Source organism: Dysidea avara, chromosome 12 (assembly GCF_963678975.1).
Source record: "Dysidea avara chromosome 12, odDysAvar1.4, whole genome shotgun sequence".
NCBI classification, from domain to species: Eukaryota; Metazoa; Porifera; class Demospongiae; order Dictyoceratida; family Dysideidae; genus Dysidea; species Dysidea avara.
Window position 1 is genome coordinate 17,910,548 of NC_089283.1, and position 69,741 is coordinate 17,980,288.

The 69,741-nt window shown below is 37.9% G+C and overlaps 4 protein-coding genes and 1 long non-coding RNA gene across 5 annotated transcripts; 3 read left to right on the forward strand and 2 right to left on the reverse strand.

The window, feature by feature from the left end:
* Positions 1-7,016: 7,016 nt before the first annotated feature.
* LOC136240689 (uncharacterized) lies at positions 7,017-17,093 on the forward strand. The gene is made up of 2 exons (XM_066031711.1): positions 7,017-7,088; positions 15,413-17,093. The coding sequence occupies exons 1-2, from the start codon at positions 7,036-7,038 to the stop codon at positions 16,857-16,859; spliced, it is 1,500 nt and encodes a 499-aa protein (XP_065887783.1). The 5' UTR covers positions 7,017-7,035; the 3' UTR covers positions 16,860-17,093.
* A 1,825-nt stretch (positions 17,094-18,918) lies between these two features.
* LOC136240690 (uncharacterized) lies at positions 18,919-23,554 on the forward strand. Its single transcript, XM_066031712.1, has 2 exons — positions 18,919-18,991; positions 21,891-23,554. Exon 2 carries the CDS (start codon positions 21,910-21,912, stop codon positions 23,329-23,331), a length of 1,422 nt encoding a protein of 473 aa, XP_065887784.1. The 5' UTR covers positions 18,919-18,991; positions 21,891-21,909; the 3' UTR covers positions 23,332-23,554.
* Positions 23,555-25,117: 1,563 nt separating this feature from the next.
* On the reverse strand, positions 25,118-26,656 carry LOC136240698 (cation-independent mannose-6-phosphate receptor-like). The gene is made up of 2 exons (XM_066031724.1): positions 26,273-26,656; positions 25,118-26,201 (listed from the first exon to the last, which is right to left on the reverse strand). The coding sequence occupies exons 1-2, from the start codon at positions 26,287-26,289 to the stop codon at positions 25,193-25,195; spliced, it is 1,026 nt and encodes a 341-aa protein (XP_065887796.1). The 5' UTR covers positions 26,290-26,656; the 3' UTR covers positions 25,118-25,192.
* Positions 26,657-32,542: 5,886 nt separating this feature from the next.
* LOC136240647 (alpha-1,2-mannosyltransferase ALG9-like) lies at positions 32,543-46,354 on the reverse strand. The gene is made up of 17 exons (XM_066031670.1): positions 46,183-46,354; positions 45,355-45,480; positions 45,238-45,308; positions 45,057-45,145; positions 44,930-45,003; positions 44,518-44,579; positions 44,391-44,472; positions 44,234-44,339; positions 41,810-41,907; positions 40,602-40,650; positions 40,482-40,549; positions 33,926-33,997; positions 33,730-33,874; positions 33,396-33,537; positions 32,974-33,094; positions 32,780-32,910; positions 32,543-32,731 (listed from the first exon to the last, which is right to left on the reverse strand). The coding sequence occupies exons 1-17, from the start codon at positions 46,297-46,299 to the stop codon at positions 32,620-32,622; spliced, it is 1,665 nt and encodes a 554-aa protein (XP_065887742.1). The 5' UTR covers positions 46,300-46,354; the 3' UTR covers positions 32,543-32,619.
* Positions 46,355-57,641: 11,287 nt separating this feature from the next.
* LOC136241720 (uncharacterized) lies at positions 57,642-58,609 on the forward strand. Its single transcript, XR_010694388.1, has 3 exons — positions 57,642-57,700; positions 57,757-57,832; positions 58,167-58,609. It is a non-coding gene; the product is annotated as an uncharacterized lncRNA (long non-coding RNA).
* The last annotated feature ends 11,132 nt before the right edge of the window (positions 58,610-69,741 follow it).

The following is a 69,741-nucleotide window of genomic DNA, read 5'->3' on the forward strand; positions in this document are numbered from 1 at the left end:
GCTAAAGTATAATATATAACAAAACACTTACAGGAGGCGGATATAGAATTTTTTAAAATCGCCAAAACTCGAATTCAGTTTAGTCTACTGCCTCACTGCCTGACTGATCATGACCACAGTCGCAAGACTAGAGTCTAAACAAAGCAGCGCACAGCTACCATTTTACACCACAATAACTAACTTACCAGTGCATGGGATGTGCCTTTGGGGTTCCGACGAGTGTAGGCCCTCTGCGCCTTGTCTTTTCTTTTATTTCGAATCAGGCTGCTTGTCTTCTTCATTCATATCAAGGCATTAATTTTCCGTATCAACACTTTCTTTCAGCAGCATATTTAGACGCAATAGAATTATTTCAGAGCTGGATTTCAGAAGCACTTCAGTCCTTGCACTACCATAAGAGGCATACTAGCTAGATATCTGCAACTTCACGATTGGGATCCTGTTTGCGATAAGTCTCCAGTGCCCAACTAGTAGTAGACTTGATAATAATAATAAATCTGGTGGTGCCATGCAAAATAGAGGACGATGCAAGACTAGGTTTGTGACTACACCCACACATTAGCTATAACAATTATTTTATTCAGTGACAAAGTAGGGACTTTCCCACTGAGCTGTGCTGTAATATCATCATTCATCTCTTGTTTTGTTACTTTTTATTACATAGATCCCTACTTCATATTTAAAATTAAAAATACTTGTTTGTTTAGCAAATGTGGGCATCTTAAATGTTCTGGCAGTGGAGCTTAATGTATTTTAAACTATAATTTAAATACGTAATACAGCTAGCATTATTTATTTCAATTTTATTAGCTTTACAGCATGCACGTACAAAATTACAATTAAAAATTATTGGTGTGCATGCTGAAGGCATGCCAGCAAGTAGTGCTGACAACCAGTTGCTGTCAGAACTAATTGCTGGCATGCCTTCAGCATGCAGATATAAAATAAGAAGTGATATTAAAAGGATTAAGGAAAAGTTATCACATGTAACTATTTAGAGTGTGTGTTCATTAGAATCATTACAAAGCCTTTGTCATAATGCGACAGGGGATAGTTGACCGCTGACTCATGCACTTAAACAATTCCGATAACTGAAATTAGTCAGCAGGCCTCTCAACCTGGAAGCAGACCTGGCCATGAGAAAGCCAGCCACCCATCCCCCATGTAGCTAGACATAAAAGCCTACCATCTTTGTGATGGGGCTCATGCACATACATTTGTTTCAACAAAAACTTGAATGTGTAAAAGACACAACTAGCTAGCTATGTGGGTGCATTACTGCTGTTTACTGCAGCCTATAATATCTGTATACTATAGTGTGGATAAGAATCTACTATAGCTAATTATTGTTCCAGCGTTGAATCATGTGATATCAATCTTGATAACTTCTAGTTCAGTGATTCATCATCGAAATCATATATCATTTCTTGAGTAATCAGCAGAATGGATTTACTCAGTGCTCAAGCATGTCATCAAATTTAATTCTCCGCCCAATGCACCTCACAGCAAATAAGCAATAAACTTGTCATAACATGACACTGGTAGGAATTCACCTTCACCATCTCACAATTCTTCACCTTTAATATGTGCTGGGTCTTTTCCCAAGGATTTCACCTTCAAATAATGCTCAGTTCATTGAGTTTAAAACTATTTGACAGCGTGACACAGACAAAAATATGGAAAACTGCCTAAAATTTCAGCTCAAAATACAGTGACACCCTGCTGTTCTAATTAAATGATCACGTGATGCCTAGTTCTGGCTACAAGACATTTTGGGGCTTAGGGTGATTAAGGAAATTTTATTGAAATTCATTAAAAATTGTGAGATGAACAAGTGGTCATGATATCAAGGCTGAAATCATGTGTCTCACAACCAAATCGAGGTCTGAATTAGCTAATATTAGTTTAATAGTGGACTATTATAGCTCTTGGTTTGATGGATGTGCAAACACTAATACAAGATGTTTAGGTACTATCATATCCTGTGGCCAGGCCACAAGTCATCTAATCTCTGATATGGTGGGTGCTGAAACCACTTTGACTGGTAAACGGTTCTATTGATTACAACCCTCTGAGTGAAAAAGTTGGCTCTCAATTGCATACTGTAGTTCTACATTGCTGTTTATAGAGTTTCAGATGGTGACCTCTTATGTGGGAGATGGGGTTAAGTGTACATAATTTCGATCAGCATTATACCATAATAACCTTTCAGGAGTTTATATGTCTCGAATCTCGATAAAGTCACCAAGTTGTCTTTGGCAATATAAAGAATAAATTCCAAGTTCTTTTAGTCTAGACTTGTATGGCAGATCAGCCAGAGAATCTTCAAGTTTAGTTGCCCATCTAGTGGCATTATCTGGTGTTGGTGGATTGTGGTAAGAAGTACCTCGATGTTTGTAGGGCTTTGCTGGTGTGAAATAGGGATAATTGACTTTTATGTCTCTGTTCCAGTGTGCAAGGTAATTTAATATCAGACTGCTCTGGAAACCAGTACGATTAGACCCATCTTGCTGCTCACCTCTGCACCATTTCAATTGTGTTTTATGAATTGGGTTCTGTTGATGTGGATCTAACTCAGACTTATAGGTGGCACTCACGAATTAGTCATGCAAGTGTTGTAAAAGTATCTGATTTTACCTTGCTGTTACATATTCCTAGATTGAGTCTTCTTATATGTTCCTGCTGATGCTTGCTGCTCATTCCTGCTGCATGCTTCTTGCTGCTTGTTCCTGCTGCTTCTTGTTCCTGAGTGTTTATTCAGGGCAGGAGGAAATTCCACTTGAAAAATTTTAAACTCCTCTAAACTTGTGAGTAACAATTACACTGTACTTATGTTAAGCTACTCAACCTTTTGGTGTTTTTGTCGACTACATGCAGCGTTGTTGCATGCATATGTGGCAACAGTTTAGTAGTGACTTCAACTTCTTGCCTCTTTATGCATTGTTACTATCAGTACACATTCATTGTCAAACAGTATAGGATACCCTCTTAAAAATCTGAGATTGATTCTGAGTACATTTTTGATAGTTGTGTGTACCAACGTTGGGGATGACTCCTGAGGCCACTTGCATCATACTTCATACAAGTAGCAGCAGGAGTTATCCCCTTGGTATGAATTCATACTTCTGTGGTACAGAAAGAACCATGACCCAGGAACACACATGGAATAGTAGTAACAAATGGCAGTTTGTGATGCATAGCCACAAAAGCCTATAGCTTTTTTAAAAAGCCAAATAAAAAAGCTAGCAAACTATTAGAGAAGCACTGTGCATCCCTGTATTGTGTAGCTGGAGTAGTTTTGAGACAAAGTTGAAATCAGTCCACATTTTGTTACAGTATTGACTGCATGTTCAATTGGAGTATTTGTATGTTCTGTGCTTGGGTAATGAAAGTATAGAGCAGGCAACTATTTTTACATCATCTATATACAATGCTTACCACTTCTCAGCAATGTTCAGTCATTGGGGAAGCATTATTAAAGGGCTAATTTGAGCCACACCCAGTCCTCTTAGTACCTACAAATAGAGACTGCCTGTGCTACTGATCAACCTGTAGCTATATTGTAATATGGAAACTTTGACAGCCTTGCAAAAATCTACATTTGACTTTGTCTGTGAGGAAAACTAAATTTAACCTGAGATTTCTAAGTTTATGGTAGCAAGAACGAACATACCATTAGCTTAGCAACACCCTGAACAACACAAAGCAAGTTAGTGACAGCATGCAAAACAGCCCATCAATAAAATTTATGCTGTAGTTAACACATTAAGTTCATTCATCGGAAGGATGCAAGCCTTCTTAGCTACATACTAGTTTGTAAAATCCAAAGTTTCCTTACACTACTTGTTTTTCATTTTTATAAGTCATTATTAGTGATTTCTATAACACCACATCAAAGGGAAAATTCAAAGTAAAACTAGCACCAGATGTATGAGGCTATAAATTGTATGACAAAATGTGCATCCGCTTATACTAATTACTAGACTATTTCAACTATATATGTTCTGTCCTTTATACAACCCTATTCAAAGAGAAGTTATATAGTCTAGAACTAATCTGTTCACTATGACTGTTGGAGGCATGCACGGCCACAAATTAAAATCTTACATCTTACACTGTCAAAAAAGAGTCACGAAGGAGGACAAAGGTAAGTCCATGATAAGTGTATTGCATGTACTGTGATATACCTAAACCTGTTGGGCTGGAACAACAAAAAAATCAAGTCCATGGCCTCGGCCGTCATCGAGTCACACTTGTCTAAAGACATCAGTTTGTCGATCAGCCACTCAATCAATAGAAATTCCAAATAGAATTCATAGCGAATTACCTCTGGGTCATACTGAAAGCACTTTTGGCCTTAAGGCTTAGTCATACATACCTAACCAATGAAGGTATTGTAAGGCTGGGTTCTAGTTTTGTGGGAGGGTACATAACCTTTATGGTTTTTATTACAGTACTACTGTGCTGTATGATGTAAGCTACCAGTCAAAATGTGATGACAAACATGGAAACAACAGTGGAATTATTTTTAACTGCTCATAAAGTCAAGGGAAGATTTGAATAATATTATGATTATGAACTTACTGAATACCATTACATACATTCAAGCTCTATACTCAATGTGTTTGTCCCAGAAAGTGTTTGTCCTCAGAAACTGAATGGGTAGTGCATGGTGAATGAAATGTCAGATGGAACTGGTGCCATTAACCTTCATTCACTTGATAATGGAACAAATCCACTGCATGAGAGATGAAGCAAGTCCAACAAACACCTTTCTATACAATCCTTGTTCACCCATCACAAAACCTGACTATTAGGGGTTATCATTGTGTGAAGAACAAGAATGTCTTGTGGATTTAGGTATGGTTATTTCTACAAAAATTGTGTATTCAATGGGTGTAATTTGTTTTGTGACAATAACCAAATAAATAGGCCATTCTTTAGAGCAGCTATATAGACACACATAAGCAAATCTAGGAGGCACTGTTGGGGGGGGGGGGGGGGGGGAGGCAATAAGTTTTAGGATGTATATTCCACTAAGAGGAAAAAATGGAACACTAGTACTCAAGTTATATTCATTTGCATAACTTTGTTTGATATAGCTAGATAAATGAAGAGCACACACCCTATAGTCGGATATCTTCTACAAGAAAATTTTTAAAATTTGACCTCCTAGATTTGGGAGCATTTTGATAGCTATTTAGCTAACAAAGTGTATGCACAAAGTATATAATTAGTAATCCTGTTGATGGTAAAGTGCTGGTATAATTTGCAAAAATTGTCAATTGATGACATTAGAATTGTGACTGTTCTATTAGAGTATCTCTATCTTTGTGCAAAAATTCAAACTGATTTGCCTCACTTTCTTCACAGTGATAAACTGTAAAGTGAATTTATAACTGTTGTCTTCTATTTGCCTGTTGGCTTTCTGTACTTCTGAATACAGTGTTAATGCATGATTCCTGTTTCTGGTGTCACTATAGTCCTGTAGGACCATGGAGGAGCAAAGCCCCCATTGGCACCCCCTATGTAGAAACATGCAAAATGAATCCAAAGAAGGCAAAACAATTTCAAGTATAGCTATAATCCCGGCTATAATGCAAAGTAAAAAATCAAAGTTATAGCTATAAGCTACTTTTTTTCAGCTAAGATACGTACACATTAGTTATCTAACCAGTAAGTTATCTGAAAGAAGCATTTAGCAACGTATAATCTGCCATGACATGCTGAAGCAGCTGATTTTAGTGTTGTAGGACTGTAAACACTCACATGCACAATACATAATTATATAGCTATACAAGGGTCTCACTTTCAATAGATAATGGATACCTACTACATGTAAACTGTATGCTGGAACTTGCCAACATCTTCTTTTCGTTAAATCACTTAAGTTCACATAAATAGCTTTAACTACTCAATTTCATATCATTTAGTAACAATCCTACCAGATCATGCAGCTTTGCACAAGTTTTCTTCTACCAGACAACTTAATTTAAATTCTTTTGTTATGCAAGACTCTGAGTGTAATGCATATCAAGTTAACGTACACTTAATAGTGTTAATCAATAACTCCTACTTTGACAGATTACCCAGATTATGGAATTCTCTCCCAGTGATTAATACCTCTCTCCCCAGCAAATCAAAAGACAACTAAAAACTTACTAAGTTTGGAATCACTTTGTCAACAATTTTACACCTATAGTATGTACGCATTGAGCTGGATCCTCAAAAACGTTTAATAACTCAAGGATGGAATTATACATAATCTTGAAGTTTGGCTAATTTGTAGCACTGCTTGATCCACTAAAAATATTTTGTAATCATTTCATTCAAATTCCCAACACAATATTTACAGCCAATCAAAATTTTCACCACATTTCCTATGGGGAAGCCACAAAAGTGTGACATCCACTACAACCCTTTCCCACTTGTATTGCAGCCAAACCACACATGTCTGTTGTTGATGACACTTTACTGTCCCACTAATCATCTGGTTGGTTGAAATGTTAATTTTCTTGAGAAATTAGTTCTTTTTCAGGATTCAGCTCAACTTGTACATACTATATATGGATATGTTTCAGGATTGAAGTTTTTGATGTACGTAGTACAATATATAGTTTTATGCAAAACTATTTCTAACTCACAGCAATAAATCATACTTTCTAAGTGTTCTACATTGATCAAGAGCTGTAAGTGTCTTTGTACACCTGTATGTTGTCTACATGCATGCATACAGTAGTTAATTAAGTAATTAACCAGTATTATAAGTATAGTTTGGGCATGTTGCCATCTCAGTGACCCTCAACACCACCACATTATTTTTGTATAGCTACTAGCCTAGCTATTTTAATTCTGTAATCTTGCATCAGCAGAAGAGAAGGCGGCTACATGCACATATGCATATAGCTAATGGGGACAGAGGCATGCACGGTTTGATTGCGCTATGCAGGTAGACTGCAAAGCAGCTGCAGCCTCGGGTGCTACCTAGGATGATGTAACTTTGTCGATATCGATAAAATATCGTTTAGCTATCATATGATACGTCAACTCGTCCCAGTGAAGTCAGAGACTGGCGATCTTGCAAATTTGTGAGTGGCAGTTTTGTAGAAACAATGCAGTGAATATAGCTAGATCTAATTATGTCGGAATGGTTGTGCATGCCATGCATAATATGACATGCATAGTAAACCATCTCTATATAGATCCGGCTATGCATGATTACAGGAGGTTTTACTTTCGAACGCTGAGGATGCAGAACATGATGTATCACTGAGCCATATAGCTATATGATAATAGCGCTGTTCCATTTGTTTGAAAACATGCAGCGGTTATACGGACTGAATGGAAAAATATGATCGACGGAAAGTGCATGTGGTCGCCTAATCCGTGGTCGTTGATAGTCTGCACTAGATCGAGACTGAGCTATTATTATTATTATTTGTTTACTGTACAGAAACCTCCATATGGAGTATATAGTACAACAGATTAAATTAAGAATAAATTGTAGTGATTGTACTTAGCTGCCTGAACTGGGGTCGTTTTGTAAGTTTTTCATACAAAAGCTAGCTATGGCCGTTGGAAACGTGCATGTTACACCGACTTTTAGTGTGTCAGAAGTTGTCAAGAATTGTTAGCTATTCACTGCAGCTAGCTAGCTAGCCATTTGATTTAAAGTACCGAGAGAGAGAACCACAATTTGGAGAACCATCATTATTAAATGAGGAAACATGTAAATGCATTACAATATTGATGAGACCTCAGTCTCATGCGACCACAACTAGACCCTTTAAAGAGATCTGTGTGGGCACGGCAAGGTCAAACAAACAAACAAACAAAAACATAGTTGAAGCATGCATGCTTTTATTCAGTTTATTATATGGCTGCCCAGGTTTTAAAGTTGACAAAATTAAAGACAGAGCATTAAAGTTCATAACAGACACCCTAGTCTCACATGGCCAAATTGCTTTTTGTCATTGGGTAGCTACAGTCATGTAATATGATTAGACTTGTAACATTAGTAGGCATACTCTTATAATTGTTATTGTAACACACACGCAGTTTGTAAACATATATAGATGAATGTGTCTCACGTGATTGTAATTTTTGATGAGTCAGATGAACACGTGTTGTGTGTTGTATGCTGGTGTCTTTGAGTAAGAGACGAGAGTTATTACACTGGTAGCAGAGGATGGTTGAGCGTCACTTCAGTCTACCCAAGCCTTTTTCCAGCGGAGATGTCAAGGACTGGTTCCAAAGGTTTGAGATATGCGCGACTGCGAATGGGTGGAAGGAAGAAGACCAAGCGATCAAGTTACCGACGTTGTTGGAGGGGGAAGCACTGGCCATTTGGCTCGAACTTACAGCGGACCAGCAGAAAGATTACACGGTTGCTAAAAGAGAAATACAGAACGCAATGATGCCCGTGGGATTCGTATCGCTGGATGAGTTCCATCGAAGAAAGTTGAGGCCTGGCGAAGCGATCCCTGTATTTGTTCATGATCTCAAGAAGTTGCTCGAAATGGCTATCCCTGGTATGAATAAGGAAGCAAAGGACGCCTTATTGTTACATCAGTTTGTTGCTGGTTTTCCGGAGCTGATAACCAAGCAGTTACGAGCGTCAGGAGAAGTTAAGACGCTTGAAGGGGCAGTCACTCGTGCTAGGTTGCTGATGACGGTTGATTCACAGGCAGTCTCCACTGTCAGAGATGTTGCTGAGAAGCAGACAGAGGTGCAGAAATTAAGAGACCAAGTGGCACTGCTGACGGAGCAGATGGCTTCCTTGTCAACGCGTCAAGGTGGCTATCAACAACAAAGGAGGAGACCAAGATGTTTTATTTGTGGCCAACCAGGTCATGTTCAGCGTGATTGTCCAGCTCAGCAAAACCGTTTATGTTTTTCTTGTGGCCAACCAGGTCACCTGGCAAGAAACTGTTGGTATCAGGGAAACGGGCAGGGGGCGTCTGCACAGGGCAGCAGGCGTCCCCGCCCATAAGCCCCACTGCTGATGTAATGACTGTAACTGTTGCCGTAGTTAAATGCCAAGCTACCATAGTTAAGGGAGTACTGGGTGGTGTTGCAGTGGATATTATGCTCGATTCAGGATCTTCAGTATCACTCGTGCGGTGTGACTTATTGTCTAACATGAAGAATGTGATTGAAGCTCCACAGGCTAAGTCAATACACCTTGTGACAGCTTCTGGAGATCAACTACCAATACTCCGACACATAAGGACATCTGTACAGCTGAGTGAGTTTAATATTCTGCATAATTTTGTTGTGGTTGAAAGCTTGGTTACACCAGTAATTTTAGGAATTGACTTTTTGCAACAAAATGGGTTGGTTCTAGACTTTACTTGTACACCAGTTGCTGTTAGTAGAGGTTTTCCCAATACAAACATGCCAGTAGATAATGTTGCATTGGCCAAAGTCATCCCTATTTATGAAGAAGTGCATGTGAACCAAGCTTCCCTATGTATGATTCAGTCTCAAAATGAATCAGGTACTGACCTTGTAGATGAGTGTGCTATACCTGACTATAAGGGCCCTTTAGAGTTTGATACCCCGAAGTGTAATGATGTCCAGTTAGAATGCATTGTAGAGCAGTTTAAAGGAGTCTTTTGTACCACTCCAGGCAGGACTGATGATGCATATCACTTCATATCCACTTCAGGCAACCCAGTAAGGGTGCCACCTAGACGAATCCCAGCACAATACCGGGTTGAAGTAACTCAACAAATTGAGACAATGCTAGAGCAAGGTATCATCACACGTAGCAAGAGCCCTTGGATGGCCCCGGCAGTGTTTGTGCCAAAAAAGTCAGGCCAGATACGGATATGTGTTGATTATAGAGAACTTAATAAACGAACCACCAAGGACTCATATCCATTACCACTACCAGATGAAGTACAAGACAGGCTTGTAGGGTCTACCATCTTTACAACGCTTGACCTACATAGTGGTTACTGGCAAGTACCAGTTAACCCAGTGGATAGAGAAAAAACAGCATTCTGTCCAGGCCCTGGTATGGGACTATATGAGTTTTGTAGGATGCCCTTTGGTTTGACTGGTGCTCCCAGTTCATTCCAGCGGCTAATGGACAAGACCTTAAGTGGGCTACCGTTTGTCACCATCTATTTAGATGACATCTTGATCCATTCAGATAGTGTAGCTACACATGCCCAACATTTAAAGATGGTGTTCCAACGGATTAGAGATGCAGGATTGACACTTAGAGGTGCCAAGTGCCATATTGGCTTGCCTAGTGTGCGTTATTTAGGGCATGTGTTCTCAGCCAAGGGTATGTCTCCTGATCCCAGTAAAATCCAAGACATTACTGACTGGCCATCTCCTACTAATCCAACGGAAGTTCGCCAATTTCTGGGACTGGCGTCATATTATAGGCGCTACATACTCAATTTTTCTAACATTGCAGCACCGCTGTACTCACTTACTCAGAATAATATTCCATTCTCATGGGATGAAGCATGCAACAAAGCTTTCACAGCCTTAAAAACGCAGTTAGTACAAGCCCCTGTTCTTGTTTACCCTCGTTTTGGTCCTAATGCTGATGAGTTTGTCCTGCAGACAGATGCTAGTGCAGTGGGCTTGGGTGCAATTTTAGAGCAAGGTGGGCATGTCATTGCTTATGCTAGTCGCACTCTGACATCAGCTGAGCGTAACTATAGTGTAATACAGCGTGAATGCCTTGCCATTGTTTTTGCTTTGAAACAGTATCGCCACTATCTTCTGGGTAGATCATTCCGACTCTACACAGACCATGCTCCCCTACAATGGCTCTCAGAGCAAAAGATGGAAGGCATGCTGTGTCGTTGGGCTTTAGCAATGCAAGAGTTTAGTTTTAAGATAGTGTACCGGAAAGGCTCAGTTAACACCAATGCTGATGCGTTGTCACGCTTGTCACCAAATCGATGTGCTGTAACTATTTCCATGCCATCTGATTCACTATCTCACTTACAAGATGCCCAACTAAAGGACCCCACCATATCTCAGGTATACCACACGCTCTCAGAGTCGTCAGGTATTCCATCTGATAAGAAATGGAACCAACCTCCACTTCGTAGATTTAAACAACTGTGGAAGCAATTGTTAATCACAGATGGTACACTGTACCGTAAGTACTCCCCTGGGCCACTGGAACCAGTTATTACTGTACCTGTTCTTCCCCCGTCTGCCCAGCACGACGCACTACGTCTCAGTCATGATGTTCCTACAGCAGGCCATCAAGGGGTGGAGAAAACATTGCAGAAGTTGCGTAAGGTAGCTTACTGGGTTAATATGGCCAAGGATGTTGACCAGTACTGTAGAAATTGTCTAACGTGCCAACAATCCAAGGTCAGCATGCCACAGCGTGCCCCACTACAGAATGTTCCAATCGGTCAGCCTTGGCAGATGGTTGCTGTCGACATACTACAAGTTCCGTTGTCAACCAACAATAATCGTTATTTGTTGGTACTACAGGACTATTTTACCAAGTGGGCCGATGCTGTACCCCTCCCTGACCAAACGGCTAGTCGTATCACAACAGCTCTGATCAATTTTTTCTGCACATATGGCCCACCGCAGATTATACATTCAGATCAAGGCCGCAATTTTGAAAGCACTATTTTTAATCAAGTGCTGCATGCATTTGGTGTTCGTAAGTCGCATACCACCCCATACCACCCACAAGGGGACGGTATGGTTGAACGTTTTAACCGGACGTTGTTACAGCTTTTACGCGCTTATGTTACTTCTCAAAGTGATTGGGAAGCACATTTACCACTGGTGTTGTATGCATACCGAACATCACGTCACAGCAGTACAGGTATCTCTCCCTACATGCTACTGTATGGCAAGGATCCCCCTAACTTCCAAGGGCTTAGCCAGCATTCCTATGACTCTCTGTCATATCCTGCTATACTCCAAGCTAGATTAGCAGAGTTACAGGATTTTGTTCATGTCAACATCACACAGGCAGCAGCTAGCCAAAAGTCATTTTATGATCAGCATACAAGTTTACCATACTTTAAACAAGGACAGCCTGTTTGGCTTTCTGTACCAACTGCAGGAAAATTGGATCCCAGATGGGAAGGGGAATGGATTGTAAAATCTGTAAAAAGCCCTGTAAGTATAGAGATTCATGATGGTAAACGTACTAAAGTTGTCCATACTAACAGACTGCGACATCGTTGTGTTCCAGGCCTGAAAAACACTAACACCTCTGCTAAGAGGGAGGATGAAGCTGATGCTGGCACTAGAGATGATTGGTCCCCACCAGGAATTGAACATGTAACTGTACCAGCAGCTGATGATGATGAAGTTCCAGTACCACGCTACCCTCAAAGACACCAACAACCACCGGAGAGATATAAACCATGATGCTTGTGGACAAGCATATTCTGGGAGGGGCAAGTGTAATATGATTAGACTTGTAACATTAGTAGGCATACTCTTATAATTGTTATTGTAACACACACGCAGTTTGTAAACATATATAGATGAATGTGTCTCACGTGATTGTAATTTTTGATGAGTCAGATGAACACGTGTTGTGTGTTGTATGCTGGTGTCTTTGAGTAAGAGACGAGAGTTATTACAGTCAATTTCAGGTTGCTTGCAAATGCAATTGAACAATTCGTCCACATGATTGCTCGAACACGTGAGCTGTTTCCTTTCAACCAAGCTCCTTATAATAACACAATTACATTATTTGCCTTAGAAAGCGCCAGGGTAATACTAAGGTAGTTATTCAACATAGTAAAGCACTGCACGTAAAATGACATGTGCAAATTGTTAAATTGCATTCGCAAGCAACCTGAAATCGACTGTAGCTAGACTGGTTCATACTTGCTCTGGACACTAGGCACCAGCCTATTATGCTGGCATAATTTTGAGCATAATAGGTGCCTGAAAGCATCAAGCATAATGCTAGCATGATAGGCAAAATAAATTGTCATACTGTAAGCAAAAATGCACGCCACTGAAAAAGGTGGACAGTACAGTGATGCCGCAGTGGAACATAGTTATTTGACATGACTATTATTATAGTTTACAATGCAGCCAAATTCTTAATGCACAACGAGCGTTAACTTACCAGTTGTTCATAAGCAAAAGTTTATCATTATCCATTGGAAAGTAACAAAACATGGGAACTGCAGATAATTTTGAGCATAATTATGAGCATAATAGGCAAAATTTTTGGGCACTGCAGCATAGCATAATAGGCAAAATTAAAAGCATAGTAGGCTGGTGCCTACTGGACACACCTCCAAACAATGACATCCTAATTCAACCCTACATGTTGACCTCAGGTTTGCAATTAGCGAGTTGCAGTTTTTGGTGAATACATAAAGTGCTTAGAAAGCAATTATATCATCACTCAATGAATACCATCATCTGCACGATGATTGCTTGTGAACAGAAACTGGGGTTGAATGCATGTGGGTTACTCAACCTGGGTTGAACCCACCATGGGCAAACAGTGTAACTGTAGACCATGACATCATTGCTTCCTAACTTAAGACCAGTGAAGGATCATCCCTGTCATAATTAGGATCATAGAAGTGTGGATATTTGATCCAGACCAGATCTTTTACCCCATTACCCAATGACAGTCTGATTACACGAGACTACCTCCATGCAATTATTTGTTAGTGGAGGACAAGAACAACTAAATATATTATTCTATTTTATTTTCATTGCTTTATAGATACACATGTCAGTGGTGTATTTAGAGGGTTTCCTGGGGTTCCGGAAGTCCCTTTCAAAATTTGAACTTGTGGGCTTGCAGCAAGAACACCAACCATCATAGTTTAATGCAAATATACAGAAAGATGGAAATAGAGCAGAGCTACATTGTAGGTAATAAGTAACTTGTTTTAAGGAGAACAAGAATATGAATTTCACCAAGCTGTTGCAAAGAAAAACGTTAGTGAAGATTGAGATACTCTAATAGAGCAGTCAGATGTATTCTAATAGAGCAATCTAATAGAACATTCGTAACAAATTGCAAGTATAATAATTATTAAAGAATAATGTAAATGCAAGACTAGCTTGAATCACTATTTTGAGCTTCTAACTGGAGGATTTGGATGTAGCTAGCTATTTGGATCACTAAAACTATACTCCTGACCATGCAGCCATATCAAAACTGTAATTGAGCATATATTGAAGACAGCATATCCATAGAGCATGAACTAGTAAAATTTGAAACATTTGATGTTCAAAATCTGTTAGCAGCTGGGGGTTGTGCTCCAGATCCCTGCATCAATAACTCACTACCAAATCTGGAAACCCTCTGAAAAATCCTGGATACACCCCTGCATGTGGAATTACAAGATGGTGAGGTACAAAAAAGATAGGACAGTATAATTGAAAAGTGATCTGAAGGACAAATGGCAATCAATGCCAAAAGCCTATAAAAACTACTTATTTAAATGTATTAAGAATGTCCTTACGTCAGCCGAAGTCATTAGCATGATGTCAGCGAGGAATAACTAGTTTCATTTATTGGGCAGAGGTGTTGATCATGACCACTGATTCTTTTCTAAACACGTACTTAGTGCTTTATTACAACTGAACTTATATGTGCAAAACCATATTCAATACAATGCTTTGGGTACTATATATAAGTAATCATGGTTCATCATTTATATCAGTTAGTATATACTACTTACACTGTACATATGCATCCATTTAATAAGTGTTTTCATAGCATTGCTTTTCAATTGTGACCAGATTTTTGAAACCGATCCAAATCGCACATCAGGCAAAATGATCAAACTAACACCACCAGTGGATAGCTACACTATCGGACTGCTAGTTTTGACCCTCAGTACTACTCAAACCACTCGAGGCTGGTTTTAACAGGCATCTTTCTGGGTGGTGTGGAGAGCTTGAATGGTTTCAGGCCTTGTGAAGGGCCTGGCTTGGCAAGAATCAGTGCGGGTTTACTGGCAGGTGGATGGCCTGATAATGTTGGCCTGTAGATATTGCTACATATCAGCCACTAAGATGCCAGCACAGCCCGTGTCTGGACTTCAATCATGGCCTGCCACCCCCACCCTCCTCCCTTTGTGAGCACTCGTGATGCTACTTCACTTGTCCAACTGCTAAGATTTTCTATCTTATTTGGCAAGAAACTCTATAAGCAGCTACAAGTACTGGAAGTGGCCTGAAAAGTAATATTGAATTGATGCATCTCTTGTGTAAATTTCATAGCTATAAGTGCTTGCTATCCTTGGCAAGTTATGCTGACTCAAAATTCTTTAAACTGTTTATCTCTAAACTTCTAATGTGCAATTTAGAACATTTTTTCCAAAATCCAGTCACAATTGTTTTCTGTTATTTGCCATTTTTGTATAGCACCTTAGGCTTAGAGCTACTGTATGTATGTTTTTGTATGATTTGGCAGTTTTCTGATTTGCATTACAATGAGTGTGCCTCTACTACTACTACTACTACTCATCATTTCAACATGTTCTTATGCTGTGTCCAAAACTGAAGATGAACCAATGTGTGTCAAAATTGATGAGTGTTCATGTCACTTAACAGGAGTGGAACAACCTGGAGTGATTGATTTACATAGCCTGGTTAGTGGTGAACACAAGCCAACCTTTACCATTCAAGCAAAATCTGAACAAACTAATCTGACATATAACTACTCCTACAATCCATGCATGATTTTCTCCACTAATAGTTGTCCAAATACTAGTTTATGTCAAACTGGTGATGGAGAAGGACCATATGACTTAGGAAATCTTGTGACCGTAAAGTTTGTGTATCGAAACTCTTCTGTCTTTGCAGTTTACAATTCAACACATGATGACAAACATGGCTACAACAGAACATCAGAAGTGGAGTTGATCTGTGATGAAAATGAAATGAAAGGAAGATTTGAATATGATCATGAGCTTAGTGAACGCCATTACATGTTCAAGCTCTACACTCGATGTGCTTGTCCTGGGAAATGTACATCTTCACAATCTGGATGTCAAGCCAAGGATTTGTGTAGTTGTGAAATGTCAGATGGAACTGGTACAATTAACCTTCATTCCCTTGATAATGGAACAAATCCACTGAGAGATGAAGCAAGTCCAACAAACACCTTTCTATACAATCCTTGTTCACCCATCACAAAACCTGACTGTAAGGGTAACTCATTGTGTGAAGAACAAGGAGATTCTCTTGTGGGTTTAGGTGTGGCAAATTCTGCAAAATTTGTTCAGAATAACAGTCAACTTAGCATACAATATACTGGACCAAACAACATGACCACATCAACTGTGAATTTGTTTTGTGATGAGAACCAAAGAAATAAAGCATTCTTTAGAGCAGTTGGTGAAGGAAATGCATATGATCTCTACAGTGTGTGTGCTTGTCCTAATGGTTGTGGTGCTCCACCATCAAACGGAACATGTGACCAAACTGACTCATGTACCTGTAAGAGCACTAGTGATGGTGCAGTGATCAACCTTCATGATCTAGACAACCCATATGCACCACTGATTGCAGAAGACAATTATGGATATTCCTACTACTACAATCCTTGTAGTGGAATAAAACTAGAAAATTCCTCAGGAAAATGCAATGGAGTAGCTGCATGTCAGTTTGATCCATTCCATAATGTATACTACAACATTGGAAATAATGGTCCTAGAATACACTACAATACAACCTCGAAGTCCTTTACATTTTATTACTATGGAGGTGATGATGGACGTTCTTTTGGAGTAAAAATGATATGCTTTACAGAGTCTGACAACACAGTGCTAATTGCAGATGGTAATATACCTGTTGGTGCTACCGCATATAATCTCCAACTTGTCTCGAAATATGCATGTAGCAAAATGATTAATTAGCTAACAATTAATTTTTTATAAGTGAGGACATACTCTGTGGAATTTTTTTTTTTGTTTGTTTGTTTGTTTGTTCTTTAGTATACAGTATAATATTATGTGTTGCTTTACTATTATAATTATTCTGTACATTAAGATTGTGATTTGCACAACAATATTATAGATGCTGTAGCATTGCACAACAAATGACAAACCTATATGTAGATACGTATGTATATGTGCATAAATGGAATTAAACAGTAGAGAAATTGCTACAGAACAGTTCATAGGTTTAGTATCAATCACTGTATTTTATTTTTTATTAAGGCTTTACAGCACAAGTACTGAAGGTCTGTAAGACACCTGGTCCTACAGCCTGTTTAAAGATATTATATTAAGTATGTTTGAAATGCTGGAGAAAGGAGGAAAAAAAATCCATGACTGGACCTGGACAGCCTCAAACTTGCAGCGTATACTTGGCCTGGCTATATAAAAATGCTGTGGTTCATTGTATGTACATCCACCTACTGTACAATAATAAGTTGCACATCAAAGTAGTGGAGAAACTGATGTCATATATACACTGCATCAACACACCCAGTTATACTATGTAACTACAAATAATGTACTGAAGTATATGGTTAATGGGTAGAGTACATGGAGATAATTATATCTTTGACTTTTATACTTTACAGTATATACAAACCTTGGAATTGTATATCAACTAAATGTGGGCATATGGTATTGTGTATAATAGCATAAGAGTGAGCCTTACAGATGCATCTTTTGTAAGAAGCTGTCTAATTTTTTTTAAGACATAATTTCTTTTAAACTCTTGCATAATTTATAGTTTTAAACTATCTGTATTATGTTACAGCACATATGCATGCATTGGTGGATGGCTACACACATATGTAGTGGATGCCTATATATATAGCTTTGCACATACGTATGTGTTGTGTAACTAGTACTGTAACAACAGCTCTGCTGTGATTGAAACACAGTATATAACAAGATCTGCTACACATGTTATCTTGGATGTTATTTTTGTGCAACCCAAGGGTTATGGAGTGGCAAAGAATTTGGGCATACAGTTTCGCATGGAATTAGCAGAAGCTCCTGTGCTAGACAAGTACCTTTGGAGAGAAGTTGCTAACTTGAGTGACACTATCTCCAGCATGATTACCCAAAAAATCCAAATCAAATGTATAGCTAAGTGAGTTATGAATTTTTCAGAAGTCTGTTTTAGCTGCTCTTGCTGAGATATAAACACAGGAGTTCTTTGTTGTTGATGATGGCCAAAAACAACCATAAAAATTGGAAATAGTTGTATGTAACAGCGACTGGCAGCAATGAACAGGAGTACAGGACAGATTTTCAGCAAGGTGGCAGAGAGAGGGTTATAACATTGCTAATGATCCATTTACCATAACACTTGTATGCAGGTTGCAACTTTTACATTTGCTCACCGAACCTCTTTAGCCACCCATTTCATATTTTTTATCTTCTATCTCTAATGCTGAGTTTTCAGCACTGGCATAGACTGCCCTGCATCATATATAGGGACTCTTAGAATTTAAAAATATATATTTGTAAGTATATAGGGCAAGCAAATTACATACATGCGAGCATACATGTTTGTTTTGTTTGTGTATGTGCGTTTATCCAGTGTGTTGTATTGAAGTAGGCAAATATTTTTTGTGTTTGTGTTTGGGTCTTTTTTTTTGCGATATACTAGCCTATTGGAGGACTATCCAGATGCAACTCCACTATTAGGAAGAGTCATTGCTATCATTTTGATTAAACTATGTATTAATTTTGATGTCAAAATCAGTTAGCTATAATTCAAGGAAGTATTAAATTTATTGCATAACTTTTAGTGACTTATTGTCGTTTATTGTATAATGAACTTAGCTAAGTGATAAAATCCACCCTTTAATAGCTATAGTTGCTGCAATAGTTTAGAATTAATTGTCATGTTGCTGATGTTTGGGCCATTACTAGCCTTAGAAACAGCTTATGCTATGGGATGATGCAACTTTGTTAATATCGATAAAATATCGTTTGTGGTTATCATGTGATAGCTCCAAGGCGGATAACTCCGAGAACTCTCCGGCAGTGAAGGAAGAACTGGCGACTGGCGTTCTTGCAAATTTGTAAGTTAATTTGTCTGTCACCGTGATGCTTCAATGTATAAGAAATTGGTGTCACAATGGCTGTTAGCTATCACTTTGAAACTCAACGTGTGCCTCTCAGAACTGAGTGGCGTTTTATGTATTTGCAGTGCTGCATTCAGTGAGCTGAAGGCATGACATAGCTGGTGCTGTATAGTAGGTCTACCCGTTAGCGGCTATATCATGGCTCCAGGAGTCAACAACCTCCTAGTCTCGACCGCGTTTCTCAGCACGGCGCTTTAAGTCTTAGATTTGGCTGGCAATTGTATGATGTCTCCAGTCACTGTGTTTGTGGCACCCCCTTCAGTGTAGATCATGCTATGGTTTGCCGCCATGGAGACCTTTCCTTTATTCGTCATAATGAACTTCCTGACTTGACAGCTGGATGGTTACAAGAGGTCTGTTATAATGTTGCAGTGGAACCACCTTTGTTACCTCTTAATGGAGAGACCATTGCTCCTGTTTCTGCCATTCATAATGATGAAGCCCATGCAGATGTTCGTGCGACTGGATTTTGGGGTAGACGCCAGGGTGCATTTTTTGATATAAGGGTTTCACCCCAACGCACCAAGCTACCTTATAAGACTCAGCCTGCATCACTTTTTCGAAGGCATGAGTTAGAGAAGAAGCGGGAATATGGTGATAGGGTTCGCAGTGTGGAGTGTGGTTCATTTAGCTACCCCTCTTGTTTTTTCTATGGACTTGGTAGGGAGGCAACTATTTACTCTCTAAGAAACATGGCACACCCTATACCAAAACACTTTTACTAATGCGATGTTCCATCTCTTTTTCTTTACTCCGCTCTGTCACCTTGGCTATCCGGGGCAGTAGGACCGTGAGACCTGTACAATGCTCGAAAAGGGGTCTGGTCCAGAATCAATATGTCAACTCATTTTTTACACCCCGAGCTCTATGAAAAATTATTGATTCTGGACCAGACCCTTTTTCAAGCAGGCACTTATACTGTCGTTTGCATCAGTGTTCGAATCCCGTACCGGCATGTGTGACTGCGTATTGTCGAGCATAGTGGTTATTTGATCACGCTAACCATGGGTTAGTGTGATGGCAGAACCACGCCAGGCTAACTATGATTAGCGTGATAAAATAACCGCTACACTCGACGCTATGCAGTCACGCACGCCGGTACGGGATTCGAACACTGATGCAAACGACAGTAATTCTAATCGATAAGCGCCGTGATACAAAAAAGCAGTCTGGCTATGCGAGACTATCTGTTTCCCCAGTTTTCTGTCCCAACTGCATGCTCAAGGGGTCAGCAACCAACTTATTACCTACGGGATTCCAGAGGTTTCAAGATTTCTGGGAAGTTTGTCTAAAACAAAAGACCATAGATACAAAAATTACGCTAAAAACCCCAAAAATTTTCCAGGAATATCTGGCTGATTCCAGAATAAAAGATTTCAAATCAACCTACAATTTTTAAAACTTGCTATACCTGTTTTACCAAGGTGCTAGCATAAACTAGGATTAGGGTTACCAATGCAAATAATCATAATTTGCTAACTGCTGTTACATCTTGGTCACTTGAATACAGCTGCAGTGACAGTCAATTCCATTGTCTTCTTGGGGTAGAAATCGATCGTAATATCTACAAAATCTAACATTATGAGCCGTAACTCTCTGTAGCCTTGATTCTTCAACCTTCCTCTGTGAGTAACCCTTCACCTAAAAGCATTAGTACTTTAATTGGTGAGGTGGGTTTCCTGTCGCTGTGGCTCCAAAACCCAGTTTTCATCTACAGACACCAAACAAATGATAGCCAATCCTTCCTCACATCACAGTAGTAGTCATCCATCAACAAAGAAGTCACATACAGTGGAACCTCAATTATCCAGACCCCACTTATCTGGTTAACCAAACTACGGAAATGACTGCTCTATTAGAGTAGTGACTGTTCTATTAGGGTGGTTGAAACACTGATATTTTCACTACTTGAAGTGTCTTAGTTTACTACAGTGGTATATCCCCAGTATATGGAACAGTTAATTGTTTGTTATTTTAGTAGTTTTTCAGTAAACCCACATTCACTGATGTTTTACTGAGAGTTTAAAACTTAGTAAAATAATTATGTTCCATATACTTAAGTTTACTGACACTTTACTATCAGTATAACTACAGTAAGGTATCTTAACAAATTAGTAAACTAAGAACCTTCAAGCAGTATTTCTTTTAAATTCTTTATGCTAGTTTTAAGGTATTTATACACAGTTTCAGAGATACAGACTTTTCAGACTTATGGACCACCCCTGGTCCCAAGGGGTTCGGCTAACTTGTATGAAGTGTGGTTAATTTAAAGATTGCTAACCATCTGCATGGGTGAACCTGAAATAGGGAGGGAAAAATTTGCCAAAAATCACATATTAACAACGTATATTGCCCAATCAAGTATATCTAACAACAAGAGGTAAAAAAACAACTAAAAGGGATGCCATCAAGCTGGCATGATTTCTACTATTATCGTGATTTAACACTCAATATCTTGTGTAATGCTTTGGCAGTGTCTACACACTGTAATTGCAATCTCAAGTTTCATAGTCAGTGTTCAGCAATGGTTAACAAAGCTAATAGATTTCTTGGCCTTATTAAACAGACCTTTTTGAATATTTCTGCAGATTCATTTATATGCCAATACAAATCATTACTATGTCCTATTTTGAACTTAGTTTGGGGGACCTTACTATAAAGTAGACTCCAAAAATTAGAAAAATTCTGTATACTCTGTATAATATGAGAATTAACTATCAACTAGTATAGTATAGATGCAGGTGTAGATAGCCTTCCTTGTTTCCTTGCTTTTTATTTCTATGATCCCTACTTGATAATTTTCCTTTACTTGAAATAAATTTATTCCATTTGGCAGTTCTCTGATTCACATTATAATGAGTGTGCTTCTGCTACTACTGATCATTGCAACCTGTTCTGATGCTGTGTCTCATATCAGAGATGAGCCAACATGTGTCAAAATCGATGAATGTTCATGTCACTTAACTGGAGTGGAACAACCTGGAGTGATTGATTTACATAGCCTGGTTAGTGGTATCCCTGAGCCAACTTTTACCATTCAAGCAAAATCTGAACAAACTAATCTGACGTATAACTACTCCTACAATCCATGCATGATTTTCTCCACTAATAGTTGTCCAAATACTAGTTTATGTCAAACTGGTGATGGAGAAGGACCATATGACTTAGGAAATCTTGTGACCGTAAAGTTTGTGTATCGAAACTCTTCTGTCTTTGCAGTTTACAATTCAACACATGATGACAAACATGGCTACAACAGAACATCAGAAGTGGAGTTGATCTGTGATGAAAATGAAATGAAAGGAAGATTTGAATATGATCATGAGCTTAGTGAACGCCATTACATGTTCAAGCTCTACACTCGATGTGCTTGTCCTGGGAAATGTACATCTTCACAAACTGGATGTCAAGCCAAGGATTTGTGTAGTTGCGAAATGTCAGATGGAACTGGTACAATTAACCTTCATTCCCTTGATAATGGAACAAATCCACTAAGAGATGAAGCAACTCCAACAAACACCTTTCTGTACAATCCTTGTTCACCCATCACAAAACCTGACTGTAAGGGTAACTCATTGTGTGAAGAACAAGGAGATTCTCTTGTCGGTTTAGGTGTGGCAAATTCTGCAAAATTTGTACAGAATAATGGTCAACTTAGCATACAATATACTGGACCAAATAACATGACCACATCAACTGTGAATTTGTTTTGTGATCAGGACCAAAGAAATAAAGCCTTCTTTAGAGCAGTTGGTGAAGGAAATGCATATGATCTCTACAGTGTGTGTGCGTGCCCTAATGGTTGTGGTGGTGGTCCACCATCAAATGGAACATGTAACCAAACTGACTCATGTACCTGTAAGAGCCCTAGTGATGGTGCAGTGATCAACCTTCATGATCTGGACAACCCGTATGCAGCGTTGACTGCTGAAGACAATCAAGGCTATACCTACTACTACAATCCTTGTAGTGGAATAAAACTAGGCATGTCTGGAAAATGTAATGGAGTAGCTGCCTGTCAGTATGACCCATTTCAAAATGTATACTATACCATTGGAAATACTGGTCCTAGAATAGACTACAATGCTACCTCATACTCCTTTACATTTCATTACACTGGAGGTGATGGAGGGCGTTCTTTTGAAGTAGAGATGGTATGCTTTTCAGAGTCTGAAAACACAGTACTTGCTGCAGATGGTGATACACCTAAAGGTGCTACCTCATTCCATCTCAAACTTATCTCAAAATATGCATGTAGCTTCAAAATATTTGTATAAGTGAGGTACATTGTACATTGTGGACAACTAACTATATAGTTTTTTGCATTCATGAAGTGTTGCTGTACTATTGTACAGTACAAACAAGACTGCATGTATGTAATATGCACAATACGTAGCATGTATGTTGTAGTATATTGCACCACAATGCTAGAGCTTGTAATTGTTTGGTTAGTATTGCACAACAAATGTTGAAACCATGAAATCGTTATGGTTACTATTGAAAACCTCAAAAATATTGATATAGTAAATGTGGTTTGGTCATTGCTGTAACAATACATAGTTCATAGATATATAGTACTAATCACTGAACACTTGGCCTATAGCTATACTGTAGGTGCACAGCTATAATGTTGGAACACATTGGAGCATATGCATGTATATATAAATTATATATATATATATATATATATATTTTTAAATATATATATGGTATCCAAAGATTTTTGTTCATGTGTATATCCTTGTTCTATACATACATACTTCTGGGGAACCAAGTGCAACTTGTCATTATAATTATACTAGTATTGTTCTTGTCTTTTCTGTAGCTTTGTGCTGTGAGAATTATATAGTCTGGTATTTAAAAGCCTATATACACTACAATCAAGTTTTCAGAAGGGGTTTCTGGAACTCCACCCTGTCATATATGTTCAGTGTCAGTGAATGTATATCTTGTATATATGTGAATTCAGAAGTATGAGAGTTCATGTAACTAAAAGTGTGAATCCTTTCACACTTTATTTATATGAATGATTTTCCAGACTGTCCACGCTGGTTAATCATTAATGATTTAGTCTGCCATACATTAGTCCCAATAGTAGGAGTGCAATTAATCCCAATTGCATGGTTTGTTTCTGTAATTGCATTGTAAAGTAGCCAATAAAATTACAGTATCACAGAAGCCTTTTATGTGCAACAAGAAAGTGATATAATGAATAGCCAATCCAGTATGCCAGCATTTTAAGTGCAACAAATGTTGATATTTTGAGTAGCCAATCAAACATTGCTGACACACGAAGCCTTTTAAGCACAACAAACGATGCTATAATAACCCAATAAGATGTGTACTACAAACCACGAAGGGTGATTACTATGTGATTAGTAGGCAATCACATACATTTTTGTGCAATTATGGAATAATTGTACTCGTAACAGCCAAAATTGTACTTGGCTTCACTTTGTGCAATTTTGACTGTTACTCGTACAATTATTCCCTAATTGCACTCATATGTGAGTGTTTCCTATACTAGTTGACAGACAGTATAGCTATTTGTATAAGAACTTATGATCTCTAATAGAAAGAACATTGTATAGTTCCAAAGCATAATAATTATAATATTATACTCTAATAAAACAGTCGCTGCACTGGACCTGCAAAATTCCACAAGGGATTTAAATGATTCTTCTATCCCACTGAAGCCCTACATCAAAGTTAAAAAAAACTGGGAGTATATGGTAGTTAAATCCCAGTGCATATATGGAAGACAACATAGTATGCATTCATGAAAGAAGTGCCATCAAAGCAAATTGAAGCCTTACACATATAAAACTACAAGCTCAGCAAAAATTGAAGCCATACACAACTGTCATGCTTGTCCCTTAATGACACATTGTTTGTGAACTTGACTGCTTCAAAGTGTGGGATAGAAACCAGTTAAACCCCACCTGCACTCATAGGATATCTAGTTATCAACACTTTGACCTCGGCTCCGCCTCGATAACTACGATATCCTACTCCTGGTGGGGTTTAACTACAACATATGTATAACTGAAGGAAATACAAGACTTAAAAATAATTGCTCACTATAGCAAATTTAGAAATACACACACATGTTAATGATAGCCAATTACATAGTTGCATTTAAAACGTACATGCAAATTTTGTAACAAGTATAAAACAATAAGGAGGTTGCTCTTTATCCAGAATTAACACAGGCTTTTCATTCTTACCATCACAAATTATTGACACTTCAAAAGAATGTCCTCCATCCCCACCAGTATAATGCAAGATGAAATATTCAGTGGTAGTATTATACCGGATACTGACAGTGTCGGGCTTCCCAAGACGAAGATAAAGTTTATCAATTGGGTCTCTTACACAGGCAGCTGCCCCAGCACATCCATCCATCTGTAATCCACTACAAGGATTATAGTAGTAAGTGTAACCACTAGTGTTTGTTGTAGAAAGTGGTGTATATGGGTCGTCTAGATCATGAAGATCAATCACTGCACCATTGGTAACACTTTTAAAGGTACACAAGTCAATTAAGTGAAAGGAAGGAGTTGATGGTGGGGAAATACAGCCTCCAAAACAAGCACACACACTGAAAACATCATAGGAGTTCTTATTCTTCCCTGTTCTAAAAAATGGCTTCTCTCTTTGGTTAGTATCACACAACAAGTTAATAGTTGAAGTAACATTATCGCTAGATAAGTAGTTTAATCTGAGAGAACCATTTATACCTGTTTCAAAATAAGTATTATTTGCTTGACCAATGGGTATAAGAGAACTGCCTGTTTCTTCACATAGTGAATTATCCTTACAATCAGGATTTGTCATAGGAGAGCAGGGGTTGTACAGAATAGTATTTGTTGGAGACAAAGCATCTTTCATCGGATCTGTTGGGTTGTCAAGAGCATGAAGATTAACTGTACCACTTCCATCCGACATCTCACACGTACAGGAATCTTGTCCAACACATACACCCTGGGGTGGGGGATCACATCTCCCTGGGCAAGCACATTGGGTGTATAGTCTAAAGTTATAGGTTCGAAGAGGATATTCTACAACGTATTCAAATCTTCCAAGCACTTCTTCTTTGTCACACACCAACTCTACAAGTGCACTCCTATTGTAATACTGTTCGGAACTAGAATAGATATAGGTGGCAAATAGCACATCATTTATATATTTAAACTCTAAAGTTTTAAATTTACCCACTCCATAAGGTAGTCCATGGTCTATTTGACAAATAGCAGTGTCCTCGCACCCGAATTGTGAGAAATCAGCGCACGGGTTGAAAAGGAATTCGTAATCTTGTCCGGTCTCCTTGTCTGTTCCTTTAGCTACAAATCTTGGCTTCAATCCCCCACCCTTAGTTAGACCACTCAAGTCGATCAGAAGGTTGTTCGGCAGTGTTGGCCTGCAGGAACAGTGACCGATTCTGTTGCACTTTGGGGTTTCCTTTTCCTGGGTAGCCGAGCTGCAGCAAACCAGACTGACCACTACCAACGCTAAATAACCAAAGAACCTCATATGCTGTACACTCTCACATAGAAGAACGATCCTGCCGAATGTGAAGGCAATCCCTCGTTGCTGCTGTCACGTGACCTGTTGTGCAACTATGATCGGCCGCCCACCCGCACCACAGAGTATACGGGTCAAGTAATAGTAGCGATTCCAGGAGAATTTTAAAATTAATGGAAATAATTTTTATTTAGCATAGCCTTGTGCAGTACTCCCTGAGGATCTCATAAACACTTAGTTTTGAACTTCTGTTTTCTGTTATAAATACTTTAATACATGGACCACAGTGTAACCTTACTTGTAAGACCCTCTGAATAAAGGTCACCTCCATAGAAAGCCACTAAATAGTAGCATGCATTTAGCATCTTGTGGATGGCAAAACAACATACACATGGTGAAGTGCAACCACTCTGTACCAGTCACCTCCACTCAAAAAGACAATGTGCATGCAAAGCAAGGAGTTGTACTGTTGATTTATAGCTGCTTATATGATTATTTTGTCTCTTAATGTACAGCTCCTTGACAGCTACCAAAATGGTGCATCAAAGAGATGTGCTATTTGTGGTGCAAATTTGCTGACTTTTAGCATAGTAATGTTGAAAACTACATGGACAAAAATGCCCACCTTGGTGTAAATAACATGTGCTGGGTCGTTTCTTGCAAAGAGAACATAACATTGTGGTGGCTATATTGCAAGATAATCTTATAATTGGCATAAAACTCCACACAAACATATTTGTAGCAGAAAACTAACTGCACCATTGTATTCCTTGCCCACAGAAACCCTAGAAACGATCCAATTGTTTGATCAATCACTCGCATGGCAGCGAATTGATTGTGCCAACTCTCCAATGGAAGATTCACAGAGAAAATGTTATGCAAAATTTATGGAATTCCGGAATCGCTAGTAATAGGGAATTGTAATTTTTAAACAGGGGGTCCATTCAGTAACCAAATACTGATTTTTAGTGGAGCCCTGTGAGCAAAAGAAGAAGAGTACAAAACACAAATACAACTATAGATACAACACCAAAAATAAAGCACACACACAAAGCCAATATTAGTGCATGCCAGAGGAGCCACACAACCTGGGATCAGGATTTCCTCTCATTTAATCTGTACTTAAATATATATCGTGATCATGATTTGCCGTGTTTCATTAAAGGTCACTCGCACAATGATATACCGGCTGCAGTCACAGATTATATAGCTACATGATATTTGGCTAGCACTATTGTAAATCCAGTGCAGCCTGTGCAAGGGACGCTGGTAACCCCAGAAAAGAAACGTTATGTATCATACAAATTGTTGCTTAATAGTTGGTACAACTATTTAATGTATATTGCTACACTCTACTTTTGGCACTTACACAATACAGTGTGGATATTGCGTGTCATTGTTTTTCATGCAACTAATAAAGTTGCCTGAAGACATGATATAATTAGGTAGCTTCACTGGTTCTGTGCCAGCTACAATGAACTGGCTATGAATTATACCAACAAGTCCTACATGTGGTAATTTGCATTGGTAACTTGAATCACGGTAGTGGTTTATAATAGAGATCGCCTATTTTTTTTTTGCCAAAATCCTAATAGAACACACACCTATACACCACCTTAGGAAGCTCCCCAACCACAAAAGAAGCCTTAGAAGTTGATTTGGAAGAAATATAGGTTCACTGGAAATTATGAAGTCAAAAGAAACCAGGAAAAGTACTTCTGAAATATGCCATTTTGTTCATCTTCTTATTATTGTTTTCCACAGGGCTAGGGCAAAATGTGAGCACTTTTTGGGGATAAAAACTGCATAACTTTTCTTCCTATGTCTTTCTTCACGTCCATGATCCATTTTTAAATTATTACAATGATAACATTCTCAAGTAAATTTGCTTCTTGTAGGTTCACTTTGCCATTGATCTTCTGACTTAGTTTCTGCAAGGGTGACCAATGTGTTAATAAGTATCCAATCTATTCGTGTTAACACGTTCACTTGGAAATCTTGTGTCATTACCTATATTTAACCACAGTAAAATTATATTAAGGTATAACTACTTTTAGTTGTAATACAAGTTCTGTAAACTAATGTAACAAACAATATGTCTAGAAGCCAAACTTTATTTGGCTACAGTGCTTCTTATTTACATGTATTTATTCACCATTCATCCTTCAAATTCACCAGACACTGTCAGTGTTGGTACTACTTTACTACTAAACTGCATAGCTGATGGGCAAACAATGCTGGAAGTATGAACAACACTATTCATCTGTGAATGCTATCTCACTAGGGACCTGTGAGAAGGCTAAAGCCTGTGAATACATACAGGGAGTCATAAACATGCTAGTGTTATTGTGATACATGGTTGGATTAGAATGTTTTATGGCATCCGGTAATGCATAGGAGAAAATATCGTAATGATATTGCTTATGTACTTTTATAAAACGCACGATAGAGGTCAAATGGCATAAAAGGCTATAGAGGTGGAAATGTAGCAAGTATATAGTTTACTCCAACTGTTTCATAAAATAATTTTGCTTCAATTGAATGGCAACATGACACAGATGATCTTGCCAGTCATAATAATGCACTCTTCATTACTACTTATAGCCCTTTATTATCGAATGGCTAATATATTGCCATAACGAGTGCCCTTTATAAACGGAGCCATAACTCCTTTTTCCTAGGGGCTACGAAGCTGAAATTGCTACCAAACTGCTCAGAAGGACTGGGCGCGTCTAATGAAGTTTACTGTTCGGCGATAGGAAGAAGCATGAGCAAGTTATGGCACTTGGCAATATAAAATAGCATATACAAAACAGTAATACCTGTTTAAAACTCCATGTTCGCCTTCTCCCTGCTACTAGGAGGCTTTAGTTAGAATTACTCTACTAAGAGAAAATAAACGTCTTAATGATTAAGACAAATATACATTACAAGCATAAAGGGGCCTAGACACAGGGGTACCATGTGCTGATGGATCAGTACAGGAGCCCTGGCAAGACTTACATTAACTAAAGGTAAATTAAATTACAATACACAAAAAAAAACTATATCTACATATATGTAATACTTAAAGTTTACCTAAGGTGGTCTAAAAGATCCCAGCCCGGGGAGGCTCTAGAATTAAAAATTCTGTAAGAACAGGACACAGCAATGCGAGCTGCCTGCTCAAACAAGGATCTTATGATTTTCTTTGGCACTTCACAAGCAGTAGCCATTTGAGCAATTGTTTCTGACAAAAAGTGGCCTAAACAACCAATTTCAATTGGAACAAGATTGACAGTTAACCCAGAAAGCTGGAGGTCATATTGCAAGGAGCTATATCGATCTTCCTTTCTAGCTCTAGCAGCAAGAAGATGTTGCTGGGTATTAGTTGGTACTGTCAATTCGAACAAACAAATGGAATCATTAGAAACCAATACCAAGTCAGGCCTGCTGAGGGTGGAGGAAAGATTGGTTGGGATGGTACTAGGGGGGCTAGAACTAGCTAAATAACCTGGAAGGTCAGCGTAAAGTTTGAATGTTTCAGGTAAATGCTGTTGGAGCCCATGAACAAGGACCTGTAAAACTGAATCATGTCTCCAGGTATACCTGCCTTGATCTAGAGCAGCAGGACAGCCAGTCAAAATATGGTTTGTTGTGGGTTGAGGAGCTTGACAAAGAGCACATCTAGGATCAGTAATGATGTTCCATCTGGCCAGGTTCATAGGGGTTGGTAGAGTGTCACAACCAGCACGTAGCAGGAAGGACAGCTGTTTTTCAGGGAGGCCATACATCAATCTCTTCCACAGAGGGCAAGCTTGCTCCAGAGTTACAATATCTAAAAATTTATTTTGAACAGTTAATGGTTCCAGTTTTGATTTCCAATATTCAATGTGAGCAGAACGTAAGTTGTGGCGAGCATGGTTCTTGAAAGTTGCAGAGTGAATGTTGGCAACTGAAGCCTTAGCAGTAGATAAACAGTCAAGGACAGTGGAAGAGATATCAGATCTGTTAGCTAAAATAGAATGTTGCAGCTCTATAATCAGTGGATCAACTGACCGTTCAATAGCCAGAATGTATGAAAGTTTGGCTGATTGCTTCAGGTGTGGTAAAAAGAGGAGATCCAACACATCCGGGTGGAAAACAGTTCCAGGAGTACAATTTCAGGGGAGGTTCAACCAATTTTTCACAAATTTCAATACTGATGACTGAGCTGAAATAATAGAAGACACAGTAAGCCTCTCAACAGCTAAATGAAAATGTAGAACAGAAGACACAAAGTTTTTGATCCATATCTTATATTCTCCCCGAACAGAACACTTATCGATGGATTGTAAAAATTGTAAAATTTGTTGCTTCATGTTAGCAGAAGCTACCGATCGAGCAATAGTTGGAGAAACACCAATAGTGCGACCCAGAAACTTACTATTGAGGAATCAACACTGATTGTATGAATTCAATACATACACATAATCATCTCTTATCTCCTGTCAAACATTATAAATATTTGGGCGTAACAATCCAGAGTAACCTAGTGACATAAAAATACCCAATCTATTACCTGCAGCCAACCAGACACTTGCTTTGTTAAAACGCAATCTAAAAACATCACCACAGTTAAGAGAAAGAACCTACCTTGCATTGGTACAACCTAAGCATGAGTATGCCACCACAGTCACCTAATAAATTAATCATAAGAATATGTTGGAGAAAGTACAGAGATGTGGTGCTCAATATTTAAAAGGAGAGTATACATATGATGCCATCTGTGCGTCCTATAATATCTACAATATGGGCTCCCCACACTAACCAAGACATTCAAAAAATTGAAATGCTTCAGAGAAGAGCTGCTAGGCTTGTGTTTAACAAGTATCAAAACAATATCAGTGTCACTAACCTGCTGAACTCTCTTGGCTGGCCAACCCTTGAAACTAGATCATGCTTAAAACTAACTTTAACTTACAAAATTTTTAAAAACCTGATTTGTATACCCCCCTGATAATTTTACATCTGTTACTTGTAACACCCGTGGACACCAATATCATCTACAACACCTACAATGCACTTGTGATTCTTACTGACATTCATTTTTCCCCTCAGCAATTAGATTGTGGAACTCCTTACCTTTAGATATAGCTAAATGTAATGATTATGGTCACTTTATACAGAAACTGCAGAATTACTTAAGTATTAAAATCCGTAATTAATATATGCAATATACTCTATAATTGAGGTTGGTATATTAAATTCAAATAAAATAAAATGCCAGCATTACGGAGATGCATTATGACTTACAATGGGAATCACTTGAATCACATAGGGAACAGTTTAGTTTGATCATGCATGCTCTATGACATCCTAATACAGAACACTTATCTACCATCAGAATATATTCTAGAGTTTCACTACCAGACATACATACAATGCCAACTACAAACCAGATCAAGCCACATGTTCAAACTGCATGTTCTGTAATAGCCACCTACAAGTACTCCATCTTGATGTCATCACCAAGATCATGGAACTCTTTGCCACGCCACATGGTCGAATGCACCAATGATGACAGCAGAATCTTTTAAATGATCACTACTAAACTATTACTATGGACTTCATAGTTAGCTATATCTGTGTATGATCTTCATTTTTGAAGTTTTCACAGTAAAAAAAGACTGAATAATTAATTTTGGTCAGGCAGTTAGACACTATGAATAAACTAGCAAATTCTACACTGATGTGAAAACAGGTAATGGACTGAAGTAAATTATGATTAGTCTTGAAATTAATTGATCAAGATAAATTTAGGTCATGCCAGTCAATCCTTACATTGCTGACAATATTTTCTGACAAAATGTCATGCATAATATAATACATCTTTCTATCAATTTAGTAAAAGTTGACCTACTATGACTTCTCTAAATGCTACTGTATTCAATATTCAGATAAAATTTACCACATTTTGTGAAGTAAAATTCTTAACTTCGTAGCTAATCTCAAGCATTTAATTCTGTTCAATTGTAAATATTATTCATTGCAAACAATGTACAATATTATGTAACTTCTTCCTATAGTCTTACACGTATCAAGTTCTTGTTGGCAAGCAGCATATAATCAGTGTAAGCATTGCAGACGTCTGAAATGTATGGGAAATAAAATGAGCGGAAAAAACTGTGAGACCTGCAAAGTATACTTAAACGCACTTCATAACTTCATAACATGAAGTACCTCTGAAGATCAAGAAATGAAAAGCGATGTACTACAGTCCACGTACTGTTATCTAGAATATAGCGAGGCTCTCTTGGTGTAATTTCTCGGTTGTCAAGGTCCACCAAAAAGTGACACTTGGAAATATCAAACTGCATTATACAAAAGCAACAGTGCTCACTAATACTTAAAAGTTGAGGACAAGTCACACTTACATATCTTGAGGTTTCTTCCTGATTCTTGTTATTCATGTCAGTTGGTATGACTCTGGTTGATTCAGAATATTGCTTGGGTAACTGCCCTCTGAATTCTGACCGTAGAAATCTGAGATGCCATCTGAAAAGATGAAAAATACATAAGAAATACAAAAATGAGTACGCTAATCACAAGGGCTCACTGCATTGCTCAGAATCAGAAATTACATACAGCAGAATAAGTGAAGTATGAATTCCAAAATGAAATACACCCAGTATGAATTCCAAAGGCATTTTAAGAAGAACAATAAATCTTGGGATGAAAAAAATTTCTTTGAAATATTCTAAAACAAAACCTACCCCAACTATATACGTTGTTTACAAAAATACACTCACAGACTCTTTAAATTAAGGGTTGATAAACAACTCTTAATACAACTTACTGGTTTCCTGGGAGGTAAAAACTGCTTGGAAAACGGTACCACTCTTTACCGACGCAAATGTTTACTTCTTCCAAACCCTTAATAGCACTAGTGATGTGAGGATATCTTAGTGTGTAGTAGACATCAAGTGGAGCACGGTAATCTATAAAAGATGCCAGCAAATGCACTAAACAGTATAAGACACATGCAATTTGTGTGTGTGCGTGTGTGCGTGCGTGAGAGAGAGAGAGAGAGAGAGAGAGAGAGAGAGAGAATGTGTGTGTGCATACATGCGTACATGTGTACGTGTGTAGTGTTCACAGTATACAATTTATATACACAAGTAACAACTAACTTGAATACAGGGCAGAGCCACGTGACACAGAAATACAAAAGTGGACAAAGCAGAGCAGGTAAGGTAGCCACTTGTACATTGGCCTTATGAAATACTTGATAACAGGTATAATTCTGATAGTGAGGGATAACTGCACCATTATGTCCTGTAGAAATGACAAGGATAATCGCCAAAAAGATGTAGCTATATAGATTACCTTGAACAACTGAAATGCCACTGCCCCAGCTAAACAAAATAGTGGATACACTGGAAAAAGAAATCGTTCTTCCTACGTAAAATAAAATGTACATAAATTTCTGAAAGATCACACACACACACGCACGCACATACACACGAAACATACTGGTAACAAGCATTAACTATGTTAGTTCTCATCTGGTGAGTACTATTTTTAGCTGTAGCAATAGACAGCAAGAAGAGCAAAACAATTAATTTTGCTAACAAAAAAATAAATTACAAGTGCTTATTTAATCAACCAGAAGTCACGTTTGCAACAAGCTACAGAGTTGGGAGTTGTGCAATTGTGTTCACCATAAGCTGGGGTATTCAAGTTTTGGGCCATTTTTATGCAATGTATTTCAATGGCAATTATCTCAAAAACAGAATTATGCAAACTATAGCCAGGTTTTTGCTCGTTGGGTCACACATGTAACCAAGGAAAAATTTTTGATGGAAACTACACATAACCTTGCTACATTTCTGGTATAACCTTGCTAGCAAGTCAGCATCACACCAAAAAAAAAGGCACAGTAAACTCACAGTGAAGAAGCTGAGCTTTCCACAGAATTGCAGAGTTGAATGGTATGCAGAAAATCAAACAAAGGAGAAGCTACACAGCAATTGGTTTGACAAATTGAATGAAGACAAAGTTAGGAAGAAGTCAGTAGTCATGTGGCTTTCATGAAGAAGCAGATCCAAACAAGACATAAGAGTTCAGGGTTGAAACCAGGTCACTAGACTCACCACTAGAGACCCAGATGACCAAAATTGATTCAGTTTAATTAAAAGCGAGGAAGAGCTACATTTTGGGAACTCCACTATAGTGTAATAACAAAGTAAATGGGTAACCATTAATAACAAAAATTAACAATCAATTAGTTGGGATGGTTCCATGTAAGTCTACAGACAGCAAAACTCATATCCTATAAGTGGGCATATGATTTATGCACACCTACAAATAGGGTTGGGCAATATACTGATATTTAGTGTTGTGGCACCTAAAATTCATAGACTACACCTCATTGTTGTGATTTAATTGACAGCTGCTTGTAAACAAGAAAAGTATAGTGTTAATTACTAGAATCAAGCCCATTACACCTCAGTATGGTTGTTACTGTCCATTTAAATGCTCATGCCAAGCCAATGCTACAGGCGAGTAATTGCCGTGTTTTGTATATTGTCTCAGAGCATAGGACATGAACTTGGCACTATGGAATTTGGAGACTACATTTCAGCCAATCAAATTTCAGTATGGAATTAGTTACATACCAATCAACACTAGCAATCTTCTATCCAATCCAAATTCAAGTATATCCCTGGAAATGCACAGTAGGGATATAACACCTCTTATTGTTTTACTGTGATATAATATCACACACTACTCCAGCTTGTTTCAGTATTTTTTATCGGTGTGTTATGGTCCCTACTCTAGTCAAAAATTTCATTTTTTTAAGTACTTGTTTGTTAACTTTTTTTGTAAAATAAAATCATTATGACTGGTGAACCTATGTGTACCACATCAAAAGAAAGAAATAGCATCGCGCCCCCACCTACCAATTATCATTTGAAAAGTGAAGTATCCATTACGCTTCGTTGTCAGCTATGTTCAACCCGTTACACAGTATTACGAATCAAGAACTGTTTGAAAAACACCTCTGCAATCAAAGTAGCCACTATGAAAAATACGAACGATTTCTGTTACAAAGGGAAGCCATCACGTGCTACCGCCAAATCGACATCTTTTGTTGTCAGCCAAGATGAATGGGACACAAAGGAGGACACTGGTAAGTCCATGAAGAATACATTGTACAAACTGCAGTATGACAAAAGGCACATGTCCAGCGGAAGCGACGTCGGACAGTGAAAAAATCAAGCCCGTAGCCTTAGCCATTATTGAGTTACGCTTGTCTGAAGGCATCAGTCAGTTACTCAGTCAGTCATTCAGTTACTTAGTCAGTCAGTAGAAATTCTGATTAATAATTTTTTTTTTAAATTCCGTAGCAACTTGTTGAAAATGTTTCGGGTCGATCTGAAGACTTGCTAGGGCTTAGTTTTACCTAACCAACAGAACACTCACCCAGTTTGTTTTATGCTCTGATATCTGATAAATCAATCCTGGTTTTAAAGCATGGGCTAACACCCTTCAGAACACTATATTCATGTCTCATAATGCATCAGCACACAATGATAGAACTTACCATTGTGGGTTTGAGTTTTTTAACCCTTGCAGAACATTAAGACTACTAACTTCGCCATTGGGATGGTAATATGTTTACTATACTATAAGTAAAGTAGCTAGGACTATAAGTTACTAACCTATTTTCAATGTAGAAATCTTGTTCTGTGGCCTGCTCAATGGCCAATCTGTGATGCATAGATATGAAATATGCATCCACGCATTTCCATACAATTATTTGTGACTGGATTTTGGAAAAACTATCCAAATCGCACATTAGAAGTTTCAAGATAAATGGTTTTAAAGAATTCAAGTCAGCATAACTTGCCAAGGATAGCAAGCATGCGTATGAAATTTACACAAAAGATGCATCAATCTATTACCTTTCAGGCCACTTCCAGTACTTGTAGCTGCTTGTAGAGTTTCCCGCCAAATAAGATAGAAAATCTGAGCAGCCCCCACTCCTTTGTCATGATACTACTTCGCTCATCCAACTGTTGGACGAGTGAAGTAGTATCACGACAAAGGGGTGGGGGGTGGCGAAGGGATAGACTTCAAAATGGAGGCAGACCACAATTAGAATCCAGACATGTACAGGGCTGTGCTGGCTCCTTAGTGGCTGATATTAGTATTAATATTAATTTCAGGAAAAAGGCACAGCCTGTGAATCCTGCTCAATTGCATGTATACAAATCAATCATTATAAAAATAATGATAACCAGTCCAATGTTTATCTAAGAGATTCTTGAATGAAGTTAATGAATCAGTATTAACAATGTAATCAGGTATGTAGCAAAATGAAAACAAAAAATGTCTGTCCAACATTACGAGGCTGTCCACCAGTAAACCAGGGATTCTTGCCAAACCTGGTCCTTCACAAGACTAGAAACCACCACCATTTGAGCTCTACACACCACTCAGAAAAGACGTCTGTTGAAACCAGCCTCAAGTAGTTTGAGTAGTAGTGAGGGTCAAAACTATTAGTACGATAGTGTAGCTATCCACTGGTGGTGTTAGTTTGATTTTGCCTGATGTGCGATTTGGATCGGTTTTGTAAAATCTGGTCACATTTAGTGATCATTCATCATAGAGAATAGTTTAACAATCAAACTAGTTGTAATTTTGTGACTACACTCAGCCTGGCTAAGAAACTGCAATACTGAATCCCACAATGTAATGATGCATGTCGCTCAAAATAACAAGTCAAAGCATATTGTATCTTTGAACTGGTAGGGCATCAAAGCCATGAGCAAACCACATTCCCATGATACTGCTTGGGAAATACGTAAGTTAAATCCCAAGTGGCGCCTTTGAACACCCACACTAAAATGGTATGAAATATACATAACAAACGCGCAAGACGAAATTTCAGTTACAAGTTTAACAACTGCACATTAATCCAATGAATAAACATGACACACATGCATATCTGCCTACATATACAACTGATACTGTTTATAAACTACATCACTATACTAATAACAAAGATAATGCATACTTCTGTGCAGCAGTATATAAGGAGTACAATAATAAATGTAGAACTGCAGTTTACATCGATATAGAACATTACAAGTCAGTGCATTCTCACAAGGCTAGCTAGCGTCCATTAGAGATTACAATAACTCTACTGCGTTTGGGACACAGATTTGTACAGCTACACATTTTCTCTCGGATCTTCTTCTTGTAGAACCCAAAGCTTAGAGAGTGACATAGACATTGGAAAAAGCGCAGTGGGACTAACGCAAACTCGTAAACAAGAATACGCTCCTTTGGGGAATATTGGGACAAGACTCCCAGCACAATAGCAAAAATCAGATTGAGTAACACATCAACTCCACCAACAATGAATACTGCAAGAGTTGGCTCTAGCTGCTCTCTCAGTATGTCCACTAACTGCCCTAATCTGACCACCTTCTCTTCTTCTGCAGCACTTCTCCTGATGCCATGAATAAACCTGTTTGACTTGATTATCTTGTGGTGCAGGTACAGACTAGACATTCCAACCAGTGAAGCAGATACAAAAACAGGTACTACTATGGCAACAAGAGACACCATGCTATGCTCATAAAACGAGCAGACCCCCAATGATGGAATGTAGAGTATGTTAGATCTCAATGAAATAATCAGCGACAAGCCAATTCCTAACAGCCACAAGACTGCTAACATCACAATGATTCTCTTAGTTGTCAGAATTAATTTGTGAGTGAATGGAAATGCAAGACAGACAAACCAAATAATCCCCAGTGGCAGAAACATCAGCCTACCTACCATAGTACTAGCCACAAAGAAGGTTATTACTACCTTACAATTGATAACTGTGTCAAGACCTACAAGATATATTATTATCAAAAAAACATCATTGAAGCAACGTACTACTACGAATCCAACATCACAGCCAAGAAGATTGACAATCAGTAGGTTGTTTAAATCCCTCAATTCTTTGTTGCAGAGTATGACCAAGATAACCATCAAAATTGGAATGATTGTAACAGGGACTGTCACCAATGAAAAGAACAGCTTCAGCAGAGTGGCATAAAGAGAATATGCCATATCAAAGTAGTCATCTACAGATGATCCATCAGTTACAGTTGTATTCAACTCCATCACACAAAGATACCTTGCTACTTCTCCAACCAACTACCGTTTCGTACTACCACAACGTCACATGACTGATTCAGTGACAAACACATTATCATGATTAGCACAATTTTCAGCTCAAAGCTAAAAATAGCAGAATGCATTTTAGCAAGCAACAAAAAACAAATAAGTGTTACAATTAACTACATATTCTTTGAAGTGGCGAAACATTTAGAAGTTATACATCAATTGGCATAGCTATAACCTTCAGTGAGTACAGTGAAACCTGTGTATTATGGACACCTCGGGACTGACCAAAGTACCCTGATTATCAAGGTGTCTTGATTTTACAGGTCAGTTTACATGCTAAGGGATACTTTGGGACCTTAACTAAGTGTCCAGATTATGCATGGTGTCCTCAATTTCAAGTATCCTGATTAACAGGTTCCACTGTATACCCTTCAGGTTTAGACATTGATTCTGGAACAAAAGGTGTGACATAGCAGCAGTTAAGCAGTCAAAGCATTGGCCTGTGGGGTTCAAGGTTCAATTATCAATGAACCTTGGTTATTGCTAATGTTGCAAGACTTATTTGCAAGGCACCAGTTTTTCCAACTGTATAGTTGTGGACCAGGTATTAACATGGGAAAATAAATACCAACTGTCCATGTTTCACACAGTGGGAGAAGTCTAGGTGAGACCTAAGGTATCTATACCTTCTCCTGTGAGACTTGGAAAAGCCTACTCCAGGGTACTAGACCTTCTCCCTACCTCAGGGGGATTTCCCTACACTGATTTTAGCACTTGAGTATTGTGAAAGTATTATTTACAACGTGGTAGAAATAAGTTTATCGTCGTTCATTAAGTTGTTGAAACGGCCCTCTTGTTTGTCCACATGGAGACATACATGGAAAACACTATATCTTGATGGATGTGCCAGTTCATGGTGAACAGACTGAGCCAATCATAGCTTGTTTCAGTTGTGAGTTATGATCAATTAAAAAATAAGCATCTGTAATTTATTTGCCATATTGTTGCTGTACAAATCACTGCCCCAACTGTCTAGCACTACAACTCCAAGACTATTAATCACAAAAGCCTGAAATTTTGGCTGTCCACTCCTTTGTTACTAGAGATAACAGAGAAGTAATGGAATTCGAATAAACACAATATGTGATAAAATGCTAGTACCACACATCACTTATCACGATACTGTAAAGATAATGATAATCTGATAACGATATTTACAATTCAATTGATTCACCACAATTATCACCACAATTATTACACAGCCCCAAACCACATGTACACTAAACTACATTGTTATATCACATGATTTGAATTGAATATTATCTTACAACAACAGACTATTACTTTGCTGGTAGGCCACACAAAACTACCTGTTGGGTGGTCTGACACTGTTTACAGATGACCCCACAAGGGACTTTTTCTTGATTGCACATTTCCAGTTTGTATCAACATCAGCACTTTATTTTTAATTAAAGTATGATGCAACCATTCCTACACTATATGAATGGTGTTTATTACAGTACAAGAACATCAGCCCTATTGGAAATCTGTGAGTTTGACAAGCTTTAGAAATAATCCAGAAACATCCGTGATCTTTTGATTGTATTCTTTGCAGTACAATTTCACAGATACTACTACGTACATAGTGTGGGTTAGGTGTGTCAAGATTTTACCATTCATAATACATTAAACATTCATTACCATAATTATTCACATATCACCCCTCCAGCATTTTACAATGCAGCTTTACCTTATGAGGTTGTGGAAAGAACACCAGCAGCCATATTAGTAGTGAGATGACAGCAGGAAACCATCGGTCTAAGTAGTACATACAAATTAGAACTATTCAGTATCAAAGAATAACTCTTACCTGACTTAACACCTTGAAGACTTAAGTTCCATAATACCTTAAAGATTACCTGCACACAAAACAGTATTAGAGCTACTGTATATGCAAAACATCACACCCACACCCACGCACACACACACACACACACACACACACACAAAGTAAAGCAAAGCCTTCAGCTGCCACTAAGCGGTCACGCTGCCCAGTGGCCAGCACTGTGCTATGAGTCAGCGCAGGCATGCCCTCCTGGGACAGGACTAGTAACCCGCAGGAGGCTGTACCATGTCTCACAGTTGAAGGTGTGGGCGCCCCCAAAGTCCCACCTGGACCTTCAACTGCTATATGAGACATGGACAGTTGAGCATTTACTTCCCCAGTTTATACCAGGTACCCATTGATGTTACAGCTGGGTGGGCTGCTTCCCCTGTCTACCCAGCTGTTAAAATGGAGACCTGGTGGCCTGGTGCCAACTGGGAAAACAACACACATGTGCACACGCACACACACCCCCACACGTACGCGCACACACACGCACACACACACACACCACAGATATAGACACACACCATATTTACTTGGTTAAATGCTGCACCTTCAACATGTAGCCACACTTCAATAGTGCCACAATTGATTTAAACTTAAACACCATTTTTGAGCGGCAAGTAGTGGTCAAGTTTAAGTAACACATTGATTTTTGAATCATGGTAATAAATGCAGCAGCGTTTAACCTAGTAAATAAGGTAGTAGTACAGTGGAGCCTTTCTTAAAGGATGCTCCAAATAAAGAATACTAAAAATTTAATGCCTGTATACACTCCAGTTTCTGGACCTCTACCAACACAATTATGCCTCTGAAAATAAACCTTTTATAACAGTAAAGTTTCACAATCAGTTGCTTCCAAAACTTTAATCTGAAGCAAAAGCTGTGGTATCTACATACAGAAAACTCAAAGCAGGGTCTATAGCACGTTTATATTTTCCAGAAGGCTACTGTATGCATCCATTGGCAGACTGTCAAACAGTTTCCCTTCTCCTACCCATAAATTTTGGATGAAAACAGCTGCACCAATAAGTATCATGGTTTCATTTACTGTAGCAATGTTTTTTGCTACAATAAACCATGTTACCAGTCAGTGGTTTTGATTTATCTTCCCTGTACCACACATTTCTAATGAACAAACCTCACATAACTAACTTTTTATGCACTACAAAATAAATATTACCACTCACCCTAACTGTGATAATTATCACTGACAGTAATGCCAATAAGAAGGCGATGTTCATGTTCAAAAACATGTTCTTGAAATAAAATGTCCAAGGCTCCGTACCTGCACACAAAAAGGAAAAGTTACACAACATGATCCCCTATAATGGACATAAGATGTGACAACACACGTACAGTGGACTAAGTTAGTCTCTTGCCCAGACTGGGAGCGGGAATAGGAGATAGAAATAGGTCAGTAAAAACGGGATGAGGAACGGAAGATCATGTTAGTTCAATTTACTTGTAGCATGCAGTAAGGGGAAAGTAGAGTTCAGGAGAGTAAAAACGGACTTGGATTTCACATTATACTAAAACAATTGAGATACTCTAATGGAACAGTCACTAAATCAGCAGCAGTCTTTCTCTAACACAAGACAGAGTCTTAGATTTACCCTAGGCTTTGTTTTAGGACACAGTGACTTGAAGCTAATACGCTAACTTTTGACTGCTCCATTAGAGTATCTTGATTGTTTCAGTAGAAGCGTTCAGCAAAAAGCTACCAAAAAGGTATTTTGAAGCAGGAGACCCATGTGAGCTCAATTCACTTGTAGCTTGCATTAAAGGACAAATAAAGCTCTAGGGAGTAATTATCATATGTTGGATATTACTTCCCACCCCACCCCCAGCAGACTCTAGCTAGGAAAAAGAAAACATGGGTTGTTGGCAACCCTTCAAATCATCCCCAAAATCTGAGGATTCAGAACAAAATGGCTATTGGAGTTATACCAGACCCTTTTCCCTGCCCAAATACAAAAATGAATCTGGGTAAAAGGGTACCCTAAACTATGGATGCAGCAGAAGCAATGTAGGCAACACACGTACCAAAAGTTGGCAACACACGTACCAAAAGATGAGTTTAATTGCCAATACTGTTTACTTGCATGCATTTCAATCACACAGGTATTTAGGGAAGCATGATTTGAACAAATAAATGAAGATCATTCAGGGCTTAACCCAGGAATTTAAGCCAGAGGGGGCAAAGTAAGTGGAATGGATTATGAGAGAGGATAACTGCAGAATAAAAAGCATGAGGTTATTAGGAGGTCTGTGGGCATGCCCCAACCCCAAGAAATTTTTGAAATATTAGGTGTGAAGATACATGATTTTGATAAAATTTTACACAAACATATATTGCCGATTTGATTTGGGAAAGATCATCAATTAAATGAACTAAACTTATCAATGACATTGACTATGTATTAAAGCTTTACATGTAGGTATAAACCTAGAGGGTGGGGGAGGGGGGCAGGTCATTCATTTATAAACTGGGTATTGTTCTACTCTATTAGAGCATACACCAATTCGAATGGAATGCACACCACTTATCAAATGCCCTAATAGAACAGTCACTTTAGTATTAGGATATTTCAGTTTGGACAACTAACTGACTCTCTGCTGCATACTGTGAGCAATACACAAAGCTAGTGGCTGGCCTTGAATAGTAGCAATAGTATTTTATTTAGACTTCAGTAACTGTAGCCACATTGTTTAAAAAAACAAATATGTGACCAGCTGAGCAAAACCGGCCATTTTCACACATTCCTCAAATTTCATTTTATTGCATCTCTGTAATCTATAGTAACAAAAGAGTGGACAAGCCTTTTATGATGAATGATCTTGGAGTTATAGCACTGGACATTTGGAACAGTGATACACTAGATTTGTACAGCAACAATACAGGAAATAAATTACTGGTGCTTCAATAAACTATCATAACTTACAATTGAAACAAGCTACGAAGATGGGACTTGGCTCAATCTGTGCACCATGAACTGGCAAATCAATCAAGGTATAGTGCTTTCCCTGCATTCTTCTGTGTTGACAAAGAAGAAAGCCATCCCAACTAAGAAATGGCAGCAGTGAACGCTGTTTTTGCCGCATCGTAAATAAGCGCCCATAACTCATGTATCCTTTGCTGTGCGAACACAAAACAAAGATTTTTTTACTCTCCACGAACAGGCGAATCCATTGGAGTATAGGTTTTATTGATTTGAGCTTAATTTCAGTGTGCACAAATGTGATTAAAGCGTGCGTAAATTTTTCATGTAGCACACATTTTGTTTTACGGTTTATGACAAAATAGAATTTTGCGATAATGGCTGGTTTTTGCTCAGCAGGTCACATATTCCAAGAATGCTTATCTTGTCACAGTGTGTGAGCCATGCTATCCAGTAGTAAATACATGCTCTGCTTTTGTGAATTAATTCCCTCGGTAAAAAAGTAAAGTGTGTGTATGTCTTGCTAGAATCATTTTGCAGCGTCTAGAAAATGAAATGCTTGCAAACTTTGTTCCTAACAACCATGGATAAAGCTAAGGTAAATGTGGTTAGTATCACCATTTCCTTGTAACTAACATGAACACGGTCAATATTACTATAACAAAATCTTACCATATAGTTCAGGGCCCTGTCCGCTGAATATATTGTACAGTACTATATTGAGTGGGGCAAACACAAATTTGCCGTAAAATAAAGAATCTATTACAACCAGTGGAACCTGTAGTGAGATACAAGAATGACTTGAGGATGGATAATATTTGTGACTCACTGAAACAATAATGAAACAGATGCTGGACCATTTGATTAAAGATATCGGCCGCTTATAAAAATATTCCAAAAATATTGGTAACCTATTAAGATAAATCAGAGATGTGAAACACACTACAAATGCTTACCCAATTACACCACTGAAAGGCCAGCCCACTAGTGTACTGATTATAACAGCTGATACGGCAATCTGTAATATATGTTTAAAAGCACATACGTATAATGATTGAAATGTTCCACCATAAACAAAAATACCATCACTACCTCCATAAAAAGCCACCCTCATTATAGTGACCATATCATGTAATCTCAAACTTTGCTAAGGTGAGCTTCAATAAGACCACCTCATTATAATGGCGATACTTACTTATTCTAATGTGGCCTTATTAATGCAGTAACACTGTACTACATATAAGAACAGTAAACAACATTTAGTATCCTTTAAAACAAGGCACAACTGATTTGTATTTAGGAAACAGCAATTATTCAATTAAAGTGTTCTGAATAGGGAAACCCTCTAATCTGTTAGTGTGCTATTACCTTTCTTTTTCGCTGGAACCACGCACCAAGTGCCACCATCGTACAATACATTGCAAAGGAACTTGGAAGGTATGCTTTATATAGAAATAAGCATTAAATTTACAATAACAGTAGGTGGGGCTCATACCTGCTGCAGCAATGTACATACCACAACTTCCAACAAGAAGCAACAGTGTCCAACAAGCCACGTCAGAACCAAACTTGATTAACACAGATCTACATGCAAACGAAAGAACAACTAACCCCTAAACTGAACACTAACTTATTACTAAATAAATTCCTTAGACATAAACATACATAGTATTTACCTGTAGAAGAATGTTTCCAAAGCTGCAGATATTATTGCTAGTAAAATTCTTACCAGGTGGAAAACTACATACTGCCACATGATTATCAATATGAATATGCAGTGTTAAACATCTTACTTTGTGTTTAGTTGCAATAACTACACCTGGTATGGCATGTAACAGCAAGTAGGCATATGACCTGATGGCGTAAACTGGAGAGTACTCCCATGTCTGAAATCCTGACCCATATAACAAATAATGCATCTAAAAACAGAACCAAATGTAATACAAGCCTAGGGTGGGGAAGTATTTAGCAATAAAAGTATATTTCAGATAATACCAAGGTGGTTTTCTATAATACCGATACAACAATTTTAATGTAGCCAAGTCCCATATAGACGATTCCTACACAGACCTTATATTGTAAGTAGAAGTACTTTATAAAGGATTGTTTACTATTGGGATAACCTTACTCTTGTAGAGTACAGTTGCAATTCTTTTTACTAACACAGGCGTGGGTATAAATCAATATAGTAAGTATAGAGGGTATTTAGTGACACCGACGTTTTTTTCTCAATAAAGTACCTTTCTTCAGTACTACCCAAAGTGTATCGATACATGGGGATGATATGCATCTGTCAGTCAAGCCCCATCAATCAACACCTACACCTGTTCATCAAATTCCCTATCAAAAATTCATCTAGGAAGCAGGAACATAGTGGGGTAGTAGTGACACTAGAATTTATCAAATCCCCTTGTATTGTCCTATAGACCCGGATGGGGAATGCATCAACACTTTTACATATTAAAACTAAATGGTTCTCATGATTCCCTACTGACAGTTCCTGTTAGTATAAATGGTTTTTATTGCCTGGGAGGTTTAATAATTAGCACGAAGCATCAAAGAAAATGTATAACGATCCATGCGCACACATGGCTTGCACGTGGCACTACAAATGACTTTACCGGTTCCCAGTAGTTAAATGTCTCATCGCAGTCAGATATGTTGCTAAACGTTCCACTAAACAATCTCACAACAAGCAGCAGTTGAAATGCTCTCATAAACGACGGGTTCCAAGCCATCCCAACCCCACTGATCTGTCACTCTAATTGACGCACACGCACACGTGAAACCGAGTCACGTGAACGCTAAAAATGAGTTCGCAAAACACAAGAATGGCGATGTCAAACTTAGTGCTACTTGTAGCCATGATTTGTTGTGTTCCCACATTTACAGTTGAAAAGCAGCAAGCTTCTAAAACTAAATGCGTTGCTTTGGATTCATGTTCATGTGAGATGTCAGATGGGAGTGGTACGGTAAATCTTCGTGCTCTTGACAAACCAACAGATCCTATGAGAGATGATGTCACTCCACTGCAAAGCTATTTGTTTAACCCTTGTTCACCTATTGTAACTCCTTACTGTGAGGGAAATTCCCTGTGTGAAGAACGAGGTAACTCACTGATATACTTAGGCCTTGCAAATGCTAGCTCGTTTGAAGTGGACAATACCACTGGTACCCTCAGCTTAAAGTATACATCAAGCAATGCTGTGACATCAACTGTCAACCTGGTTTGTGATCGCACTCAAATGACAAAACCATTTTTTAGAGTGGGGTGCAGTGAAAATACTTACAATGTCCACAGTGTATGTGCCTGCCCAGGCGGATGCAAATTCCCACCTCCGGGGCCACCTCCAGTGTGCATCCAATCTGACTCATGCACTTGTAAAAGTACCGTTGATAGTGCGACAATCAACCTTCACGATTTAGACTATCCATGTGTCCCACTTACTGCAAAGGACAGTGAAGGTTATACCTACTACTACAATCCTTGTAGTGGGTTGCAAATATCTGGGTGTGTTGGATCAGCAGGTTGTATGAAGGATCCCCATACAAATACTTACTACAGTCTTGGACTAATCAATTCTCTTGTAGATTATAATACTACTGCAACTGAAAAACATTTTGTTATTTATTACACTGGTGGGAGTGGAGGTCGCTCATTTGATGTGAGAATAATTTGTGATCGTAATGAAGACAAATCCATTTTTACCATTGATGGCAACATCCATAAAGAGACACTACTTTACCATTTTGTACTTAAAACTAAACTTGCATGTAGTACATAATTGGTGTGTTAAGTTGTGTTAAGGCTGCAGCATTCCATTGTGTGTACATAGCTATGCCTCCTGATTGTCAGCCGTGTGTTGTAGCTATTAGTCACCAGTTTTGTTGAATCAGGATTGGCCTGCCATGCATATAAAGGAAAAATTATTGTAAGGCAAGATCAGAGTAATTATTTGTGTAATGGTAAATCTAGTGGTTGTTGGTAACTTGCATGCACTTAATATTACTAGCTTATGTGCATGCACACAGGAACCTGATCCTCTATCACGTGACCAGTTATCTGTGCAACACTAGTCTCGTCCCCAGCCGCCCACGCGCGTGATCTATGGTGCAACACAGGAAGTCACGGGAAAAGCATCAGGTTTTCGTTTGAGGGTCCTGTTGATTACAAACACGAAAATCGTGCGATTTACCGTCCATCATTAAGTTGCACAACAGGTCACGTGACACCAATACCAGATCTCGGCAACTGAAGAAATGAGGTTCTTTGGGTGTTTAGCGTTGGTAGTGGTCAGCCTGGTTTGCTGCAGCTCGGCTACCCAGGAAAAGGAAACGCCAAAGTGCAACAGAATCGGTCCCTGTTCCTGCAGGCCAACACTGCCAAACTACCTTCTGATCGACTTGAGTGGTCTGACTAGGGGTGGGGGATCGAAACCAAGATTTGTAGCTAAAGGAAAAGATAAGGAGACCGGACAAGATTACGAATTCCTTTTCAACCCGTGCGCTGATTTCTCACAATTCGGGTGCAAAGGCACTGCTATTTGTCAAATAGACCATGGACTACCTTATGGAGTGGGTAAATTTGAAACTTTAGAGTTTAAATACATAAATGACGCGTTATTTGCCACCTATAACTATTCTAGTTCCGAACAGTATTACAATAGGAGTGCACTTGTAGAGTTGGTGTGTGACAAAGAAGAAACTGATACTTGGAAGATTTGAATACATTGTAGAATTTCCTCCACGAATCTATAACTTTAGGTTACACACCCAATGTGCTTGTCTAGGGGGATGTGATCCCCCACCCCAGGGCATATGTGTTGGACAAGATTCCTGTATGTGTGAGATGTCAGATGGAAGTGGTACTGTTAATCTTCATGCTCTTGACAACCCAACGGATCCAATGAAAGATGCTCTATCTCCAACAAATACCATTCTGTACAACCCCTGCTCTCCTATGACAAATCCTGATTGTAAGGATAATTCACTATGTGAAGAAACAGGCAGTTCTCTTATACCCATTGGTCAAGCAAATAATACTTATTTTGAAACAGGTATAAGTGGTTCTCTCAGATTAAACTACTTATCTAGCGATAATGTTACTTCAACTATTAACTTGTTGTGTGATACTAACCAAAGAGAGAAGCCATTTTTTTAGAACAGGGAAGAATAAGAACTCCTATGATGTTTACAGTGTGTGTGCTTGTTTTGGAGGCTGTATTTCCCCACCATCAACCCCTTCCTTTAGCCTAATTGACTTGTGTATCTTTAAAAGTGTTAGCAGTGGTGCAGTGATTGATCTTCATGATCTAGACAACCCATATACACCACTTTCCACAATAGACGCTAGTGGTTACACTTACTACTATAATCCTTGTAGTGGGTTACAGATGGATGGATGTGCAGGGACTGCTGCCTGTGTAAGAGACCCTAATGATAAACTTCATCTTTGTCTTGGGAAGCCTGACACTGTCAGTATCCAGTATAATACTACCACTGAATATTTCATCCTACATTATACTGGTGGGGATGGAGGACATTCTTTTGATGTGACAGTGATTTGTGATAGTAAGAATGAAGAGCCTGTCTTTATCGTGGATAAAGAGCAACCTCCTTATAGTTTTATACTTGTTACGAAATTTGTGTGTAATTTGTAGATACAGCTATGTAATTGACTATCATCTACATGTGTGTGTATATTTCTAAATTTGAATAATTACTTGTATATACGTATCTTATTTCCTCACATATGAAAATAATCCTTTGTGGAAGGTTGCAGCTTTAATATCAGAGACTGTTTCATTAGGAGTGATACTGTATGTTATATGCATTGAAACTTACACCGGTGTATGTAAATTCTCACACATTATAGCAGTCCATCTGGAAGTTATTCATGTGCAGTACACCTGACCCTACAGCAGCCTGTTTAAGGATGTTGAAAAGTTGCAGAAAAAAATCCAAGTTAAGCCTTGGCAGCCACTATCCTGCAACCATAGATAATAGGGGTGTCTATTATCTATGCTGTAACTATCCCATTTACACTCAAACGCTTACAGAAGTCTGCCAGGCAATCAGAATACTTTCTTCCTGCCAATTTTATGTATTTGTATCCATAGGAACTTAGAGAGTGACTTTATTATCTCAAAGTACCCCATGCCAAAAGAACACTACTTTTATTTATAAAGGCTTTACAGCACAAGTGCTAAAGGCCTGCAGGACTCCTAGCCCTACAACTTGTTCAAAGATGTTATAAAAATATCTATGAGCCTTGATAAATTGGGCTGTTAAGTAACCGACTGCAGCTATTCAGTAAAATGGCTTAAGCACCCCGATTACTTTTGTTGTGTCTGCATGTTTCAGGGGCCATACTGCCAGAAACAGCCATGACATATGGGTCAAACGATGCCTTGCACATTCATGCATGTATGCTTTTACTAACTTATCTATAAGTGTTTGTTCATGCAAAGGACTATACAGTCATTTATGACTGCTCTATTAGAGTAGTTTAGTCAAAAGTAGACAACGCATGTGCCAGTTTCATGTAGGATAACACTGGTCTCCTTACACTGATTAACTTGCTCTTAATATCAAAATGCAGCCAGATATAGTGCAAGACATCATAAACTTCCAAAAATGACATACTCGAAGTTTTCTTTCATAACTTTAGTTCAAAGAAACATAAAGCCACTAAATTTGGAACAGGTGTTCTGTACACATTGTTTTCATATTGTGTCAATTTGTGCTCAAAAATTCTAATTTTCTCTACTGTTAGAGCACCAGGTGTATGCTTTATTAGAAAATTATATTTTAAATTTTTTGAAAATTTGGGTGTGTCTGCTAGCTATTTACTAAAGCTCAAACTACTAGTTGAAACAAAAATTTCCACTGTAAAAACTTTTGCAAATTTATCCTTAGAAAACATGATATAGCAGTGTTTTTGAAAGTACAGACTGTAAAAAATCTGTTGAACCATAAGTATGGCTAGCTATAAACAGTGCACACATATTGTAAAATTTCCACTGTAACAGAATTTTAAAATTCAATAAAACTAGACTATAATTTACTGCCCATGCAATTAATCTATTAGTATCATAGAGCCGTTTCATATTCGAAACAATCAAAAGTGTTTTTTATACATTATCTTATGAGTAAACCATAGCCTTAAAAAGATATTTTGAAAAACATCTTGAAATTTTCCCTAAAATTTTGAAGTTTATGATGTCTTGCACTATACTGTAACTACAATCATGAAAAATTTCAGGCAAATATATAAAATGATCAAAAAATTAAAAAGCTTCAAAGTTAAAAGAATGGGTCAAATTTTGTGTGTGAAAAGGTACCTGTTCATAAATCTGGTCACACATAATTATATGCATGAACAAAAGTATTTGAAAAGATTGAGATACTGTATGCGTAAAATTGTGTATACTGCAATGTATTCCAACAGAGAGCAATCAAAACTCTATTAGAACATTTATGAAGATCTATAATAATGGAAAATCTCTTTTAAATGCATATTTTACGAATAATTTATATTTTAGTAACTAGATTTTGAGCTTTACATTTTCATCTAGAAAATTTTGATATACATTTTTTTTGTGGTATCAAATACGGTGCGCACAACAAATACATGATGGATGCATACAAATATACATATATAGCTAACAGTCAAGTGTTAGTAATATTATGTTGCTGCAGGAATTGGCAAAGGGCAGACTATCCCTCAGTAACACCTCTTTCCCTCAAAGTCAATGGGATGGTGGCCCAAATAGAAGGAATCATGTCCAGAAAACTGTTAATAAATAAGTCCAATGAATTACAATTGACCACTCGCTGCAATAAAAAACTGTCATCCATAACATGACGGAAGGAGTAAGCATGGGTAACGGAAGTAAGGGTAGGACAAAATTTCTGAAGAGGTCCCTGACACCGTAAATCTGAAAATTAACACAACAGACCAATAGAGCTTGTGCAGCGCCTAAGACCCTCTAATTGAGATAATCATTTACTTTTTGATAAAAACACCAAATTTCTTATGGGGTTTGTAGCACGTGTATTAAGTGATTTTAGAAGGGGAGGCATGTAAGAAGTCCTTTGGAACCCTATTTTTTGGACCTTGACAACAAAACTATTTGTTTACATAGAAAGCAATCAAGTTTAAAGGCTGGATCTAGTATTAGACCAGTATACAAAGCCTGCAGCTGCAACATGATGGCCCATTAAAATGCCACATGAAACAAATTGTTTTCTCAGCCTGGCAGTAAACAAAATGACTGAAAATGCTATTTTCAAGGGGCCAATGCACACAGTTCTATAGTATCATGTACAAGGATCATCCTGATGTGTATCATTTCTTACTGGTGGGGATGGAGGACTTTCTTTTGATGTAAAAGTGATTTGTGATAGTAAGAATGAAGAGCCTGTCTTTATTCTGGATAAAAGCAACCTCCTTATAGTTTTGTACTTATTACAAAATTTGTGTGTAAATTGTAGATACAGCTATGTAATTGACTATCATCTACATGTGTGTGTATTTCTAAATTTGAACAATTACTTGTATGTCTTGCATTTCCTCACATATGAATATAATCCTTTGTAGAAGGTTGCAGCTTTAATATCAGAGACTGCATGTTTTATTAGGATATGTTATATGCATTGAAACTTACACCAGTGTATGTAAGTTCTCACACAATATACCAGTCCATCTGGAAAGTTATTCATGTGCAGCACACCTGTCCCTAATGATGTTGAAAAGTTGAAAATTCCATCTTGAGCCTTGGCAGCCACTATCCTGCAACCATCCCATTTACACTCAAACGATTAGAAACAATACAACAAAATAGGAGTATATATGCATGAATTATTTAAGTTGTGAAATTTATTTATTTATTAATGCTTTATAGTACACACACACACACACATACACACAAGCATGAGCTCAGTTACACACACAGATACAAGATTGACAATGCAGATGGTGTACTAAAGGTCTGTAGGCTTGTGCCTACAGCCAAAAGTAGTAATTACGTATAAAATGATAACATGATAAATTGTCTAAAACAGAGTGTAGTTAATCGAAAAATGATCAGTAACACACCGACTACAGGGACAGAGGTAGTGCAGTGTATGAGGATTGAGGGGGTCAAAGTTATGAATGAAATGATTCCAGAAGTGAGATTTGACTCTGTTCCTGATAGTGTCAATAGACAGATTAATGTCAATTAATGGAAGCGCATTCCATAAGTGACAGATCCTTACAAAGTAAAAGCGTTGTTGCCTGTTAGTGGTAGAGGCATTGTGATGTAATTTGAAGCCTCCTGATCTGGCACTGGTAGAGAAGGAAATGAAATGGTGAATGTTGAAACTATTGGTTCAGTGAATTTTTGATAGATTTGATGAAAAACATGATGTCTGAAAGCTCGGAGGTGTACATTAATGGGAGAAGCTCTAGTTTGAAAAGTCTAGTTTTATGGTTGGAAATGTAATCGTTCAGAATATACTTTGTGGCTTGTCTCTGAAGATGTTCTAGGTTATTGATGTCTTTCACTAAATATGGACGCCAGATAAGGGAGCAGTACATGAGCTGAGGCCTGATTAGAATACATATAACTTAACTTTAGTCAGTAGTGGTATAGATGAACTGAAGGTTCTTCGTACAAGACCCAATGTCTTATAAGCTTTACTTAAAATAATGTCATGATGAGTTTTCCATTCAAGATTATCACTTGATGTAACTCTAAGATCTTTATGTGATTGTTTAGTAATGATTATGTTACCACTAATAGTATATGATGTAGGAAACTTCCAGTTAAGAGATAAATGGCAGCTTTTAGATGAGGTAAAATGTAAATTAGAGGATGTACTCCAGCTAAAAAGGTTGTCAAGGTCACGTTTTAACAGTTGTTTGTCAGGAGGTGTCTTAATGTGCCTGAAACATTTGGTGTCATCTGCAAAGAGTAGAGCTTCACTGTCAGTAATAGAATTAGGAAGATCATTCATAAACATGATGAAGAGAAGTGGACTGAGGATACTGCCCTGGGGTACCCCAGATTCAACAGATAAAAGATTGGAGTGACAGTTATTAATAGAAACAAACTGGAATCTGGTGGCTTGAAGCCAAAGCCACAAGCTACCTGAAATGTTAAAGTTATGAAGTTTGGACAATAGATAAGAATGGGAAACCGAATCAAATGTCTTACTGATATCCAGCGTCAAATTGGTCATGAGAAGAAAATGCCGCGGCATTGTGTAAAAATAGAAGTAGCTGTTGAGTAGTAGACCGATTGCATATAAATCCAAACTGAGCAGGGTTGATGAAGGTCAAAACATGATCAACCATTTTGTTATAGATGATACGTTCTAGAACTTTAGATGTATTACTGAGTAGAGAAATTGGACGATAATTTTTCACTGAGGTGGGATCACCTGATTTAAAAATTGGAACAATCTTATGGACTTTCCAGTCTCTAGGCAAGTATAAAACTGAAGAATTAAATAAAATAAATAGCAGAGAGGTTGATAATTACAGCTGTGGCACACCTTTGTAAAACAATTGGTGGTATTCCATCAGGTCCCATGGCTTTGGTGGTGTCTAAATTAAGAAGACCGTTAAGCACTTCAGCATCAGATATTTTGAACTCTGATAACATATTAGGATGATCAATGTCATCAGGGGGTACAGGATGGCTTGATGCTTTGGTGAACACAGAATAAAAATACTTGTTGAAAAGGGAGGCTTTGGCTGAGTCAGAGTTGGCAGAGATGGAGTCATAATAAACAGAACATGGAATACAATTGGAATTTGTCAAACTTCAAATGTACTTATAGATTTTAGAATTGTTGTAGGAAAAGCTAGAGATCAAGGTGGATTCGTAATCAGCCTTAGCATTGGTTATTTTCAGCTTGGAGTAGTGTTTCATTATTTTCAAGTTTGAGTTTATTCATTTCAGAGGGATGCCTATTGTATTTACATCTAAGAGTTCGAACACGATTAATATTATGTCTAATAGAAGAGTTGAACCATTTAGGCTGATTGTAGCGATTGACTCTAATAGTGGATATAAACTGTTTTATCCCATCCTTGATAAGTTCACTAATGTAGCACCACACATGTTCAATATTGTTGGACTCAAGGCAAGGGGAGAAGTCAAAATTTAAAAAGTAGCAGAGACTGTCATAATCACCTTTGGTAAAGCCAAATGATGTTGTTGTTCTGTTATGTACATCGTGATTGAGAGTTTGCACATCAAAAGTTATTATGTAGTGGTCTGAGGGAATAGACAGAGGTGGTACAGAATAAACATTTACATTGAATATGTGATCAGATTGTTTGTTAAAATAAGGTCAAGCATGTTTCCAGAAATATGAGTTGGTTCACAGATTAGCTGAGAAAGATTCAAATTAAAAATAATATCACAGAACTTGGCTGAGGCAGGAGATGGCACTATGGCTACGTATGTTCACATAACTGAGCTTTTGAAATTGTATATTAAATAAAATTTCATTGTAGGATTCTGTTATACCACATACCTTTAAACACATAGATACATTTCCATGTGTCTAACTGGCTATATCATACTTATTGTCATGCCAACAGTACATCCCCAATTACAAATTAACTTTTGGTCTGTCGTTATGGAAATAAATAATAAGTCTAAATAGTGTATACATTGTGCACATATCCAAATACATACTTCTATATATTGCCACAGTTTAAATCTAACTCATTACATGCTTTCTGTACTACTGTGATATCAAAATTTTATCCCTGGTGTACCAAAAATTACATTCAATTTTGTGAGTAATTTTTACCCACAATTATTTTCTCACCCATTATATACAATGTAGCTATGAGAATAAGACAATTTCAAATACTTAAGATTGTCCATAGAAGCAAGAGTTAATAATATTAACTCTTGATAGAAGGCTATACATTTTATAAACTGTTAAATGCAGTGAGTCTGTTTCATAACTTTCCATTACAATTGTAATCACGTAATAGGTCCAATACCATCCACCGTCCTTAGCATGGTAGCCTTCATTCATTGTGGTATAAATGTATATTTCATGTATACACAGTTTGTTAGCATTGTAGTTACCATGCAATATGTACGTATGTCAAAAATGAATTAAACAGTAACTATATATCTACAGTACAGTACATATAAAGTGTATGAGGTGTTCTGTACAGTAGCCTCTGGAGCATGCAATGCTCTGCTTGACAATTTTATGTTGTGACATGCCATTGGCACTGCAGAATCTACTCACCATGCAGATTCACCATTCAACAGTGCATTTGCTTATATTATTATGTCATGGATCATCTCATTTGTCACTTACACAGTATATGTTTTACTACCTGCAGGCATGCCAAATATTTTCTTGACATAGTCACTTCAACTAGTCAGCATATAAAACATTTAGATCTGGATTGTTGCCCTAAGTTGGGTCAGTTCCTGCTGAGATAACTGCTTGTGGGCCATGGGTCATCAATCTTTGTTTCTTTTGTATTTCAGGCTGCACTGTCACAATCATGCCTACTGTACGTTTCTGGGTAGTAGCTAGTAAAGTTATCACAGATGGATGATTGTATTCCAAAGTTGTTTAAGGCCCATACTGGACACATAGCGCAGCGGCCATGCAGCGATGTTGGAAAGAGCCCAATTTGTTTATCTTGTACATAGAACTTCCCCCATCCATCTTGTAGTGCATGGACATGAAACTCTCGCTGATTCTTTTGTTAGTTTTGTTCTGTATCAGTTGCTTTGTCTTCACAACTAATCTATCTCCTGCTGCCTCAACATCAAGGTGAAAATTGGGGGGAAGACTGTCCAGAGGTGATGGCCCAACAAGAGTTGGGCCATCACCTCTGGGCAGGGGAAGTTTCAGTTTAGAGGGCCAAACTCTTGTTTGGCCCTCTAAACCAAACAAGAGTTTTGACTGGCCCTGTGGTTGTATGTGTCATAATGTAAACTCCTGAGGTAAGAGTATATATTATTCTTATTTGTGTATATTGTGATGTAATTATTCATCACAGTGCATGTATATAGTAGAAGAGAATTTGTTACAAAAGAAATTGAGTGACCAATGGATAAAAAGTCTGCATAATAAATTGTTTGATGTCACCAATCTGACTTTGATGATTATGAATCAAAACTCTTGTTTGGTTTCCTTCTGCAATCTACTTACCTGGTGGTAGTGAGTCCTTGTGTTTACAGAATGTTGAGCTGTAATCCGAAGTAGTGGCAAGGACCATTCCATAAGTCATAAAGAAGAGCTGGGGGCATGTGCACATGTACATGTACTAATTAAAGAATTGCTGCATCAGAAAACATTTCACATGACCCCAATGGATCTTGTAGAAAATACTGATGGAGGGGATCACTGGAGATTAAGCAATATTTGGGTATATACTTAACAATGATGTGAATCTTTTGAGTAGAAACAGTTTTACAGATATAATGATGGATGGTGGCCATGCACAAAGCTGCATGAAGGGTTATAGCAATCCTTCAATGACCATACCCAATTGTTCAGGTCTGATATGTGAACAAATACAAAAAAGTGCATTGTTTTATAAAATACTTTTTAGTAGAGTTTTTGTAATTTGATTAGTACGTTTATGTGCGTGCCCTACCCTTTGGAACCAGCCCTAACTTTAGGTTTGCCTATTGAGCATAACACTGTCTGCATGAAGGTAAAGTTTTTATGAGTTCGAGGTGAGCTAGGATTGGCCTGACTTCAATACCAGGATGCACACCTTGCTCACTCCAACCCTTGAGGTCTCAAACTCACCAAAAACTTATAACTATAGTGTACTTGATTCTAGAGTTATATAGATGATATAGTAAAAAAAGATATTTGTACAGCAGTTTTAAATGGCTTCTCTTGCAATGGCTTCAAAGCCACGACTTTCAGCTAACCAACACCTTACCAACAGACACAACATCCCACCTTGTTAATATTCATCACCCACTAATTCAAATTAGCGACACAAAGTATCAGTTGCATGGTAATGAAAACTACATGAGAACCGCTAGTATAAAACTTGAGCAAAATCAGCAAGTGATATCAGAACAAACTGCAAAAATGATGTTCTCAAGTTTGCTGTTCACTGTGATGTGCTATGTTCTCCTTGTAAGCATAATGGACTGTACATATGTGCAGTTTGAAAAGTTGTGTTCTCTTGACAGGTGGCTGTACATGGAGGAATAGATCTCAGCTCACCTCACACTACTGCAGCTCAAGTGGCAGCAGTATACAAGATAAGTAAGAGACAGAAATATACGTACAGTACATAAATAATTAATTCTATGCACAATTATGTAAAACACATTGGTAAATGGCTCCGCATCTTTTTTGGTTTGCTGAAACTTAGTAGTGAACACAATACCACATATGTATATATAGTAACTATAAATTTACTATAATTTTGTAAAATCACTTATTACATTCAAGTGATTCAGTTTCAGCATACGTACGTACGATTAACATTTTAGCCCACAAGATTTAAATTCCTGACATGATATACATACCGCCTAAAAGTCATACACGTACTACTTTAACTACATTCTATTATTAAGTGACATTATCTGTTCTGCAGGCAATTCCGAGGCCAGCTTGGCATACAACACTAATGTTGAGGGACCCCATGTTGATTGCTCAAGGGGACCTATCGAAATAGAATACTCCACACCAGGATTCTTATACTGGCCGGCAATCAAAATCAGAAAATGTGATGGATTGATTTGTCCTGAGAATGGGTATTGTGCAGCCATGTCCAGTACCGAACGTGAGCTCAGACAGTGGACTAATGTGTACAGGTGTACCCATAACGGATGCAACTTCATTGAAACTCGATTCATTAAGCTTACTGACCACACCACCTGCCAATGTCGCGGACATCCTGGAGATCCCTAAAGGAGAGACTACAGGAAAACAAAAAAAAACATTAATAGCTTTAGAACTGTTTAGCGTATTTCGTGCATGCACAATTTGTTAGCATTGTATATAGTATGTCAAAAAAGAATTAATCAATATGTACATTTCTGCCAATTTAGATATCTGCATATCTAGGGACTAATGTCATTCCATGATCCATGCACTGTATCAACTGCAAAACAGCAAAAGTAAATATATGTCTGTCTGTCTGTCTGTCTGTCTGTCAGTCAGTCAGCCAATCAGTCACTCACTCAGCAAATAGTATCAAAACTTTTTTCATAGCACATCTATCTACCTATATAGTAATCATTAAGAGTTAAGAGTGTATACTTTTAGGGAGAATGTCCAATGCTGTGTATTGCCCCTTCAAAATTCTCTGCATTATAAATGTTATACAATAGTCGTCATCAGCAAAAGGTGTCAAAGGAATAATTATAACTATTAGTCTATTTGTAGGGGTAAATGTCTGTAGTAACAGCTCCAAATTTTAAAAGGATAGCATATATAGGTCATGAGATATGACATTTTAAAGTTTGTCATTTTTCCATACATTGTCTACGAGAGGGGATAACAGTTGCCCCTTCTGGGCAATCACATAAATAATGTGTGGGAAAGCGACAAATTCAATTAATGTCATTTCTCAATTTAACATTATTTGTAGGTGTGGATCTCACAATTAACCTCTCCAAATTTTAAAATGATGGAGTATATAGATCATGAGATATGATCAAGACATTTTGAAATTTGTGGTTTTCCCATACATGATCCATGTGATTGCCCAGAAGGGGCAACCGTTACCCCATCTCATAGATAATGTATGGGAAATTGTAAACTTAAAATGTCATATCTCATGACCTATATATATTCTATCCTTTAGAAATTGGAGTTGTTAATTTTGACACTCACACCTACAAAATAATGTAGAATTCAGGTTGCTAATGGCAACAGTTTAAAATTCCTTATTATGAAATTCATCTAATACAGACATACTTCATGTACTGTTCTTTTAGTATAGTACAGTGAAAAATATAAGTATGTACTACCATGTATAGTTTGAAGCCAACAGTTTGATTCCAAATTTAGATTTACCTGCCCTAGGGAGTATGTATAAATCTATTAAATTTTTTAAACTAATTTTAAATTCCATAACTTTGGAATGAAATCACCATGACTAAAAGCCATGTTGTTCCTTTTAACAAGACTTTTATTTTGGTATCATGTTTCAAAAAGTTAACCAGTGCCTCAGGGATTTAAAACCACAAATGATCAATTCTCTGTACAAAAATGGGTCACCAAAAGGTCAAATATGTGATGGCACTATATCTAAAATCACATGTCATGAGGAGTACCATATTGCCAAGTTTGGCGGCTACAGACATAATGTCCTAGCCAAATGTCCTAGCCAATAAAGGAACCTGAGAGATATAGTTTACCTATTTGGTTTATGGTTTTGTTTACTAATCAGCTGTCCTTTGGTTACTTGCAGATCTACATTGCCAAGACACAAAGTGGGTACCATGAAGCAGTTGTATATATATATAGCCATTATTAAATGCCCTACCATGTCTGTTTTATGAAAAAGTGCACAATTTTAATTTTTGGCTATGCTGTTATGCTATTTGCCATGTAATGTGCAAAACATGAGCCATGAACAACATAATGACAAAGAACACCCACTTGGTTTTCTAAATATTCAACAACTTTTGTCACCATACATTTGATTGTAAGTTATCCACCTCCAATCTATTTCCTAAACTAACACAAATGATATCCTGTATTTTGTTTAGAATTTCTACAAGTCAGATTCACAGACACCATGTTACTTGGCAACACATACTTGGGAGGAAGACCCATGTTCACATTTACACATTTCTACTGCATCGTCACAGAGTATGTTACCGGGTGGAGTGTCTTTAATTTTCAAGGCCCACATTCATATTACATCATTAGAGAGCACGTTACTTGGCAACACATACTTGAGTAGAGTGTCTTTTTAATTTCAAGACCGACAGTATGTTACTTTGCAACACATACTTGGGAGGAACATCTGTTTAATTTCAAGGCCAAGGTTCATATTACACCATACTACTCCATCATCAGAAGCATGTTACTCAGCAACACATGTGACAGATTAATTTTTAAAGCCCACATTAATAACACATTTCTACTACATCATATTGCATTGAAATAAAATCAGTCTAAGATGTGAATGACACATTTCGTCATCACCAAACTGCAAAGGTCAGACACCTACACACATAAGAACACCAAAAATACATCGTTTCACATTACAGTACCTGGAAAGAATGACTTAAGAAAACTGTATAGCAAGGAACTGTGGAATAGTTGTACCAGAATCTGTTGGAGTGGCATATGACAATAAGTATAATAAGCATGTATATAATTATGTACAATTAGCAGGCCAGGAAATCTTTTAAAAGAGACTGTCAAAGGTAAATTACAGTAGCATATGTATAAACTATGTAGTTGAGATGCTTATAACTAGAAAGTGGCTTATAATTATGTTTAATGTCAGTTGTTTACATGTGTGGGCTATTTGATTGATTGACTTTTGTTTAAACTTTAATATTCGGCATTGCCGTTCTTCCATACAAGAGTGTACATAAAGTAATTAGCTACAAAAACAAAATTTATAGCTACAAAATTAATACAGTTACATAAACAATAGTACAACACAACAATTACATGACAACACATAGTACACCACAAATAAAGAATACAAAAATAACACTTCACATATCATTGTACAAGATAAGATCATATAGTGCGGAAGTTGACAAGTGAATGGGGAATGAATGAGGAGTTTGGCAGGAGGTCCCAGAACCAGCTGGTGAACTCACATATGATAACTAGCACATTTGCACAGATATAGTATATTTACAGGTTGCCTGATTTGATGGCATGTATACTGATTCTATCATCAGTCTCTGTTTGGGGTTGAATGGGAGTCAGGACTGACTCCATGGCCCGGACTTGGTCACACCTCTCCAGGTGGACAGGGTATGAGGTGGGTGGGTTTGATACTCTGACAGTCAATGTCACAGTGAGGTACATATATATACGTGCTCAAATTACCTGCTAAAATTCTTGGTTTGATTAATACTCTTACACATGTGCTGCAAGGCTTGGACTACAAATACCCATAAATGCTGCTCCGTGACCTCCCTCCGTTAACTCTATAATAGTTAGACGTCAAGAACCCAGTGGTTCTTGACGTCTAACTTATTTAGACTACAACTCGTTATTGTACCTTGAGTTGACAGCTGCTTGTAAATAGGAAATGTATGGCTAATTACTAGACACAAGCCCTCTACACCTCCCGACATGGCGGGACCTCAGCGTGGCTGTTGCTACCCGTTTAAACGCCCATGCGTTGCCAATGTTACAGGCGCTTGCTATGTATCGAAGTACTGGACTCAGCGAGTGGACTACAACTCATTGTTGCTGTTGTTGTGCCTCGACAGCTGCTTGTAAGCAAGTAATGTAGTGTTGATTAGTACAAACAAGCCCATTACACCTCCCTCTAATTCAGTACGGCTGTTACTAGCCATTTAATCAGTGGCGTAGCCAGACTTTTCGCCATGCCTGGGCAATGGGTGGGCAAGCCATTTCCCATGCAACACACGTACACATGTCCATCTTCATATGGACATCAATATAACATTTTAAAAATGCATTATGTATCATCCTACACTACTGTATGCAAGATGACTAATATCAACCTAATAGAAGCGAACGCCTAGCTAGCTATTGGCCTTCTAACATATTACATACATCTAGCTACATGTGTCTTAATACCAGACTACAAAGATTCTTGAATTAAAGCACGAGGCGCTCTATCACGTGATGACTATGCTCTGCCACTACAGTGTATAGCCTAGAAAAGTGGAAACAAAAAGAAAAGAATTACTGACTGAACAAGTACTCCATACCGTTTGAACTGAGCAGTGTACACACGGATAGATGGGTGCTAATTTCACAAATACCTCTAGACTGCTTTGCCTCCCGAGTTTTGACCACACCAATAGCTACCGTGATCACTTCATCCAAATGTAAACCGTCCAGCCCACTATAGTGAAACCAATTCTTTGTCCTTCACTCCTTGCCACAATGCTGCGTGGTTTTTTGTAATCACATGATCTTGCTTCTATTTATTGCCTCCTCTATTTGTGCACAATCAAGTTACTCGTAGGGAAAATCCCTTGGATAACCCCATCTCTGTTTAGCCAAAAAGAAGGAAACCATCGGCGAAAATGGCACAGTGAGTGTTGTATATTTAAGTTGTGCTATACTTATTCTTGTACAGTGGCTAGTTAAGTAACTTTAGCAAAATCTCGAGCTATCCAGCCCACGTCTTTATAATTACCCTAGGAGCTGATGGTTGGGCAAAGAAGTCTGATGCCCGGGCAATGCCCTGGCTTGCCCGGGTTTGGCTACGCCACTGCATTTAATGCCCATGCGTTGCCAATGTTACAGGCGCGTAATTATCGTGTTTCGTATCGCCTCAGAGCGTGGTCTCTATTGGACATGACCGCGGCTCTACGAGATTTAGAGACCACGTTTTCAGCCAATCAAATTTCAGTATCAAACTTGTTGTAGTCTAAATAATAGTTAGACGTCAAGAACCAGGGTTCTACGGGATTTAGAAAACTCGAAGGCCCTGGGCCGTAGTTGTAGTCTAAAGTTAATTAGATTTGCAGAATATGGTTTCTTTCAATGGGTTATTCTGTACTAATACCATACCTGTTTCACTGCCCATACAAAAGTCTCAATAGTAGCAGTGAAATTTATCCCGTATTTCACTGGTAGCAGTGAAAAAGTTGTAATTGCAATTTCATTGGCTAGAATTTATATTAACAATTAGTGTTGACACATGTTTAGTACATAGTGACAAATTGCATACATGACAAATTGCATACATGACAACGCTAATGCACAGCATGCGTATATGCATATGCAGCAAGAGTATGGTATTAAGGCCACTCCAAGTCATACCTTAGTTTCTGGTCACTCCCAAGCCTACAAATGGATGCGGGCGGGCGGATGATCAGGACTATAGACTCTACTGTGACAATATACTGTATGGTATTATTATTTACTCAGTTTAGCAAATTCATGTTGATTTTGTTTTTAGTCAAACTTAACCAACAACATAAGTAGTTGTGCTTCGGCAAAAAATGCACTAGGAAAGTTGTTGATGGATCATGGCTAGCTATACACTGATGTATAGCATTTAAGTATATTTATTTATTTATTTAGAATATACTATAGGAAATGTTTTGCTCATGAAGCTACTTATGCTTTCCAAGTGAAATAAATGTCTCATTAGCTATGTCAGGAAAGTATTACTATGACTTATAGCTAAGTTGTTCAAATGATCATGATCCAAAATGAAATTTAACTTCTATTTTCACATCAGAAATTCTTCATTCAAATGTGAAGTTTTAGCCCACTAGCTATGTGTTTCCAGCCTTCTATTCAGTAACCTTGAGAAAAGTAACTGTCAAAGTTTTGAGTCATTGAGTGCTCCAGACTAGTGTTTTTTAGTGATCATCTGGGAATGTTTAAACTATAAGGGTTTCTACTTGCCAATCTAATTTTAGTTATGGAAAAGTTTAAGTTTAAGCTCACCGAATGTTGCCGACTTTCCATACCTCTGTAGTGTTCAGTGATAAGGAATTTGAAGTTACTAGACTAATCATTAGAGGACTACATTTGAATTATAAAGTTAAAGCTATGGTCCATCTGCATGGACTAGTAGTTAATGCTACTGAAATTACTTTGGTTACAGAAGCATTAGTAACAGTTATAATCTGAACAGCTATATAATCAACGACAAAACTAGCTATAGTTAGAAACATTTTATTAGTGTGGCATATATACCTAATATTAGAGTTAAGAGTAGTGTGACTGCTCTATTGGAATCCCTGACTGCTCTATTAGAGTATATCGATCTTTTGCAGTAAAAAATAAGTGTCTTGCTGGGTCACGTGCACTTAAGCACCTGTAATATTAATAATAGTCCTCATAAACTAGGGTTTCAGGTTTACCATGCGGGCGGGTGACCAGAAACTAAGGTTTGACTTGGTGTGGCCTAACTGGGAATAGCATGGGTAGCAGTGAAATTTTGGGATAAATACCACTCTTGTTGTATTGGAAATGGTAAATTTCACTCGGCTTCGCCTCGTGAAATTTATCCCCATTTCCAATACAACACTCGTGATATTTATCCCAAATTTCACTGCTACCCATGCTATTACTAGTACATATTAAACATATTAGGATACGCCAGTTACATGCCACCACAAGGCTGCTCAAAACATACATATATACAAGCGAACTTCATCCAAAATACACCCACAATCATGCATAGGGTACAATAGACAAAACATCCTGATCTTGTAAAAAATCATCTCCCACTATACTGCCCACCAACAACACAATGCAAGTGACACCAGTAACAACACAAGTAAAGAAAGCATTACCTTTCAAACTGCATATATTTACAAGTAGGACACAGCACATCATGGTGAACAGCAAACTTGAGAACATCATTTCTCTGCTTGCTAATGACTGTTTTTTGACTGAATTGTGTTCCTTTTATACCAACTAGTTCCTTTACTGTTGATGGGAAGTAATGTGAATTAGTCGATTATATGCCGGCATGTGTATGCAAGTATATATATTGATCTATAATGATGGTGTATAGTTACCCAGTTCACAAAGAGCAAGAGAGTGAATTGGCTACCTCTATCTTCAACCTTCAATTTGCGCTTATAGTCAACATATATTGTGAGGATGCTTTTTTTACATCCGAGTCATTGTTAAGTTTGCCACAAGGGGTTGTCTTGTAAAGTCTTTTGGTATTTCTTTTACCAGCTATGTAAATGCAGTAGTGAGTAGTCTGTGGTCTTGGGTTGGCTCCAGCATTGTCTTGCTTCTCCTTATTCCAGCATGCCATTTCAATGCATGCAATGTATATGTTCATCCATTGATATCAACAGTTGCAGTGCTCTCAGGTAGCAGAAAAGTTGCTATCATCTTCCAGTCTGATGTGAGTTTAAGCCACTTGTCAACTCTGGGTATGACAGCTCCTCTATTAAAAACAATTTTCTGCATAATTTTATTATGTGACCGGATTTGCGAAAAGGTACCTTTCTAAACATTTTGCGTGCCAGCAAACATGGGAACTTTATGAAGGATATGAATGATCACAAGGGATATCTACATGCTGATTAATAATTTTATGAAACATAACCAAAATTAAATCATCTCTTCTCCAATGATTGCCAATCAAGTTGATTTAGCATAGCTGTAGCACTGGAATATCAAGAATAATTGCTAAATAACAGAAGTCTGCCAGGCAATCATCCTGCCAATTTTATGTATTTGTATCCATAGAGAGTGACCTTAGTACCCCATGTCAAATGGACACTACTTTTATTTATAAAAGCTTTACATCACAAGTGCTAAAGGCCTGCAGGACTCCTAGCCCTACAGCTTGTTTAAAGATGTTATAAAAATATCCATGAGCCTTGGATAAATTGGGTTGTTAAGTAATTGACTGCAGCTATTCAGTAAAAGGGCTTAAGCAGCTCGATTACTTTTGTTGTGTCTGCATGCAGACAAAATTTTCAGGTGACACTCTGAGCCATACTGCCAGAAACAGCCATGACATATGATACCTTGCACAGTCATGCGTGTATGCTTTTACTAGCTTATCTATAAGTGTTTGTTCATGCAAAGGACTATACAGTCATTTATGACTGCTCTATTAGAGTAGTTTAGTCAAAAGTAGACAACGCACATGCCAGTTTCATGTAGGGGCATGCCCCCAGATCCCAGGATGCAAAAGAACCTACCCAGATAAAAGTCTGGCAGCCCTGCAACAACCTCATTTACTATACCCAGGACTAGCTTATTGATATAAAGTCATGATCAGTTCATCACAGTTGACACAGAACCAGTGAATAGCTTTACTTAATTAGCTATGATCCTGCATGTCAATAAACACTGGATGTAATGAAAAACAATAACATGCAACAAAGTGAACACAACAATGACACAACAATGACGTTCTGATTAACTCGAGTGGTCTAACAAGAGATGGGGGATTGAAACCAAGATTTGTAACTAAAAGAAAAGGAGTCCAGACAAGATTGAATTTCTTTACAACCCATGCGCTGATTTCTCACAATTTGGACTGCTATTTGTATAGACCATGGACTACCTGATGGAGTGTGTAAATAGAGTTTTAATACATAAATGATGTACTATTTGCCACCTATAAATATTCTAGTTCCGAACAGTTTTACAATAGGAGTGCACTTGTAGAGTAAAGAAGAAATGCTTGGAAGATTTGAATATGTTATATTTCCTCCGTGTATCTATAACTATAGGTTGCACACTCAATGTGCTTGCCCAGGGAGATGTGATCCCCAGTGTGGACTTCCAAAAAGCTTTCGACTCAGTACCACATCAGCGTTTATTACAAAAGCTATCTTCATTTGGAATTCATGGTAACCTTTTACGGTGGAGAAAAGGTTTTTTTATCAAATAGAGAACAACAAGTTGTACTTAATGGTCACACATCTCGCTCCATCCCAGTAAGAAGTGGTGAACCACAAGGATCAGTGTTGGGTCCTGTGCTCTTCACAATGTTTGTCAATCAATTGTTTTAAGTCCTATATTCATATTTTGCCGATGACACTAAGATATTTCATGTAGTGATTACTATACAGCCCTTCAAAATGATTTAAACTCACTTTATAAATGGTCTGTCACGTGGCAGCTGAGATTTAATATACTAAAGTGCAATCATTTACACCTAAGACTATAGTTCTCATTTTGGATTAATGACACAAAAATTGACACAACTACCCATAAAGACCTTGGTAAACGGTTTGATGAACATCTTAAATTTCATGACCAAGCACACAATTAGACCCACACTAGAATACAGTATAATGCCATTTGGGGACCCCACTTTGTGCTTGACTACAGGAAGGTTGAAAAAGTTCAACGTAGAACCATTCAACTATTATCACCACTGACTCCAGGATAAATCATATCACTCCAGGATAAATCATATTCAGAGAATTGTCTACATTGGCATTGCCCTCACTATCACATAGACATCTTAATAAGAGGAGATCTAATCTTACTATACAAAATCATCCTGACCACCTGGTAGACATCTGTAAGCGTTCGAGCGTAAATTGGATGGCTGCAGGTTCGAGGCTACCTAGGTCCAGTCATGGATTTTTTCTCCTTTCTCCAACTTTTCAAACACATCTTAAGTAGCTAAAGTCTTTGAGCAGGCTGTAGGACCAGGTGTCCTACAGACCTTCAGCACTTGTGCTGTAAAGCATTAATAAATAAAAATAATAATAAATAAATAAAATCCTGAATACAGTGGAGCCTCTATTTAATGGACACTTTGGGACCAACCAATTTTGGTGAAATTTTACTGTTATAAGGAGGTTGTCCTCTTTCAGAGGTAAAATTGTATTGGTAAAGATCTATAGGGACTTCAGTAACTGTCCTTTATAAGGAGGTTAAATGTACAGTGTCCTTTACAGGGAGGGTCCATTAAAAGAGGTTCCACTGTAGTACTTTTGACTCTGATTTCACTGACCTATATATACACCTACTCATATCTACTCCAACAAGCTATAGGGGCCACCAATTTAAACTGTTCAAAAAATCAAACATCACTCCAGACTACTGTGCATGCAGATCTAACTGTTTTTAATGGAATAATTAATGACTGGAACCAATTTCCTGCTGCCATTGTAAATTGTAATTCTATAAATAGTTTTAATCATTGTTACGAGACATGTACAAGTTTTGCCTAAGCTCTTTGTACATACCATTCAGTGTCAGTTTATAGTTATGGATTGAATCACACTTTAAGTTTGTTGTTGATGCACTGATCACTATCCCATGCACTATAGAGATCCGCAAGAAGGCTAAAAGCCTATATAACAGGGAGCCAGAATCTGACAACTATGTTGAATGCAGACATTCCAAACAACTTGCATGAAATTTAGGCATGTAGCTACTTAAGGAGACACACAGCCCATAAAGGGTTCAATTTTTTTTTTTTTGCATTCGATCTATACTTCTGAATCAATGTTATGATATATCAACCAATTATTCCTCAGAAGTGGATAAAGGGATAACAATAAGAGTATGCATGAACAAAAATATATGATATGAAGGGTTTTGAGTCATTCTTTAAACCAATTTAAGGAAATATTCTGTTATGGATTTATAAATGTTAGAGTAGTTTTGCCTGCTCTCTACGTTGCATTGGAGTACATGCATGCAGTATTATAATGAGCAGTCAAAACTACTCTGTAACATTTGTAAAGATCCATAACAGAATATTTCTTTTAAATAGTTTAAAGAATGACTCAAAACCCTTCATATTTAGTAACTAGATTTTCAGCTTTACATTTTCAATCAATAGAGAATTTTAATGTACATTTGGATCTACAGGTGTATAGTTATAGATATTGACTCCATAACAGATACGTATACTATAACTCAGGATCACCCATAAGCCATAGTAATTATTACTGATAAGGGCCTTGAGGGGAGCCAAACATTCATTGAAAAACATAATTGGCATTTTATTTATTTTATTTATTAATGCTTTACAGCACACGTGCTGAAGGTCTGTAGGGCACCTGGTCCTACAGCCTGCTCAAAGACTTTAGCTACTTAAGGTGTGTTTGAAAAGTTCGAGAAAGGAGAAAAAATCCATGACTGGACCTAGGTAGCCTTGAACCTGCAGCCATCCGATTTACGCTCGAACGCTTACAGGAGTCTACCAGGTGGTCAGGATGTTTTCTCCTTGTTATTTTCATGTAATTATATCCATAGGAATCATCCATAAAACTATAAGTTAATGTTCAAACTTTGTCAGAGGCAAGGCTATGCCCCCCAGACCCCTGCATCTGTTCTCTCTACCAATACCAACAATGAAAGCCATTTATTTCAAAACTGTGTTCCTGCACTGCTCTTTGCTTTGTTACCAGTAGTTATACACACACACGACATACACTTTAACATAGAAAATCACCTATGTAATTAGTTTATGTTTACATGGACTACTAGTTAATTTTGGGTTGTGTAAAAATATGGCGTGGTCAATCACAAGACCTCGCACGTGACTAGACAAGAAATGAAGTGAAATTTTTCCAGCTGCA

What these genes read in the sequence shown, in the direction of transcription:
- LOC136240689 (XM_066031711.1), top strand. Translation starts at nt 7,036, where the DNA reads ATGATACGTCAACTCGTCCCAGTGAAGTCAGAGACTGGCGATCTTGCA. An exon ending in ACTGGCGATCTTGCAAATTT is followed by an intron (nt 7,089 to 15,412) that starts GTGAGTGGCAGT and finishes ATGATTTGGCAG; the next exon opens with TTTTCTGATTTGCATTACAA.
- LOC136240690 (XM_066031712.1), top strand. Translation starts at nt 21,910, where the DNA reads ATGAGTGTGCTTCTGCTACTACTGATCATTGCAACCTGTTCTGATGCT.
- LOC136240647 (XM_066031670.1), bottom strand. Translation starts at nt 46,299, where the DNA reads ATGGCTTGGAACCCGTCGTTTATGAGAGCATTTCAACTGCTGCTTGTT. An exon ending in TTGGAAACATTCTTCTACAG is followed by an intron (nt 45,146 to 45,237) that starts GTAAATACTATG and finishes GTTTGCATGTAG; the next exon opens with ATCTGTGTTAATCAAGTTTG. An exon ending in AGGAAGAAACCTCAAGATAT is followed by an intron (nt 32,911 to 32,973) that starts GTAAGTGTGACT and finishes TGTATAATGCAG; the next exon opens with TTTGATATTTCCAAGTGTCA.